General features: G+C 45.5%; 5 protein-coding genes across 7 annotated transcripts in view; all 5 read left to right on the plus strand.

The window, feature by feature from the left end:
- The first annotated feature begins 811 nt into the window (after positions 1-811).
- Positions 812-3886, plus strand: LOC121493507 (granzyme B-like). Its single transcript, XM_041759425.1, has 5 exons — positions 812-1032; positions 1986-2133; positions 2544-2679; positions 2882-3145; positions 3664-3886. Exons 1-5 carry the CDS (start codon positions 972-974, stop codon positions 3832-3834), a joined length of 780 nt encoding a protein of 259 aa, XP_041615359.1. The 5' UTR covers positions 812-971; the 3' UTR covers positions 3835-3886.
- A 14965-nt stretch (positions 3887-18851) lies between these two features.
- Positions 18852-28446, plus strand: LOC121493442 (granzyme H-like). Of its 2 annotated transcripts, none has more exons than XM_041759303.1 (5): positions 18852-19106; positions 20153-20312; positions 20987-21122; positions 21324-21581; positions 28362-28446. In XM_041759303.1, exons 1-5 carry the CDS (start codon positions 19052-19054, stop codon positions 28404-28406), a joined length of 654 nt encoding a protein of 217 aa, XP_041615237.1. In that variant the 5' UTR covers positions 18852-19051; the 3' UTR covers positions 28407-28446. The 2 variants fall into 2 exon arrangements, with proteins under 2 accessions (XP_041615237.1, XP_041615238.1); XM_041759304.1 differs by lacking the exon at positions 28362-28446 and adding an exon at positions 21998-22651 and having other exon boundaries at positions 18955-19106.
- A 68-nt stretch (positions 28447-28514) lies between these two features.
- On the plus strand, positions 28515-31058 carry CTSG (cathepsin G). The gene is made up of 5 exons (XM_041759553.1): positions 28515-28606; positions 29382-29532; positions 29915-30050; positions 30171-30425; positions 30852-31058. Exons 1-5 carry the CDS (start codon positions 28552-28554, stop codon positions 31011-31013), a joined length of 759 nt encoding a protein of 252 aa, XP_041615487.1. The 5' UTR covers positions 28515-28551; the 3' UTR covers positions 31014-31058.
- An 18937-nt stretch (positions 31059-49995) lies between these two features.
- On the plus strand, positions 49996-53021 carry LOC121492583 (mast cell protease 4-like). The gene is given in 7 exon segments (XM_041757819.1): positions 49996-50050; positions 51083-51114; positions 51116-51237; positions 51687-51822; positions 52195-52310; positions 52312-52441; positions 52878-53021. Coding segments are annotated over 7 exon segments (735 nt in total).
- A 14204-nt stretch (positions 53022-67225) lies between these two features.
- Positions 67226-69748, plus strand: part of LOC121493420 (chymase) — a 2959-nt gene continuing 436 nt past the window's right edge. Inside the window, exons 1-4 of one of the 2 annotated variants that reach the window (XM_041759276.1) lie at positions 67226-67322; positions 67985-68135; positions 68836-68971; positions 69205-69459. In XM_041759276.1, coding sequence (XP_041615210.1) covers positions 67265-67322; positions 67985-68135; positions 68836-68971; positions 69205-69459 — 600 coding nt within the window. In that variant the 5' untranslated portion in view covers positions 67226-67264. Of the gene's footprint in view, positions 67323-67962; positions 68136-68835; positions 68972-69204; positions 69460-69748 lie in introns of both variants that reach the window. The other variant, XM_041759275.1, reaches the window with a different exon arrangement.

Consider the following 69748-nt stretch of genomic DNA (forward strand, 5'->3'; position numbering starts at 1 on the left):
TCTCTGGACAGACGACTGACAATACTCAAAGGACAACTCTTGGTTTTGGTTGCCCAGCATACTTTTCCACTTCATGTTATTGGCGATCTAGTCATCTGAACTTCTTTTGGGGAACCAACCTTTCCCCAATCTTAGTTGACTTGTCTTGGGGGGCTTGGCTGTGACTGCCCCCAGTCTTCACAAAGGAAGAATGACGAGGCCTTCAGTCAGTTGATGCAATCTCTAGGGTCATGGTGGTTCACTAACTGAAGCCAATTAGTGTCAAGTACAGGACTTTGGTTAAAAACATTGACAAGAGAAGTGGACTCTATTACTCTGAGTGTTTGTCATTTAAAAACAGTAGATAAAAATCCGTAGGAAAGAAGCCAGGGTGATGAATGGTGGCCATAAGGATTTAGTAGATAAAGGTCATGCTTTTATTTTCTTGGCGCTTACCATGCTGGACCATGGGTGCTACTGTTTCTGACTCCTCCACCAGACAGACAGCTCTCTGAGGGAAGGAAACACATCTCCAGTATGCTGGATCATGCAGACATGGGCCCAAATACACAGCGCTAAGGAAATTATCCTGATGGACCTAGCAGCATGGAAATGAGGCAGTGGTGGTCCTATCACTGGGGACTCAGGTATCAGGGCTCTAGTACCCTTACAGGCTGATACCACATCCTCCAGTCCCCACCTGATATGCTTGCTGTCCTATTCTGAGCTGGAAGAGGTGGTCTGCTCTGAGTCAACTGGTGTGGGTTCTGATGTGGTCACAGCATGATTCTCACAACGACCCAGAGAACGTCATCAGACAGAGGGGCAGGGGGCAGGGAAGCTTTCATAGAAAGCCTTCTAAGGATGAAGCACCATAAAACCAGAGAGGAGTTCAAGGTCAGGGAGCCCATCTGCACCCCCTTCCTCTCCCAGGAGCTATAAGGGAGTGCAGAAGCACCAGCAGCTCCGACCTGAGCAGCCTCCCGGGGAAGATGCAGCCACTCCTGCTCCTGCTTCTGCTGGCCTTTTGTCTGCCTTCTGGGGCCAAGGCAGGTGAGTGTCCACCCCCACCCTAAGAGGCCCGACCCCATCGCACAGTGGCACAACTTTCCTGTCTCTTCTGAACACCCCTATCCCCCTACCACCAGGAACATTCTCAACCCCAGCCTTCATCCTGCCTCCCCCTCTCAAGTGTGATGCTGATAAGCTAGCAGTAGGAACAGCGGGGCAAAAGGCTGTCTCTGGAAGAGCCAGTCACTACTGTCCCTTCCCCAGCCTCTACCTTTGCCATCTGAAATTAGAACTTTCCTGGAATAGCAGAGGGTGAGAAACTGGAAAGAGAACACCATAAATCCCCCTGCAGAGGGCAGAGCAAGGGGCTTCCCTCAGCATCTACTTAGGAGTGAAGCCCGGGGCTCAGCTGACCCAACAGTTGGATGGATCACTGTCCCCAGAAGACTGCTCTTGCCTTGCCTCTGCCTCAAGGCTCCTCATCCCTCTCTCCAACTCTGCTTTTCTTCCCAGGATCTTAGTGGCTCCCCGCTTTCAAGCAGACCTTGGCAGACCTCAATTTCTCTGCTTTCCAGAATCCTACCAGCACGCCGGGGAGCCTTGCCTTCGTGCAGCCAACCAGCACTTACTAGGCACCTATGACCTGTCAGGCCCTTAGGAAATCAGCAATGTCACACAACATCTACTTAACTAAACTTAGATCCCAGCCACTGGAAAAGACTTCACAGGATGACAGGAGCCTTAGAAACTCACTTGAAACAAGGCAAAGTCAGGAGAGGGATTTTTCTGGAGCCTCTAGGACGTTGCTATTCCTAACACAGGTGTGGTCCCCAACGATTATGTGTAGAACACAGATGCACAGCCCGAGACTGCTGCCCTCAAAATTCCCAGGGGAGGAAGTCCAGGCCCTCCACCTTACCTGTTGCCCCAAATCAGGCATGTCTGCCTGGTGGATTCAGTGGGTAGACAAGAGCAGAACAGAATTTTTCCTTCAGGAGAGATCATCGGGGGACATGAGGCCAAGCCCCACTCACGGCCCTATATGGCGTTACTTCAGATTAAAAACCCAAGCGGGCAGATCAAGTGTGGTGGGTTCCTGATACAAGCGATGTTCGTGCTGACAGCCGCTCACTGTTGGGGAAGGTGAGAAGTTCTAAACAGCCTGCACTGCCCTGAAAACCCCTGCAGGGAGCCCTGCCTTCCTACCAGCTCCCACCCCCCACGCTGAGCTCCCCTGGGGCATGCTTTGCCATCATATGCCAACTCATGCAATGTCATGTTTCTGTGGGAAACTGTCCCCTAAGACCCACCGGCACACTCACCATTGGCTCCAGAATCCTACTTCAGCTGCTGAGAAGCAGAAGGCACAGAGAGCTCAATCACAGCCCCTCCTGTTGGCTCAGTTTCCCCTCAGCTTAAGTACTGCCTTGATTTCCCTCTATCACCTTGATTTCCCTCTCAGCTGCCCTGCCCTGGCTACCACCTGCCCTCTCGACTCCCAGGCTGTACCCTGTGACTCCACACCCCCACACCCCACTCTGCTCTCTGTGCAGCTCCATCAAAGTCACCCTGGGCGCCCACAACATCAAGGAACAGGAGAAGACCCAGCAGGTCATCCCTGTGAGAAGAGCCATCCCCCACCCAGACTATAGTCCAAAGAACTACTCCAATGACATCATGTTACTGCTGGTAAGGAAACCTCCCTGCAGCTCTTGCCCTCCTGGGTCCAGACTGTTTCCCTCCCACTGGGACCTGTCCCTGCCATCCTTCCCATGCTGGCCACCTGTCCAGTCCCAGAGGCTCACGGGAGAGAGAAGACACTGCCGCCTCATCGGGGTGTCAGGCCCAGAGGCCACTGGCTGAGCTGGACTCTCTTACCTCTTCCCGTCAGCTGGAGAGGAAGGCCAAGTTGACTGCAGCTGTGAAGACTCTCCCCCTGCCCAGGGGCAAGGCCCGGGTGAGGCCAGGACAGGTGTGCAGCGTGGCCGGCTGGGGGCAGATTGAGGCCAAGATACGCAGGTACCCAGACACTCTGCAGGAGGTGTCACTGGAAGTGCAGAAGGATTCAGAGTGTGAATTCCTCTTACCCAAGTATTATGACAGCACCACTCAGCTGTGCGTGGGGAATCCAAAGGAAACCAAGTCTTCCTTTCAGGTGAGACTTAGTGTCTGCTTAGCATGGCTCTGGGGACAGGGGTGTTTGGGGAGGACCTGGGATCTGGAAATACAACCAGTGATCCTTCTCCTGAGGAGTAGAGGGGGAGCTGCCAGAGATGAAGGCACCTAAGCACCTCTGCAAGCCTGCCAAGGCCTAGGATGAATTCAAACCATGCTCTTCCAGAAGGATGCATTTGCAGCACTCTGCCCCAACCCGGCCACTGATGCTGGGTGTGGCAGTGGTGAAAACCAGGGGGCTCCTCAGAGCTGGCATCCACCTGGGTTACGGGCTCGGCCTGCATGCTGTCAGCCCCTAAAGAGTAGACTGAAGCCAGCAGTCCCTCATCAGAGGATCGGGACCAGGGGAGGAGAGGGAGCTGCCACCTGGGGTGAAGTGCAGCAGTGACAAAGTCCAGGCCGGCCCTGCCCTCTTAGCTCTCGTGGAGGCCACGCAACACAGGCTTCTCAGAGGGGCCTAGGAGGGCAGGCTCACTCCTCCTCTATCTCTGTCCACAGGGAGATTCTGGGGGCCCTCTCGTGTGTAACAATGTGGCTCAAGGCATTGTCTCCTATGGACTAAAAAATGGGACACCTCCCCGGGCCTACACCAAAATCTCAAGTTTCCTGCCCTGGATAAAGAAAACCATGAAGAGGCTCCACCCGCAGGAACCAGACTATCTGCTCTAGAGCTGATCCAGAATCACACTGGGAAGGGTGGAGGGAGGCTGCCAGCAAGCAATTAAAAGTCTCTTAAGTGAGTTTGAAGGACCCGTTTCTTATTTATTCTCTGACCTTCATTCCCTGACATCAACTCTGTGCTTTTGACAAGGCCAGTGACACAATTCTGCTCTTCCGCTTCCTCTTCTTCGTCCTCCTCCCATCTCCCCTCAGCGTCATGCAAAGTTCCTTCCAGCTCCTCCTTACCCACACCCGTCTCTCAGAGCCTGCCCTTGTGCCAGGCCTGAAGCTGAGCACTAGCAGGAGAAAGCATCAACCTCTCTGGTCCTTGGGCTCAGGGTGAACGTTTTACCTCCTCCCCCTGTGTTCTCTGGCAGGGAGCTAGGGGATAGACACCATGGGTCCTGGACCCACGCTGGCACAATCTAGGGTACAGCTCTAGGACCTACCCTGCTGAGAACCGACAGGGGCCTCCTCAAGCAGGACATTTCTCTCCCACAGCCGAGGAAGCTGGCACAGGCTGGGCCGGGGTCTCACGAGGAGCTTTTCATCTCTCCTCCACTGAGTTCCCTCTCTGACCTCTTCTGAGCTCAGGGACCAGCTCGGCCTTGAATCTCCTGGCTGCCCCTTCTTGTCCATCCCTGCTGACCACTGAGAGCATTCTTTGGCCACCAACTCCTGTCCCTTCCAGACAACACTCATCTGAGCTGGCCCCTTCCTCATATCCCTTCTACCTAGAACACCCAAGTTCTAGCACTAACCACTGACGTGCCAGCCCAGCTCCCACCCTGAGACAGAGGAGACTCAGAGATACCAGGTCTGTGAGAGCACAAGGCAGCATCCATGAGGACAGGGCTGGTGGGGCAGTGCTCCAGAACCCTTGGCCCCATCCACCAGCGGGGCAGGGCAGCTCAACCCCTCACATCTAGCCCAGTGTGTCTCCACATGTGCTCCAGGTCCCTTGGCTGCCTGGTCACTCAGTAGGCAGAGTCCCTCTCAACCTGTCCATCTTGGCCCCGCCGACCTTCTAGACTAGACTCCCAGCTGGCCATCTTGGGCTATATCAGCCTTTTGAGTTAGAAAAGGCACCTCTCTGGGCAGCTTGGGTGGCTTAGAGATTTAGCACCGCCTTCAGCCCAGGGCCTGATCCTGGAGACCAGGGATCGAGTCCCATGTCGGGCTCCCTGCATGGAGCCTGCTTCTCCCTCTGCCTGTGTCTCTGCCTCTGTCTCTTATTAATAAATAAATAAAATCTTAAAAAGAAAGAAAGAAAAGAAAAGGCTCCTCTCTACAATAGGACGAGAAAGCGCAATTTTCTGCCCATCACCCAAAAAGCAAATGCTGATTCAGAGCCCACTACTGAGTGCCAGGCATTAACTGGGGATATACAGTAAACAGAATGCAGGCTCCATCACCTGAGCCCAGGTGAACCTGGCACTGTTGAATGTCACCTAAATCATCTAACCCCTCCTCCCTCCTTCACACGAGCCCATGGTGCCTACATCTCTGTGGGAAGTCCACAGGAAGCAAGTATTTCTATTTATTTTTGTGGTGGGTCACAGTCAGTAAGAATAGCATCGCATGGGACTCTAGCACAGCAGTGTATGGGATTTGGAAATGACTTTAGCCATTTAGTTTCTAGAAGTTATCAAACTCTGTTTACTGGAGCATCCTCTTCACCTGGGGTAGAGGGCAGCCTTATTTTCTGTGGCTTCACTAGTGGGAGGTATAGGTGCACTGGGTGACTCAGTCGGTTAACCATTTGCCTTTTGCTCAGGTTATGATCCACGGTCCCTGGATGAGACCCAGTGTCAGGGTCCCTGCTGAGCTTCTCCCTCTCTCTCTGCCGCCCCCAGCCCCCATACACTCTCTCTGTATTTCTCTCCCTCTCTCAAATAAACAAAATATTTTTTAAATTAAAAGAAAAAATAAATTTGAAAACATAGCAGGTATGAATGTCATCGTACAGATCCAAATGGCAGGAAAAACCACATTACATACTTGCCTGAAGGCAATCTACATTGGACTCTAAACACCCATCCAGTCACACAACCCAGAAACATTCTCTGTTATGACCGCAAGGTCCCACCTGTGCAGACTCAAATGAGAACCAGACAGGCTCACATGGTCTGGAAAGATGGAGAATCGCCTCTGCTCTTCAGGCCAGCATGGTCACTCTTGCGTTCACAAAGCCCAACACTGCCTGGACTCTTCAACATTAAGAAGTCCATGGCTTGGAGGAAACACAGAGAGGATGTGATTTTCTGCTAACCAAGGCTCTCCCTGCGTTGGGCTCCCCTCCACAGAAACTCTCAGCAGCCATATGGCTGCTGACACCAGTAGGTGTCAAGGTTCAGACACCAGTACAGGCAGGTGCTGCCTGTAATCTGAGCCTGAGTTCCAGCTCTGGGCTAAGGCCCTCCTGCACCCAGTACACACCACACCACACGCTGTGTGACATAGGGTAAATCATCTGGGGTCGTGTAACCCTCAAAGTCATGCCCCTTCACATCTCATGCCCAAAGCCTGAAGCAACACAATCTCTTAAGGACCTTGGGCACTTGTTCAAGGGAAGAGCAATGAGGTCACACAGCTTCTGCTTTGGAGCTGAAAAAAAAAAGAAAACTCTGTGCATCTAAGGCATACTAAAGCCCTGGTTCCTTGATTGAAAAAAAGACAAAAAGGAAAATGCAGAAAGCAAAATTTAAAATACTGTTTTTTAAAGTTGCCCAGCCACATGCATTTTCAGTTTAGGTGTAACCTTTACTTCTAGGAAATGGTTCTGTGGTTTAAAACAAGTTTGAGAACACTCACTGCAGTCTCTCCTCCTTTGAGAGAGAGATGAGGGGGAGACAAAATCCCAGAAAGGCAGAGTAACTGACTGAAGGTACCAGAGTTAGGACAGAGCCTGGACTGAGCCCCGGCCTCCTGACAGCCAAGCCAGCAAGAAGGCTAACACTTTCCTAATGCCCACTCTGTGGTGAGCTTCTGCTCAGACACCTCCCTGGTGAGAAATCCTCTAGGCTCCTGTGGCAGCCATACTGTGACAAGTATTCAGAAAAACTTCCTTAGCAAGCTGAAGTCAACTTAAACAAGCCAATTCCTTCAAATCTCCTTTGTCTGGGGGGATATCCAGCAACCCCCCACTTTGAGGAAAATTTCTTCTTTTGCTTAAAAATCTGTCGTGAAAACTAAGAAACGAAACAAAATAAAATATCTCTGTCGTGACCTCAAGGAATTGCCTCTCCTCCCTCCAAGATCTGCTTCCTCCCCTACCTGTCCTCTCCTCAGACTCACTGGAAGAGACAGGTCACTCTGTGACTAGAGAGAGAAATGCAAAGCCAGCTCCTGGTGGGGGGTGGGCCCAAAGGAATGCCACATCTCCTAATTTGTCTCAGGACCGTGTATTGGGATGGCTCTGCCTTCCAGTACCACTCTGTGGAGAACTTACAGGCTTATTACCTATCTGTATCCCACATGACACTGCTTTTGACCACGAAAGAACTGCAGTTCTGGGTTCCTTTTTTCATAGGCCTGTTGCTAGATGACATTTCTCATCCACAGAGGCAGGAAGCTCAGTGACCCTCAGGTGGAGCACAGAAAGCCACATCTAAGTACACAATAGTCAAATTGGCATTTGATAAAGAGAAAAAGTTGAAAGTTGAGGGAAAAGACACATTACTTTAAGGAAAACAACAGTAACAATGAAAAAAAGTGTTTTACCATAAAAATTATAATAAGAATACTAATAATAACCAGCTTCTCACCAGAAACAGCAGAGTTTTGAAGACACTTAAATGACATTTTTACTCTTTTCAAAGATTTATTTATTTATTTTAGAGAGACAGAGCATGTAAGCCAGGTACCAGGACGCCTCATTGGCTCAGTGGCTGAGCATCTGCCTTCAGCTTAAGGGCATGGTCCTGGAATCCCAGGATCAAGTCTTACACTGGGGTCCCTGCAGGGAGCCTGCTTCTCCCTCTGCCTATATCTCTGCCTCTCTCTCTCTGTCTCTCATGAATAAATAAATAAAATCTTTTAAAAAATAAAAAAAGAGTTTGGTACCAGCATAAGAGTAGGCATATAGATGAACAGAGAGCCCAGAAATAAACTCAAATATCTATGGCAAATTGATTTTTGCCAAGGGTGCCAAGACCATTTAGTGGAGAAAGAATAATATCTTCAATGAATATAGCTGGGGACAACCAGATATCTATGTGAAAAGACCTGAGCCAAAGGCAGGTGCTTAACCAACTGAGCCACACAGGCACCCCTAAGATGGCTATAATAAAAAATTGAAAAATAACAAGTATTGAGAAGGATGTGCAGAAATAGGGACCCTCGTAAAGAAGCCAGACAAAACAGGTCACATATTGCATGATCATTTGATATGAAATATCCAAAATAAGCAAATCCATGGAGACAGAAGATTAGTTGTTGCCAGTGGACCAGGCAGAGGTGGGGAAGAGAGAATGGAAATTTACTAAGTACCCATTAAGTTGTGGATGGGATGGATGGATATCTTGGAGTGATGAAAAAGTTTTGTAACTAGAAAGAGGTGGTAGTTCCACAACATTTGGAATGTACTAAATGCCACTGAACTGTACAGTTAGTGAATTGTATGTTACATGAATTTCACATTTCACCTCAATGTTTATTTGGATCATAGCCTTACTTTGACCACAATCCTTTTTTTAATTTTAAAAAATGCAGATATGTAAGAGGGAAGAATATGTTAGATCATACTTCGAGACATTAAAGATGATATCAATGAATGATGAGAAATCAGATCATTTTTTTAAGTAGGTTCCACACCCAGTGAGGAACCCAAAATGGGGTTGAACTCTCAACCCTGAGATCAGCACCTGAGTTGAGATCAAGTCAGAGTCAGAAATCAGATAATTTTAGGAGCCCTTGGGTGGTGCCATCAATTAGGCAGGGGATCCTCTGTTTTGTTCAGGTCATGACATGAGGGTTGTGAGGTCAAGTGCCACATCCACTCAGCACAGAGTCTGCTTAAGACTCTCTTTCCCTCTCCCTTTGATCCTCCCCTCTGCTTTCTCTTTCTCTCTAATAAAAATAGAATAAATCTTTAAAAAGTAAGAAATTAAATCATTTTCATTTTCTCTTTGCTTATATTAGTTTTCAAATTTTCCAATAATTGTAGGAAGTAATTGCATGCTAAATTTTTCACTAACTAGGAAGGAGAGACTAGTAGGTTCTTAAGAGCATGAAGAAAATACTTAAGTTATAGGATTAAGGGATTGTAATACTTAGCCGTTCTTTGAACTGAACGGGGCTTGGCTGTTTGGAAACCACGGCCCCTCACATCCAATGGTAGTGAGATCAGCAGCAGAGTTTGCTTAACAAATGTGAGACTAGTATGTGGCAACCCTGCTATCTTAGAAGTGTGGCTCTCTGGACAGACGACTGACAATACTCAAAGGACAACTCTTGGTTTTGGTTGCCCAGCATACTTTTCCACTTCATGTTATTGGCGATCTAGTCATCTGAACTTCTTTTGGGGAACCAACCTTTCCCCAATCTTAGTTGACTTGTCTTGGGGGGCTTGGCTGTGACTGCCCCCAGTCTTCACAAAGGAAGAATGACGAGGCCTTCAGTCAGTTGATGCAATCTCTAGGGTCATGGTGGTTCATTAACTGAAGCCAATTAGTGTCAAGTACAGGACTTTGGTTAAAAACATTGACAAGAGGGATCCCTGGGTGGCGCAGCGGTTTAGCACTTGCCTTTGGCCCAGGGCGTGATCCTGGAGACCCAGGATCGAATCCCACGTCGGGCTCCTGGTGCATGGAGCCTGCTTCTCTCTCTGCCTATGTCTCTGCCCCCCTCTCTCTCTCTCTCTGTGACTATCATAAATAAATAAAAATTTTAAAAAAATTAAAAAAAAAAAAACATTGACAAGAGAGGTGGACTCTATTACTCTGAGTGTTTGTCATTTAAAAACAGTAGATAAAAATCCCTAGAATGGGGTGAGGAGTCCAAGATGGCAGAGGAGTAGGAGACTTTAGTTTTCTCTGATCCCAGGAATCCAGCCAGGTAGCTATGAAAGCATTCTGAACACCTGCAAACTCAACTGGAGATCTAAGAAAAGAATAGCTGCAACTCTACAAAAAGAAAAGTGACAGGGCAGCCAGGGTGGCTCAGCGGTTTAGCACTGCCTTCAGCCCAGGGCCTGATCCTGGAGACCCAGGATTGACCCAGGATCCCTGCATGGAGCCTGCTTCTCCCTCTGCCTGTGTCTCTGCCTCTGTGTGTGTGTGTGTGTGTGTGTGTGTGTGTGTGTGTGTGTCTCATGAATAAATTAATAAAATCTTTAAAAAGGGATCCCTGAGTGGCGCATCGGTTTAGCGCCTACCTTTGGCCCAGGGCACCTAATCTGGAGACCCGGGATCGAATCCCACATTGGGCTTCCAGTGCATGGAGCCTGCTTCTCCCTCTGCCTATGTCTCTGCCTCCCTCTCTCTCTGTGTGTGACTATCATAAATAAATAAAAATTTAAAAACAAAACTTAAAATCTTAAAAAAAAAAAAGAAAGAAAGAAAAATAACTACTTTCTGCAAGGTAGGTGGTACAGAAAAGTGAATCCAAGTGATATATGGGAAGATAAACTGTGAGGGGTGGAGTGGGGGATAGGGAGCTTCTTCAGCCAGCAGGAAAGTGATAGAGCAGTGGATCACAAAATCAGAACTTTAAGAAATCTGCTCTGGAGAGGGACATCCCTGCCTGAAAGGTGCTCAGGCTGCAAAGCAGTGGTGAAATCCTAGGTGGGACAGTGTGGTCCCAGGATCCTCAGGGTCACAGGGAGATGGGAAGTGGGGGAGGCTGAGTGAGGCAGAGTTCCCAGGGATCAAGGCAGGGAAGCCAGCTGTAATCAGCAAGCCCAGGAGTGGGCTCTCAGCTCAGGGTTGCCATAAACACAGTCAGGCAACCACTCTCTGAGCAGGGGTCCAGCAAGCAGCAGAACCACTGAGACCCCCCTTCCTCCAGGAGGGGCTGCATGGGGCATGTCACATAAATCTACAGGGTTCAGGGACTCCAAACAGGGTGTGTGCCTGAGATAGAAATGCTCAGTCACAGGCTGGGTGACCACAGAGTCCAGGGACACACAAGTGATTGACTGCTTTTCCCTCAGGGTGCACTGAGTGGAGGAGCACTGAGCTCTCAGCTCCCAAGCTAGAGATTGGAAGGCGGCCATTTTCACTCCCATCCTCTGAAGATGCGCAGAAAGCCCTCAGGGAACAAAAGCCTCATAGAGAAATCAGGAGCAGATTACTTGACTTGGCCCCCTGACCAGGGTGGTGCAATTCCCCCCGGGGCAAAGACACCTGAGAATCAATACAACAGCCCTCTCCCCCAGAAGGTCAGCAAGAACACCCAGCCAAGACCAACTTTACCGATCACACAGAAATGCAACACTCCAGCACTATAGGGGAATATAAGATATAGAACTCATGGTTTTTTCCCCATGATTCTTTAGTATTTTAATTTTTTCTCTTTCCTTTTTCTTTTCCTTTTTTAAAGATTTTATTTATTTATTCATGAGAGAGAGAGAGAGAGTCAGAGACACACAGACAGAGAGGGACTCAATCCCAGGACCCCAGGATCACAACCTGAGACAAAAGCAGATCCTCAACCACCTGAACCACCCGGGTGCCCCTCTCTTTCCTTTTTCAACCAATTTCTTATTTTATCACCTCCTTTTTAAAGTCTTTTTTTAATTATCATTTTTACAGTAACATTCTCTTCTTTCAACATATCTAAATATATTTTGGTATATATATATATATATATATATATATATATATACACACACACACATATATATATATATATATATAGTTTTCTTTCTTTACAATTTTGGTATGTAGTTTCTTCCCACGAACTGACCAAAATACACACAGGATATAGTGTATTTCTCTGTTCTGTTGACCTGTCTATTTATATTCCTTCTCTTTTGTTTGTTTTTTGTCCTTTAATTTTCATTTTTGAAGTTACATTCTATCCTTTCATTGTATTTAATTTTATTTTTGTTCGTATATAAGGTTTTCTTTCTCTACGTTCTGTGATCTAGTTTTCTAACAAGCAGACCAAAGTAAACACAGAATCCAGTGTATTTTTTTTGTTCTGTTCACGTGTCTAATTATATTCTCTTTTTTCTTTTTCTTCTTTTTTTTTTTTTTCAGTTTCAGGTCTCTTTGGATCTGTTTAGTGTCTATTTCTCAGGGTCTTTGTTGCCCCATTGTAGTATTTTGTTCTCATGTTCACTATTCTTCTCTAGACAGAATGACAGGATGGTAATACCTCAAAAAAGAGAACAAGAGGTAGTACTGACTGCCAGAGACATAATCAGTATGGGCATAAGTAAGATGTCAGAACTAGACTTCAGAATAACAATTATAAAGATCCTAGCTGGGCTTGGGGGAAAAAAGCATAGAAGACACTAGAAAATCCCTTCCTGGAGAAATAAAAGAACTAAAATCTAATCAAGTCAAAATTTTAAAAAGGGGGATCCCTGGGTGGTGCAGCGGTTTGGCGCCTGCCTTTGGCCTAGGGCGTGATCCTGGAGACCTGGGATCGAATCCCACATGGGGCTCCCAGTGCATGGAGCCTGCTTCTCCCTCTGCCTATGTCTCTGCCTCTCTCTCTCTCTCTGTGACTATCATAAATAAATAAATTTTTTTTAAAAAATCAAAAAAAATTTTTTAAAGGCTATTAATGAGATGCAGTAAAAAAAAAAAAAAAAAGACGGATGCTCTAGGGACACCAGGATGGCTCATGGTTGAGTGCCTTCAGCTCAGGGCATGATCCCGGGTCTGGGGATCAAATCCTGCATTGGACTCTTTGCGAGCCCATTTCTCCCTCTGACTATGTCTCTGCTTCTCTCTGTGTGTCTCTCATGATTAAATAAATAAAAATTTTTTTTAAAAAATGGATACTCTAAATTCTAGGATAAATGAGGCCGAAGGGAGAATTAGTGATATGCAAGACAAAATGATGGAGAATAAAGAAGCTAAGAAGAAGACAGAGAAACAACTACTGGATCACAGGGGGAGAATTTAAGAGAGAAATGATACCATAAAGTGAAACAATATTAGAATAAGTGGAATCCAAAGGAGAGGAAAGAAAGTGGGGGGCAGAAGGTATATATTGGAGTAAATTATAGCAGAGAAATTCCCTAATCTGGGGAAGGAGAGAGCCATCCAAGTCCAGAAGGCACAGAGACCCACGCACCCTCACAATCAATAAAAATAGGTCAACACTTTGACATATATAATAGTGAAACTTGTAAATCTCAGAAACAAAGAGAATATCCTGAAAGCAGCCTTATATAAGAAGTCCATAACCTACAAGGGTAGAAATATTAGACTGGCAGCTGACCTATCCACAGAGACCTGGCAGGCCAGAAAGAACTGCATTATATATTCAGGGTGCTAAATGAGAAAAGTATGCTACCAAGAACACTTTATCCAGCATGGCTGTCATTCAAAATAGAAGGAGAGATTAAAAGCTTCCAAGACAAACAGAAACTATAAGAATTTGTGATCAGTAAACCAGCCCTGCAAGAAATATTAAAGGGGATCCTTTATGCAAAGAGAGACACCAAAAGTAACAGACCAGGAAGGAACAAAGACAATATACAGAAACAATGCCTTTACATGCAATACACTCACAATAAATTCATATTTTTCAATAGTTATTCTGAAAGTATTTGGGCTAATGCCAATATAAGACACAGGGTATCAGATTGGATAAAAGAAACAAGACCCATCGACATGCTGTCTGCAAGAGACTCATTTTAGACCCAAAGACACCTCCAGATTTAAAGTGAGGTGGTGGAAAACCATTTAATATACTAATGGACATCAGAAGAAAGCTAGGGTAGCAATCTTTATATCAGGCAAATATATTTTAAAACAAAGACTGAAAAAAAAAAAAAAGACTGTAAGAAGAGATGAGGAAGGAACGATACCACACATAAAGGTTCTATCCAACAAGAAGATCTAACCATTGTAAATATTTATGCACCTAACACAGGAGCAGCCAGTTATATACAATAATTAATAACAAAATTAAGAAACACATCAGTAATAATACAATAATAATAGGAGACTTTAACACTCCACTCACTGCAATGGACAGATAATCGACGCAGATTAGCAAAAATACATGGGCTTTGAATGACACACTGGACCAAATGGACTTCGCAGATCTATTTAGAACTTTCCATCCTAAAACAACAGAATACACATTCTTCTCAAACACACATAGAACATTCTCCAGAATAGATCACATCCTGGGTCACAAACAGGCCCCAACTGGTACCAAAATATTGAGATCATTCCCTGCATATTTTCAGACCACAATGCTTTGAGACTAGAACTCAATCACAAGAGGAGTTTTGGAAAGAGCTCAAATACATGGAGGCTAAACAGCATCCTACTAAAGAATGATTGGGCCAATCAGGAAATTAAAGAAGAACTAAAGAAAATTCATGGAGACAAATGAAAATGAAAGCATGACTGTGCTTTGGGATGCAGCAAAGGCGGTGCTAAGAGGGAAGTATATAGCAATATAAGCCTTTCTCAAGAAGCAAGAAAGGTCTCAATTACACAAGCTAACCTTACACCTGAAGAAGCTGGAGGAAGAACAGCAAAGAAAGCCTAAACCCAGCAGGAGAAGAGAAATAATAAAATTTAGAGCAAAAATCAGTGAAACAGAAACCAAAAGAAGAGAAGAGCAGATCAATGAGACTAAGAGCTGATTCTTTGAAAGAATTAATAAGATAGATAAACCCCTGGCCAGACTCATCAAAAAGAAAAGAGAAAGGACCCAAATAAATAAAATCATGAATGAAAGAGGAGAGATCACAACTAACACTGAAGAAATACACACAATTATAAGAACAACTTATGAGCACCCATATGCCAACAAATTAGGCAATCTGGAAGAAATGGATGTATTCCTAGAGAGACGGATAAACTACCAAAATTGGAACAGGAAGAAATAGAAAATCTGAGCAGACCCATAATCAGCAAGGAGATGGAAGCTCTAATCAAAACCTCCCAACCAACTAGAGTCCTGGGCTGGATGGTTTCCCAGGGGAATCCTACCAAACATTTAAAGAAGAATTAATACCTATTCTTCTGACATTCTTTCAAAAAACAGAAATGGAAGGAAAATTTCCAAACACTTCTATGAGGCAAGCTTTACCTTGATTCCCAAACCAGACAAGACCTCACCAAAGAGAGGAATTGCAGACCAATATCCCTGATGAACATAGGTGCAAAATTTCTCACCAAGATACCAGCCAATAGGATCCAACAGTACATTAAAAGGATTATTCACCCCAGCCAAGTGGGATTTATTCCTGGACTGCCAGGGTGGTTCAACGTCTACAAATCAATGTGACATACTACATTAACGAAGGAAAGGACAAGAACCATATGATCCTCTCAATAGATGCAGAAAAAGCATTTGACAAAGTAAGAGCCTTTCTTCATTAAAACTCTTCAGAGTGTAGTGATAGAGGGAACATACCTCGATATCATAAAAGCTGTATATGAAAGGCCCACGGTGAATATCATTCTCAATGGGGAAAAACTGAGAGCTTTGTCCCTAAGGTCAGCAACAAGGTAAAGATGTCCACTATCGCCATGCTGTTCAACATGGTACTAGATGGAAGTCCTAGCCTCCATTTTGACCTCATGTTCCAAACATTACAAACAAGGAGCAGTTCAGCAATGTCTGGGAAACACAGGGGGAGACAGGACCCACATACTATCAGGGAAAGGATCTTCCAGGATCTATGGGGACTTCACTGCTTATGCCAAATGCAAATTCTGTCTGCCACCATATGGGTCTGCAGCAGGAATTAAGGAACAAGGACTGTTCTTCTCTTTTTTAGAAGGAGAATCTTAGTCTTGTGGGTCTTTTGGCAAAAGAGGAATGCCATCCAAGGAGCCCTTCTTGGTTGCTGCTGACCCCTACAGACCTTGCTCTCAGCCACCCCAACTCCTTCCCACGTGCTCCCATTTATATCTATCTCCCCTTCTCCAGCCTTTGATTCCATGAGCACAGCAGGGAGGGTAATATTTTTCTTTCAGGGAAAATAATCAGGGGCCATGAGGCCAAGCCTCATTCTCATCCCTCATGGCATTTCTCCGGTTCCAGGATTCAAATAAGACCTGTGGGGGTTTCCTTGCATATGAGAAGTTTCTGCTAAAGTAGCTCACTGCCGGGGAAGGTGAGAAGCAGCGCCTGGAAGCCCGCCCTTCTGTTAAACCCTCATGGGAAATCCTCTTCCAAGAACTGCTACCCAGCCTGGGCTGCCAAGAAGCAGAAGGTACACAGATCCTCAGCCCTCGGGCCCTGTGCCCTGTGATTCCTCCCCATTCCAGTCCTGCCCTGCCCTGAGCTGTCCTGTTTCCTCCACGGCTTTTGGGCTGCACCTCCTGTGATCCCACCTCTCACTCTTTCTCTGTGCAGCTCCATCAAAGTCGTCCTGGGCACCCACAACATCAAGAAGCAGGAGAAGGGGATCCCTGGGTGGCGCAGCGGTTTGGTGCCTGCATTTGGCCCAGGGCGCGATCCTGGAGATCCGTGATCGAATCCCACGTCGGGCTCCCGGTGCATGGAGCCTGCTTCTCCTTCTGCCTGTGTCTCTGCCTCTCTCTCTCACTGTGTTCCTATCATAAATAAAAATAAAAAATAAAAAATAAAAATTTAAAAAAAAAAAAGAAGCAGGAGAGGACCCAGCGGGTCATTTCAGTGAAAAAAGCCATCCTCCACCCAGTCTATAATCCTAAATGCATCTTCAATGACATCTGTTACTGCTGGTAGAACCCTCACTCCACTGGTTCTTGCACACTTTATTCCTGGGGGTTCTGCTTCCCCTGTGACCTCATTTCTGTGCCTCCTTCCCTGTATGACATTTTCATTTGTCCTGGGCTGTGAGGAAAGCAACCAAGCAACCTCATGACTGTCCCTGTGAGTCTTTGTGAGCCATCAGTAGATTAAAATTCCTCTCCTCTGCATTCAGCTAAAAAGGAAGGTCCACCTGATTGCCAATGTGAGCCCCCTCCGGCTGCCCAAGATGAGTGCACAGGTGAGGCCAGGGGTGGTATGTCGTGTAACCAGCTGGGGGCTCCTCAGCAGGAACAGCACCTCTGGGGTGAGGAAACTGCAGGAGGTAGAGCTTGAAGTCCAGAGGGACAAGCAGTGCATCTCATGCTGTAAAGACCTCTACAACAGCACCACTCAAACGTGCATGGAGAGCCCAAAAAAGAAGTCTTCTTTTAAGATGAGATTCCCCGGCATAATTTATGCCCAGTCTTGGGACAGCTAAGCTTTGAGGAGAATGGACAGTGAGAACTAGCTGTATCTCTATGTCCTCAGCCTTTCCATCCAATCCAGTCTCTGGTCCTGTCTCCCGGAGGGAGACCACCCTACTCCCATGGTGGCAGGGAGGACAGCAGGCCCAGCTCAGTCCTTCCTCCCTTTGCCCACAGGGAGACTCCAGGGGCCTCCTCGTGTGTAATGACATGGCCCAGGGCATTGTCTCCTTTGGAAAAAATGTTGGGGAACTTCCACGTGTCTCCACCAGGATCTTGAGCTTTTTGCACTAGATAGAAAGAACAATGAGATGCTTCACCCTGCAGGGCCCAGACTGAGACACCCCCAGGATCAGTCTGTCCACCTTCTCTGAGGCAGAGGCCAGAACTGCACTGGGAAAGAGGGTGGAGAGGAGGCTGCCAGGGGCTTAATAAACTTCCTTCTCTGGAGTGGAAATTAGATTCCTCCTTTATTCACCAAAACAACATTCGTTAGTTACCTACTGCGTGTCCCCCAACCATCTGTTCACATAGCCCTAGAATAAAAATCCTGCTGCTCTGATACCCAGCTCCTTCCAAATACATCTCCCAGCGCCCCCTCCCACTGACAGGCTGAATGTAAGCTCCAGAAGGAAAAGGGAGACACTGCCCCAAGAAAAATGACCCTCTTTAGGGGACCCTCTTTTCTCATCTGCATTGCCCTCCTACCTTATCCCACACCTACACCCCCATCTCATCCTACCCCAGTAAGGCAACATAAAGGAATCCACATTTGGAAGGAGGATCACCTAAGAAGCTCTGATATAGGGAGCCACTTCATCCTAATAGAAATGGGCAAGAAGATTCTAGAAAGCTGTAGCTCACCCCATGCAGTATTCCTTCCCCAAATCAGAGTGGCAGCTTGGGGGTCTAGGGGTTACAAGAGGGCCCTTCAGTATCCCCAGGCCTAGCCCAAGTGCCAGTCACAGCTTTGCTGTGGTCCCAAATCCCAGCACAGCCTCTGGTGTCCTGCCACCCATCTTCCAGCAACCCCAAATGACGTTGAGGGTTCTTTTCTATCTTGGTCTGATCCAGCCTCTTCCCACCTCATGCTATTTCTGTGTGTGTGCATGCATGTGTGTGTGTGTGTGTGTGTGTGTGTGTGTGTCTCCAAAGGAAACTCATTACAATAAAAAGTTGTGTTTCAAAGGTATCCTACGGTTTCAAAGATGTCTTATAGCCCATAGTTGAGTAAATTTTTTCTGCCATTTTTCAACAATTTCTAAGCCTCTTATATAAGAATGTATTCATAGAAGTAGTCTCATTTTTAAAACATCCACCTTAGAGAAGGCAGGCTGAAAAGAAAAAGTGGTTTGCTGTCTGCCACTGGTGAGTGTGCTCCAACTATGGGGAAATGTACACTCACCACAGAGTTTTAGTCTGCTCCAGACAACCATCAGCATCTCAAGGGCAAGAGCTATGTCTCTCATAACTCTGGACCTAGACAGCTAAATAAGTATTCACGATTTCCTCAGAATGGAAAAAGAGCCAAGAGCCAAGAAATGGAAACATTCTTGATTCAGTCATTGAGGGGTTCTGAGGTACCAGCCCTCCTGCTGGTTATAGCCACAGCCTTCACTTTCTTGTTCTTTCTTCTTGCTTTCCCCTTATGACTCAGGAGTGGGGGTGCAAGTGTTGCGGCTGCACCATTCTCACCCAACCCAAGCTAGAGAACTTCGACAAACCATCTTAAATGATAACATCCAGCTGTAGAGGAGCACAAGTTGAAGAGGCCTAGAAGATCAGTGAGCCACCCCTCTATTGTTCCCCTCAGGGCTTTGTATCTGGAAGGAAGAAAGACCAGCTTCTCTGACCTGGGCAGGCCTTCAAGGAAGATGCAGCCACTCCTCCTTTTGTTGGCCCTTCTTCTGCCTGTTGGGGCTGAGACAGGTGAGTGACTGTCCCTATTCCAGAGACTTGAGCCCATTCCACAAACCCCCTGTACTCTTCTTGACCTTCAGCCCAGCACAGTCAGGGATTGTCCTCAATTTGAGCCTGGGGACTTTCTGAAGCCCAGCTCTACCCCAAACCCAGACTAACAGGTCTGAGGCTGGACAGATGCTCACCAAAGAAGGCCAGCAGCCAGGGTGCTCACTAAAAGGGTTAATAGGGGTTAGCCTCCCTCTTATCATTTGGAAAGTGAGTTGTTTGGAGAAAGGCATTTGGCAGAAGATATGAAGCTATGAAAGACAGGCAATCAAAAGCCCGCATTCCAACCCAGGAAAGGTAACCTCAGGCAGACCAGTTGCAGTAACGGGATTTGTCACTGAACCCAGCATAAAGAGCCAGTTAAATGTCTCAGTACTTGTTTCTAGCCACTCAGTCCTGCCCGGGAGAGGAGCCCGGGGCGCCATTGACCTCAGCAGCAGTTAGATGACTACACCCAAAGCTCTGCCCGCCCTGTGCAGCCCGTTGTTGGCATCACCTCCCCCTGCCTGCCCTGGCTGGTGGCTGCTCCACTGTCTCCAGCAGTGCTGTCTTCCATTCTTGTGGCATCTAATCCCACCAGCACTGTCTCCACCCAACCTCAGCCAGACGCTCATTGAAGACCATCCCTTTGTGCAACCTAAAAATGTCTACTGGGACCCTCGGATGCTAGGCCCTAGAACATGGGGATATTAGAAAATCCAACTCCATAACTCATAGGAAACTTATTAGAAAATGGCATCTGGGACTCCAAGATCCTCTGGGACTCCATCATCTTAAAGATAGATCTTATCTCCACCACACATGTATCTGAAGTGGGATGTAGAGAACAGGCCCTGCCCCCTTCTCAGTGGGGTTCTGAGGCTTGAGGCTCAAGAAAGGTCATCCTGCTACAAGAACCAGGGATCCACAGGGCACTACAGACCCCACCCTCGATCACTACCTTCCTGAGCCTTCTCTCCTGACCACAGCCACCCCCAGGTACCCCATCTCCCAGTTTTTTCTTTCAGAGAAGATCATCGGGGGCCATGAGGCCAAGCCCCACTCCCGGCCCTACATGGCGTTTGTTCAGTTTCTGGATAAGGACAATAAGAATGACAGTAAGAAGAGGTGTGGTGGTGTCCTCGTGCACAAGGACTTTGTTCTGACGGCTGCTCACTGCTGGGGAAGGTGAGAGGCAGCAGCCAGCCCACACGTCTGAGACACCTACAGGGATCCCTGTCGGATTCCCAAGGGCTACAGCCCAGGGAAGCACCTGGGGCTCCTGGGAACTAGCTGAGAGCATGGCTGGGGCAATGAAAGGCTGAGAGGTAGCTGGTAAGCTTTGGGGTCAGAGGGTCAGATGTGAGAGTAAGCAGCAAGGCTGAGAAGGGAGGGACCATACCAGGCAAATAGAGCAGCAATGGAGGATGCAAGCATGCCTTAGAGCCAAAGTGCAAACTCAGAGTGATTTCATGATATTGCCTGAGGGCAAAGGAAGCTGCCAAAAGCCCTACCTTCAGTGTCATTGAAAAAAAAAGGATCCAGGACCCATCAGCCACCTTTTTTTTTTTTTAAGATTTTATTTATTTATTCCTGAGAGAGAGAGAGAGGGAGGCAGAGACACCGGCAGAGGGAGAAGCAGGCTCCATGCGGGGATCCTAACATGGGACTCGATCCCAGGTCTCCAGGATCAGGCCCTGGGCTGAAGGCAGCGCTAAACTGCTGAGCAACCCGGGCTGCCTCCCATCTATCACCTTGATTGCCCTCTCAGCTGCCCTGCCCTGGCTGCCACCTGCCCTCTCGACTCCCAGGCTGTACCCTGTGACTCCACACCCCCACACCCCACTCTGCTCTCTGTGCAGCTCCATCAAAGTCACCCTGGGCGCCCACAACATCAAGGAACAGGAGAAGACCCAGCAGGTCATCCCTGTGAGAAGAGCCATCCCCCACCCAGACTATAGTCCAAAGAACTACTCCAATGACATCATGTTACTGCTGGTAAGGAAACCTCCCTGCAGCTCTTGCCCTCCTGGGTCCAGACTGTTTCCCTCCCACTGGGACCTGTCCCTACCATCCTTCCCATGCTGGCCACTGTCCAGTCCCTGAGGCTCACGGGAGAGAGAAGACACTGCCGCCTCATCGGGGTGTCAGGCCCAGAGGCCACTGGCTGAGCTGGACTCTCTTACCTCTTCCCGTCAGCTGGAGAGGAAGGCCAAGTTGACTGCAGCTGTGAAGACTCTCCCCCTGCCCAGGGGCAAGGCCCGGGTGAGGCCAGGACAGGTGTGCAGCGTGGCCGGCTGGGGCCGGATCTCAATGGACACCTTAGCAACCACTCTGCAGGAGGTGTCACTGGAAGTGCAGACAGATTGGGAGTGCAGATCCATCTTCCACGACTATTATATGGGAGCCACCCATATTTGTGTAGGAGACCCAAAGAAGATGAAGACCGGCTTCAAGGTCAGGCTTCCAGCATCCGCCTAGACAGGCCCCAGGAGGGAGGAACCTGGAGAGGTCGGGGGTTGAGAGTGGCCATATATTCGTTCCTCAGCCTAGAGCTTAGGCAGCTAGGTCCACAAATCCAGTCTTCAGTTTTTCCCCAAGGGGGTCAGGCCGGGAGTAGGGGGAGGATCAGTCATTTCACAGCAGCATTACCACCTGAGGTTCCCTGGGGATTGGAGAGAGAGGTTTGGCCTGGGTGGCATTGGAAAGAGCAGTCAGTGCCAAGCTAGAGCCCAGGGACTGAGAGAGGGGACAGGGCCTGCCCTGGGCCCAATCACCCATGTAGCCCCCTAACACAGACCACTCATCCCCAGGGTAGTGGGGAGGGCGGGACCACCAGAAGCCAGCTCAGTCCTTCCTCCTTCTGCCCACAGGGGGACTCTGGGGGGCCCCTCGTGTGTAACAACGTGGTCCAGGGGATTTTCTCCTATGGAAAAAATGATGGGACACCTCCAGGGGTCTTCATGAAGGTCTCACACTTCCTGCCCTGGATAAAGAGAACAATAAAGCACCTCTAACAGCAGGCATGAGATTAACCTCCCTCTGTGCTTGGCCATCTTTTCTGGGGCAGAGGCAAAAATCCCTTGGGACTGGGGGGTCAGGGGTAGGGATTGCAGGGCCATAGTAAATGGATCTCTAGAGAGAATATGACTAAGATCTTACTGATTCACTGAACTACCTCGAGTATGCAGCAACATCACTCCAGATAATCTTCTGCTGCCAATTCCAGGCTTTCCTGCCTCCTCCAGCCCTCCGCCCTCCCTAAACCCTATGATGTCCAGTTTCTCATCAGTTTCTCAATAACACCTCTTTGGTGCTTAGCCCTCTACAAAGGTTCAGCCTAAACTCTACTATAGAAGGATGATCCTCTGTCCCCAAAAAGTATCCTCTCTGGGACTTAGAAATTTCTCAACTTCTCTAAGCCAACCACCATCACCAATCCAACAATTTGGTCAGTAACTCCAGGGATCCAGGAGGCCAGAGGGCCATGCCACAGGCACTCGGTGTCCTGTTTCCAGGGGTTCTCTCTCTCTGCAGTGGGGAAGGGGGGTGGGGGCACGCAGGTTTCTCCTACAGGCAAGACTGTGTGCAGGTTAGGAGGCTGAGAAAACAGCCTCACCCTGGTTTCCCTTCCATGCCTTGCCCAGGGGTCAGCACTGAATTTAGTCAAGCTCCTCCCTGGCTGGCCATCCCACAACAGCCTCTATTTTCTATCCTGGCACATCTGAGCTGCCAGCCTGCCAGATGCCTATCAGAGGAGCCAATACCCACCTCCCAAAGGGTAGGACCAGCTGAGCCCCTCAGTCCAAACCAGCATCCCCACCCCCAGGGGCTTATAGTGACCCTGCGATAGCCTGTGGAGTCACTCAATAGCCTCAGCCCCTTTCAGCCTGGCCTTGTCTCAAGACCACAAGTCTCCCTGCTGGCAGCCTGGGTTATGGCAGCTTTGTGAGCTAGAGCCTCCAGGCTCTGGGCCTGTAAAGTACATGCCATCCGTCAGCAGATCAAATGTCAGATCTCTGTTTTTGTGCCAGGCACAAGATGGGCTCTGTCCCTGCCATTGGGAAACTTAGTAAGAAATGTCTCCTAAATTCCCCTGGTTCTTCTCTTTCCACCAAGCAGTTCAGGTTTGGCACAAAGGATCTATATTTAGAATCTGTGAGAAAACTTGTCCTGAAAATAACTAAAATCTCTGAATTTTATCAGTATCACCCACTACAGTTTCACAGGCATGGTTTTGTTTGGTTCCAGAAGGGCAATGAGAAATTGGAAAAAAGTTAGAGACCCACAGGTCCTGAGGTTTCCAATCTATGCATGGTAGAGGCCATGTCCTGAGACGAGGATAGGAGGGAGGAGTAGCAAAAGATGAAAAAGCAGACTTCCCACTGAGCAGGGAGCCCCATGTGGAGCTTGATCCAGGACTCCAGGACCATGACCTGAGCCAAAGACAGACACCACCATCCAGGCGCCCTAATACGAATGAGATTTTAAAACAATATTCATCAACATATATTTAATAAAATGAGGAAGATGTTTATGTTGGATAATTTAAACTATGGGATTCAAAACCAATACATTGGGGATCCCTGGGTGGCTCAGAGGTTTGGTGCCTGCCTTTGGCCCAGGGCGTGATCCTGGGGTCCTAGGATCGAGTCCCACTTCAGGCTCCTTGCATGGAGCCTGCTTCTCCCTCTGCCTGTGTCTCTACCTCTCCCTCTCTCTCTCTCTCTCTCTCTCTCTCTCTGTGTCTCTCATGAATAAATGAATAAAATCTTGAAAAAAAACCCAAATACATTATAATAACACCTATATGAGTATTGAAAAACACCTAGCTGGAAATATATCTATTAATTATATATATTATATAATTATATAATATATATAATTATATATGGAAAATATATATGTATATATTTTTATATATGGGAAATATATATTATATATAGAAAATTTAATATATGTATTATATATGATATAATTCTATATTTTTATATTATATATAATATATTAATTATATATAAATATGTATAATTATAATATATATAAACAAGGTGGGTTGGCTGGTAGGATTAAGGCTGACTTTTTTTCTTCCTCTTTCTTAATGTATTTGATATTTAAATTTTATAATTATTAAACAATTTTATTAAAGAAAATATTCCATGTCAGAAAAAGTAGGCTTAAGTAAGTGGGTACATGTGTTAGTTAAAATAACCCTAACTATTCTACCAAATAGACTTTACCAGTTCAGTGACTAACACAATAGAACCCTATTTCTTGCTCACACATGGTCCAAGATGAATGGTGAGTAGTGCCCCTTTGCACTCTCAAGGGTCCCAGCTGGGACAATAAATTACATGTGTGCCCATGATTAAGGAACCCAGATGCAGGCTTCTAAAGATGGCTCCCAAGTTCCCCGTGTTCATCTGGGGCAAACCCAGGTAGGGGAAGAACCTAGATGGTCAGGCATGGGGGCAGGAGATAGGCCAGCTCTGGAGGGTACCTACACCATTTCCACTCACATCCGGTTTGCTATGCAGTCACACAGTCATACCTAACTTCAAGTGAGGCTGGACAACGAGATGCACCTAGGTCCTCTGGAAAAAGAGGAAGCTGTTTTGCTAAACTGCTAGCTCACCTCTGCCACAATTTATAGCGTTTGTTTGCTGTTTGTAAGGCTCATTGGCCCTAAATTTTGTTCTGCCTATAAACTAACACATACTTAAAAAAATAAATAAATAAATAAAATAAACTAACACATACTTATAGAAAAAAATTGGATAATATAAAAGGGAAAATAAGAGTCATAAAATGATTGTCCTGGCTGTTGATCTTTATTAACAGAATTAGTATTGGGGTGCCTGGGTGGTTCAGTGGCTGAGCATCTGCCTTCGGCTCAGGTTGTGATCCTAGGATCCTGGGATTGAGTCCTGCATCAGACTCCCCGTGGGGTGCCTGCTTCTCTCTCTGCCTCTCTCTCTGTATCTCTCATGAATAAATAAATAAATCTTTAGGAAACAAAATTAGTATCAAATTGTATGCATCCTTCCACATTCTACTTTTTCCACTTAATATCAGATGATGTAAAGTGCTCCATGTCTTTAAAAACATGATGCTGTTTAATGGCTGGATAGCATTTCATCCCATGAATATATCAGAATTAATATTACTGATCTCCTATTGCTGAAGAGTTGGATGGTCTAAGCTTTTGGAGAAGAGAGTCTCAGGAATATGCTCACCTCCACCTCTTATCTTACATTTACCCAGGGCCCCAGGGTCAGCTACTCAGCTCAAAGTAAGCTTTTCTGCCAGGAAATACTGAGGGCCTTGAACCTCTTTTCAAAGTTTTCTCTGCCACATTCAGGGTTTCTGGGTCCCTCTATCCCCTTCACTTACTCTGATGGGGAGATTGTATGCAGATCCCATAGAATTTCCTTTGTCACCTACTCCTTCCTGCTGGAGCACACAGCACAAGCCAGTCCTTGGCAAGAAAGTATCTCACTCACAGCAGACGTGTGTGTGTGTGTGTGTGTGTGTGTGTGTGTGTGTGTGTGTAGACAATAGAGAAGACACGGGCTTCTTTCCACACTGGCACTCCAGAAAAATATCACAAGCTCATCAGTAGACCTCCCAAGGAGCTTCCATCTGTCCTTCTAAATGTGATGTTAAGGCAGCACTGAGAATGTCCGGAATGGCCCAGTAGTACAACGGTCTCCCACAATGCCAAAAGCACCCAGATTGGTTTCTGACCAGAGCAGTATCAAAGGGAAGGAGGGAGGGAAGTGGCCCAGCCTCAGCAGGCAACTAACTGCCTGCCCAGAAGATTTGCATTTTGGCTGTATGCACAAGGGGGCCCCCCCAAGAGGAGGTGGGAAACATCCTACTTTCATGTCCCAACCTCCCAAAGGAGAAAAATATTGTAACTGACGGAAATGTAATAAAACAGTCAAAAGTAAATGTAACCACCTATGAATATTGTGAAATGTATCACAGTTTTACTTGTTCCAATATCACAATTTTATTAAAATAGAAAATAAAAACATTAAAAACATATGTGCCCATATTTATTCTCCCACATTCCATTCTCTGTCCAAATGTTCTCTCTAATCCCCAACCCTGGCAAACAGATTTCTAAAAAAATTTTTATTGCAAAATATACACACATGTAAAGTGAACAAAATTCAAACAATGGCCAAATTTCAGAAACTACCCTCTATGTGTCTCCTCCCAATCAAAATACCCTCTCTGCCCTTCAACCCCAGAATTAACTTACCATTGTGACTTTTTTGTTGTGGTTGTTTTAAGATTATTTATTTATTTCTGAGAGTGTGTGTGTGTGTATTTGTGTACATGGCAGAGGAGGGGTAGACGGAGAGGGAGAGAGAAACTTTAGCAGACTCCCCTCACCCTGCTGAGCCCCTCCCACCCACCTCCTCTCGCGCGTGCGCGCGCTCTCTCTCTCTCTCTCTCTCTCATTCAAATAAATAAATAAAATTTATTCAAATAAATAAATAAAATCTTTTTTAAAAAAAAGTTAGGGATGCCTGGGTGGCTCAGTAGTTGAGCTTCTGCCTTTGGCTCAGGGCTTGATCCCGGGGTCCTGGGATCAAGTCCCACATCGCGCTCCCCACAGGGAGCCTGCTTCTCCCTCTGCCTATGTCTCTGCCTCTCTGTGTGTCTCTCATGAATAAATAAAATTTTTAAAGTTTTTTTTAATTTTTAAAAAGTTAGATTAATTGTTTTAAAACAAAGTGTTGAAAAAGTTAAGTAACAATAATTTAAAATCACCTCTAATGCTAACGCATTAATAAGGCGTTATAATATTTTCTCTTTTTTCAGATGCATAAAGAAATTTCATGAGGTTGCAATCATTAAGCATGCATCAGAAAAGGGATTAAGTTCTTTGTAGCTGTGAAAATCATGTGTATTTATATGTAAGGAGAGGATCCTTAATTTTCATAAGCTTTTCAAGTGGAGCTCTCACATTCCATAAAGGTTTAAGAATTGTATTAAATTTTAATTGAAATTTTTGCAAAAATTATACTGTATTACAATGTTTTTCTGTGCATCCACAGAACCTTCTGAGTATTTTTGAGGGTGTCTGTGTTACTCTGCCATGATCTGCAAACGCCTTCCTCCTGATGTGGAGTGAGGGTTCTCTACATATTACCAACAGCACAGCAGGCATGCATTTCCTTCCCAGAAGCCCCTGGGGCAGAGCATGGGGATTATGTTAATTGGACTTCTAACTCCGATGAAAAGGAGTTTTTCTTTAGTTGTTTTTCTTCCAGCTAGGGTCTGACAGTTCTCAACAAAAGCAAGTCTCTAGGCTTTTTCTGTATGCAAGGTAACTTCTGGCACACAGAGGTCCTCACCTTGAGTAGGAAGCCAGAAAACAGAAATGTGTCTGTTCCACTGTGTCATCATTTTCACTGAGAGTTTGTTGGGGCTCAAGCGTCCTGATAAAGTAATTAGCAGCAGTACAGCCTTGTTCTTCCCTCTTCCTTCCCTGGGAATGCCCTGCGCCCACTCAGGAGAGCTACTCAGTCTTCCTTGACACCTTCCAGAAAGAAGTGGGAGCAGCATGGGACACCTGGGTGGCTCAGTAGTTGAGCTTCTGCCTTCAGCTCAGGGCATGATCCAGGGGTCTTGGGATCAAGTCCCACATCAAGTTCCCTGCAGGGAGCCTGCTTCCCCTTCTGCTTGTCTCTGCCTCTCTCTCTTTGTCTCTCATGAATAAATAAATAAATTCTTAAAAAAAAAAAAAAAGGAAGAAGTGGGAGCAGCAAAGATAGCAGCGGAGTGCGGGGGAGGTGTCCAGGGGCCAAAGGGTAAAGACAGGCAGGCTTCCTCATCCCTCTTTTGCTTCCTCCAACTTACTCCTGGTGCCCTCACTGTATTCCACCACCATCCACACCCATCTGTCATTCACCCATGTCCACACCTTACTAAGGTATAAATTAAATAAGTAATCTAGGAAATGTGCATTTATTAAGAGAAACTCTGAAGTTCCAAAGGACTAAGGCTCTAATCCTAGAGAGTTTGGAAACCGAGGAGATAGGCAGCTACTGGCTTTCATACATTGTTAAGGTATTATTGAATTTGGTGTGTTTAGGGTTCTGGGACACAGCACCCCAAGTCCCCTTCTCTGTCGCCCCAGGTTCCCATTTGTGCTGCCAGCACTGACCTAGCAGCTGTGCAGGAGACTGTGGTGTTGACCTAGACTACACTCTTCCCTAGGTCACTGGCAGTTGGTGGGCCAGCCTCCTGGGCAGCCTTGGATGATGAAACCTATCACACCAGCAGGAGAATGGGACCGTTCTCAGCCCCACCCCCACCCCCACCCCTACTTCCTTCCTCTCTCAGGGGCTACAAGTCTGGCAGGAGAGAGCACCCCACAGCACCTGACTGGGGCAGCCTTCCCAAGAAGATGCCACTGTTCCTGTTCCTGGTGGCCTTTCTTCTACCCCCTGGGGCTGGGGCAGGTGAGTGACCATCCCCAATCTCAGGCCTGACCCTTCTCCGGGACCCTCAAGCCAGACTGCCTAGATAGCTCCTAACTCTGTATCATTGGGCAAGTGGTTTGAATTCACAGCGCCTCGGATTCCTCATTTATAAATTAGAATACCAGTGCATACCTCCTAGAGTTCTATGAGGATTAAGTCAGTGTACATAAAAAAAAAAAAAAAAAAAAAAACTCTTGGAATTGCCCCAGCACATAGCATATATGTAGAAAAATCCATTCTGCAGTCCACCTGTCTGAGCGTAGGCAATAAGAATGCATAATAACTACCACTGGCTCATGTCTAGATTCTGAAAACTCAGACTGGTGCTGGTCATGAGGGGCCCTGAGCAGGTCTCAGAGGGACCCGGGAATCTCCCTGAGGAAGAAAGTACCAAGGAACTTGGGGAGAAGCCTCTCCAAAGGGCTCCTGACTTGCCACCCAGCAGCAGAGCATCTCTCCTCACCATGGGAGCCCAAGGCTGACCCTGCCTGGAGCCGGGGCTGGGCTGCTCTCCTGGGAGCCGGGAGGAAGCCGAATTCCGGGATGGGGAGCCAGCAGTGCTTCCTGCAGAACCCAGGAGCCCTGTCCCCACGTGCGGTGCCCTGCAGACCCAATTCTCACCCCCATTCCTCCTTCCCAGTAGCTGTATCATGTCTCCGGCCTCCCCATCTGCCGGCCTTTCTGGAGCTGCCCTCCTGGTGCCCGCACTGCGGGTTCGGAGAGCACGGAGGTAAGTGCCCACGCTTCCTTCCAGGGGAGATCATCGGAGGCCGAGAGGCCAGGCCTCATTCCCGCCCCTACATGGCGTATCTCCAAATCCGGTCTCCAAACGGCGGCTCCATCGCTTGCGGGGGTTTCCTGGTGAGAGAAGACTTCGTGCTGACCGCAGCTCACTGCTGGGGAAGGTGAGCGGCGCAGGGTTCCCGCTCGGCCACTACCGCTGGCGCTGCAGAGCCCAGCGCGGCTCCCGGGATGCGGGAGACCAGGGGGGCTCTGGAGGCGGCGACGGGGTGAATGAGGGGAAAAGGCGGGCATGATCAAAAGGGGGAGATGCAGACACATGCTGGGGTTCAAAATAGGAATTCAAGCTATTTCTCAGCTTATTCAAGGGGAAGCAAACCCCGGCCCCCACCACCCTCAGCTCAGAGCTGGGCCCCTGGGCCCCTCCTGTCCCCTCAACTGCCTCAGCTGCGGCCTTGCCGCCCTGGGCTGTCCACCTGCCCCGCGGAGCCGGCGGGCGGAGCTCCCGGGGCTCGCACCTACCTCTGGGCCACCTGTCCCCTGCAGCCGCATCACCGTGACCCTGGGAGCCCACGACGTCGGGAGGCGGGAACGAGCCCAGCAGCGCACCACTGCGCGCAGGGCCATCCGACACCCCAGATACAATCCCCAGACCACCGCGAACGACATCATGCTACTGCAGGTACCGCCCCAGCCGGCGGCTCCGGGCGCGGGGGAGGGGGAGGGGGAGGCAGCAGGGCAGCAGGGCGGGGTGCGGGCGCGGGCGCGGGCGCGGCGGGGCTGAGCGCTGCCCCCTCCCCAGCTGGCCAACAGAATGAGGCGCACGCGCCAGGTGAGGCCGGTGCCCCTGCCTCGGGCGCAGGCCCGGCTGAGACCCGGGGCCACGTGCACGGTGGCGGGCTGGGGCCTGTTGGGCCTCAACAGGAGAACGGACAGACTCCATGAGGTGCAGCTGACCGTGCAGAACAATTCGAGGTGCTCCCGTCGCTTCAGTTTCTTCAACGGCCAAACGCAGATTTGTGTGGGAAGCCCAAGGGCCGGGAAGTCCGCCTTCTTGGTAAGGCGGTGGGGGGGGGGGGGCGGCACAGGGCCCCGGGCAGGCTGGGCAGTAGCTACATCCCCAGGCCCCGGTGTGGTGCGGGCAGAGCGGAGTGCGGCGGGGGCTTAGCCATCAATCGGGTCCCTGGGGCGAAGGGAGGAGCACTGGCCGTGCATCCTAAACATGTGCAGGGTTTTCCTGCAGAAGGTGAAGGTACTTTGACTTGGGCTAGAGGCGGTAACTGTAGCCAGGCTTGAAGCCCAGCCATGGAAAGATCCAGAAGGTTGACTTCCATACCTCCAGCGCCCTCCCATTTCAAAACCCACCACCCCCTACCCCGTACCACCACCGCCAGCAGCAGCAGCTTCCTCTGAGAGCCAGGCCTTAGGGCTGCAGGAGTGGGGGTAAGCCTGGCTTAGGGTCTCTTCCTCTCCATGCCCGCAGGGTGACTCCGGAGGCCCCCTGGTGTGTAACGGCGTGGCCCAGGGCATTGTCTCCTATGGAGATAGGAGGGGGACTCCTCCAGCAGTCTTCACCAGGATTTCGGCCTTCATGCCCTGGGTAAGGAGAACAATGAGACGCTTCCAACAGCAGTGCCAGCCCTAGACCCAGCTGTGACTGACTCTGCTCTGTAGCGGCTCCCGGGGCGGGTGCCAGAGCCTTAATAAATGTCCATGTCTAGGATGGAAATAACTGATTTCTCATGTGTTCATTAAACATCGTTCAGTACACAACAAACGCATCCTAGAACAGTCTGAGCTCCTCTAGGAAATGGGGTTCTTGAGCCGCTGGGGTGGCTCAGCGGTTGGAGGTCCGCCTTTGGTTCAGGGCATGATCCTGGAGTCCTGGGATCGAATACCGCATCCGGCTTCCTGCATGGAGCCTGTTTCTCCCTCTGCCTGTGTTCCTGCCTCTCTGTGTGTGTCTCTCATGAATAAATAAATGAAATCTTAAAGAAAAAAAAAAAAAAAACAGAAAATGGAATTCTACCCCAGGACAAATTAACCCCTCACACCATCATGAGGATCAGGATGAGCTTCTTCCCCTGCTCCAAGCCAACCATTCCCCCATTTCTCTTGCCCACCCCCCACCACCATCACCATCACCTTGGAGAAGGCAGAAAGATGCATCTCCCCCCTGGGCAAAGCTCTCTACTCTCTACCCTACCAGAGAGTTCCCTACGAGATATTAAAATAGACTAAAACTGTATGCCAGTGCTATGTGTAGGACAAGCAGACCAAAGGGGCAGAATTGAAATTCCATACAAGACTCAATTTAATATTTGATAAAGGTAGCAAATCGCTAGGAAATGATTTTATGGGGAAAAAAGGTAAAATTGGACCCAATTCCTCCCACTATAAGCCAAAATAAACCTCAAATACCTTATATATCTAGATGCAAAAAAAATTGGGTGCTGGGTGGCTCAGTTGATTAAATGTCTGCCTTCAGCTTGGGTCATGATCTCTGGGTCTCGGGATGGTGCCTGGTGTTGGGCTTCCTGCTCAGTGGAGAATCTGCTTCTTCCTCTCCCTCTGCCCCTCCCTCCCCCTGCTCATGCTCTCTCTCTATCTCAAATAAATAAAATCATAAATAAATAAATAAATAAATAAATAAATAAATGCCAAAAAAAAAGATTAAGCCATACATGTACTGAAGGAAGAAAAAAATAAAGATTTGCTCGCTTAAAATAGCTACCAAACACTCACATTTACAGCATTGCTATTCACAATGGCCAGGAGACGCAAACAACCCAAGTGCCTATGGACAGCCAATGTTCTTCTCTTAAACCCTTAAGCCACATCAACCCCCACTGAATTACAGACCACTGCTATCATTTTCTAATTTTCATATCTAAACTTATACCAAACTCCACACAAAATGTTGACTTGTACCCTAAAAATTAGCACATGACTGTCTATATCTATTATATTCCAATAAAACCTTAGGAGGGCAGCCCCGGTGACGCAGCAGTTTAGCGCCGCCTGCAGCCCGGGGTGTGATCCTGAAGACCCTGGATCGAGTCCCACGTTGGGCTCTCTGCATGGAGCCTGCTTCTCCCTCTGCCTGTGTCTCTGCCTCTCATTCTCTCTGTGTCTCTTTATAAATAAATATTTTTTTAAAAACCTTACGAAAATCACATACTTTAAGCCATACTCTAAACATCTTAAGATAACTGTACAGAATAAGTTGGGAGGGGGGCACCTGGATAGCTCAGTGGTTGAGCATCTGCCTTTGGCTCAGGTTGTGATCCCAGGGTCTTGGGATCAAGTCCCGCAGCAGGCTCTCCTGCTTTTCCCTCTACCTATGTCTCTTCCTCTCTCTGTGTGTCTCTCTTTATTTATTAATAAATAAATAAATTTTTTTAAAAGAATAAGCTGGGATTTTTTTTCACATCCATCAGAATATTATAATTACTCCTTGCAGTGTAACACTTACCATCTGAACTTTTGCAGTTTCCATAATCTTAAATGAAATAATCACTGAACACATATTTCATCAAGTCTAACTGGCTAGCTCCAAAAATACTTTGGTAAATTTAATCATTATTGTATGGCTATTTTTTTATCAGAAAGTCATTTGCCTATAATATTCAGTGTAAGCCATGTATCAACAAAATTTTAATCAACATTGCATCTTTGACAATACTCAGGCACTCTCTATATTTGCTACCATCTACCCACAGGAATCATCTATTATTTGCTTGCTCTGGGGGATAATAGTCTCATTATTAAGCGTTTGCCCTGGCAAATAGAAAGGATATTTGGAGGTGGGGAAGGGGGAGGGGAGAGCGATGCAAAAGTCCATTCAGCTCTCCCTCTCTGTGACATTACTTAGAGCCCCAGAGCCTCACTTGGACTCAGTGCCAAGTAAACACCAGGGCAGACTCATCTCCATTTCTTTCTCTGCCAGTCAGCACTTCCAAGGCAGCTCTCTACCTCCAGCTGCCCTACTGGGAAGGTTTCTACAGACCTCACAATGCTCATCTCAGGAAGACAATTCCCATCATGATCATCCCAGAAGCCAAGTGCATCCCCCACCCCTCCGTAGGTCTGTACTCTTCCCTATTAAGTAAGCCTTAGCAGAGAACTTTAGTAAGAAAGTATTTTGCACACAAAACTAGTACAAGAGGACTCAGTCCACCCCACTTTCTTTCTTCAATGTAGATTCTGTGTTACAGGCCCTCCTGATTTGACTGAAAAGTCATAAAACCATGACAAGCTCACACGCAGAAATGTCACCGGGAACTTCTCTCCCAAACTAATAGCTCAGGCAGACTTGCTGCTTACAGAGAGACCTGTGCCTCTGCCCCAGGAGACAGTCAGGAGAAACTAGACACTGGCAATTCATCATAACTATAGCAGAGTCACAGAGGTGAGGGCTGGTGACCTTGACAATGATGTCCCAGTTCGTTTAGGGGAAAGGAGGGTGCCCCAAGAGCAAGTTGGACAGGTACAGAGTGTTAGAGGATAGGGATATTGAGGGCTGGGGTTCTTTGAGTAGCATGGTCTCTGTCACCTCTGCAGGGGACCACAGGACAGCCCTGACCTTGAGTCAACAGAGATGCTGTAGAAATGGGACCAGAATGCGAAGGACCTGGGACCTCATCCCAGCCTGGACAGAAAGTGCAATTCACCTCCAGACAGCTGCTCCAAAGAGCAGGAGTGCTGAGAGGTAGAAAACACTGAAGATGGGAGCACTAGGGACACCCCATCTCTGCCCATCCAAACCCCACCATTTGCGCTTGCACTTCTGCCCACCCAGGGTGGTGTGTTCTGCATCCCTCCCTGCCAACCCAGTCTTAGGAGAAACATTATGTTGCCCCCTCCAAACAGGTACAGAGGTTAAAATTCACCCTAGTATATTTCTCCCAGGGACACTAGTTTTCAGAATGCTAACTGGGGACTTAGTCAAAATAGACAACGAAAAGCAAAACATAATAATATACGTAATAATTACACATATTTAAGTTACTTCTTTAAGACTGAACATTTACCTAGGTGTTTTTGAAAATTTATTTTATTCTTTATTATATAATTTTCTCTTATCATATGCTATTTTATTATTTCTTTTTTTTTTTAATTTTTATTTATTTATGATAGTCACACAGAGAGAGAGAGAGAGAGGCAGAGACACAGGCAGAGAGAGAAGCAGGCTCCATGCACCGGGAGCCTGACGTGGGATTCAATCCTGGGTCTCCAGGATTGCGCCCTGGGCCAAAGGCAGGCGCCAAACCACTGCGCCACCCAGGGATCCCTCATATGCTATTTTAAAACTAATCCACAATAGGAGTATTTACTGTGGCCACTAGTAACTAATTTTTTTAAGAGATTTTATGTATTTATTCATGAGAGACAGAGAGAGAGAGGCACAGAGACACAGGCAGAGGGAGAAGCAGGCTCTATGCAGGGAGCCCAACATGATCCCAGGTCTCTGGGATCACGCCCTGGGCCAAAGGCATGCTAAACTACTGAGCCACCTGGGCTGCCCACTAGTAACTACTTTTAATATGAATTAAACAATTAACATGTATGATAAAAATATACTATCTTAAACAATTTTTTTCATCTTGTCCTAGAGATTTACATTTTGTTGGATATCTTATTGTGTTGTTTTAATATACAAAAAAATGTATATCATTATGTATATTAATGTTCTAAGGAACATTAAATACATGAAGATTAAGTAGACAGGGCCCACATAGAATTAAAATAGCAATGCTGTGTTATCTCTGTCTTATGATAGAGTAAAATCTTGTCATGTTACTGGTTCCCTTTCACAGTGATACTAAATGATCTGCCTGCCTCTTGAGAACATTCTTCTCTTTTTTGCATAGGAACAGAATGAATTATATTCAAGCATCATATTCATTTTGACTTGCAGCTCTACTCTTACAAGCCCACATTACACTGATTCCTGATTTCATCAAGCTAAACATCCTCTTGACAAACACCTGCATGCCACCAACTACTTTGATAGTGGGGCCTCTTAAACCTTTGAGATGTCAGGAAGTTGAGAACAACATTAGCTTCATCTGGGCAAGCTGGGACCACACCATGAACTCAAGTGTGTTGGTCTGTCAAACCCCTCCTCAAACTTTCCAACTCTGTCATTACCTTATCTTCCCAGAATTCTTGTCAACACTCCATCTCCACTTCATCCTCGTTCTCTGGTCATCAGTCTCAGCACCAACACTTTGAAATTTTGCCTGAAACTACCCAAAAGTTGATGGACGACTAGGCTCCCGACTAGTGTGTTTTAGGAGAGACCGATGCTTGATACTCTTGGTTTATACCAAAAAACAAACAAACAAATGAAAAGCACTCAAACTATCAAAAAATGAAGCTCTACAAAGAGTAGGTTTGGGTAGATGCATGCTCTTTTAGGAAGTGCAACACTTACCTACTCACAAATCCAAGGCCTAAGTGGGTCTTCCTCTTGGAGGATCTGACTTAGGGAAAGAGAATACCATTTCTGGCTAATACCAAAGCTCCTTCCTTCATTCAGAAAGTCTAGGGTTTTCTCCTGTGAATACGGTCTTGCTATCAACAAGAAATGTGGTTCCTGGCACAACTTCACCATAAAGACCTCTCTGTGTGAGGGAAGAGGGATATGGTGGAGGCTCATCTCTTGAGAATCAAAGAACCAGGAGGAAATTGGTGGCCACTGAGCCTACCCCTTTCTACTCCACCTCTAGGATTGAAAAGCCTGGGAAAAGAAAACACACACCACTTCAGACCAAAGTGGTCTGCTTTCGAGAAGATGCTGCTGCTCTTGTTCTTATTGGCAAATCCTGTTCTGGTTACCCTCCAGAAAGTTAAGTGACCACCCTGTCGAAAAGAAAACCATAGGACCAAAATGGCTTCACTTAGATCGAGTCCCTAAATCAGCACTTGATACCTGACCTAGCTGCAGTTTCAACCTCCCCCAGAAATGTAGTCCTAAATAGTCAGGAATTTTTCAATCAGTGCCAATAAATCTGCCTCATGGGCCATCTCCATGGAAGGTCCTTACCCCTAAGGAAGATGAGGTAATCTTTTTTTTTTTTTTTTAATTTTTTATTTATTTATGATAGTCACAGAGAGAGAGAGAGAGAGGCAGAGACACAGGCGGAGGGAGAAGCAGGCTCCATGCACCGGGAGCCTGATGTGGGATTCGATCCCGGTCTCCAGGATCGCGCCCTGGGCCAAAGGCAGGCGCCAAACCGCTGCGCCACCCAGGGATCCCAAGATGAGGTAATCTAAATGATAAGACCCTTTGCTTTTTCCCTAAGGAAAAGCCACCTTGTGGCTTGAAACAGTCCTCTTCTTTTGCTTTCTTGTCCTACCCTCCTTCTAGAAAAACCCTCCATTTTGTGTATCTCCTGAGAGCTGCCTGATTCATGAATCAATTAGTAAAGCCAATTAGATCTTTAAAATTTACTCAGCTGAATGTTATACAACAATCCCTATCCTCAGAGGCCTGGCTTATTCCAGCAGTGACACTTCCAAAGGGTCCCGGTGAGGCTATCTCTATGATCCTTTCTTGCCTCAATCCACCCCCCCCCCCCATAAATTTGCCGAACCCCAGATCTATTGCTGGATATACAGAGTACAGAAATTACAAAGTAGAAAACTGCTCCCAGAGAGACCTGAGGGTCCTCTCCCTTCCATAGGTCATTCCCTGTTACCCAAAAAGTGACTGATTATTAGGATACCACAGGATCCTGGTGGCAGAGGAAAGCTGAAAACGAAGGCTGGAACTTCCCATTCTCCAAAGCTAAAAGCAGTTATCTGTCCCAGGAGCTATTGTCAGAAAGCCCTTGAAGTGAAAACACGTAACCCCAAAACATCATAAAGTCTTAGAAAAGACAAAACTGTTTTTGACAATATGAAAGTTGTCAAATAGGGATCATTCGGTTATGGGGCCACAAAACCCCAGAGTCTAATAGCATTGAACTGGCAGCATCCAACCCAACTTAATACAACTAGCAAGACCCTAAAGTTAAGAGTCACTGAGAAGATCCTGACAGAGTGGTTCTCAGCCCTGGCTACACATCGTTAGCTACCTGAGGAGCTAAAAAACTTCCAGTATTGGGACTTCCAGATGCCAGTTCTGCATGTAGGGAGTTTGGAAGTTGACAAACCATCCAAATGACAACTCAAAAGCTGAAGAGACAAAAAAAAAAAAAAAAAAAATCAACTCTTCTTGAGACCGTAAGAGATAGGAGGGACATGGGACAAATCACTAACCCCAGGACTGGAGAGAGTGACAGGCAAATACAGGGAGTCATGGCTCACTGGAGGGCAGACTCAGGAGCAGAAACCACTGTGGGAACTAGTGCTGGTATAGGTAAACCTGAGCTATCCTTGACAAATTGCTCGAGGCTCAGTATAGTCAGCCTGAGAGTTAAAAACTCCAGGAGGACTAGTCATAGGGGGACCTCACACTTCTGTGAGATTTACCTCCTAGAGCTTAACTAGGTTTTCACAGTAAATACTAGAGAAAAAATCCCCTCATGCTTCTGGCAGAGAGAGGAGGAAAACAAGCCACTCTGAAATAAAACAGAATACTCTGCTCTTCACAACAAGGCCTGCCCTCAGGAGAAACTAATTTCTCCTAAGCCCAACCTACTGGGGTACTATCGGACCTAACTGAACTGGGGAAAAGGAAATATCCAACTCCAGACCTTCTAGCTATCCTGTCCCACCTGAGGGACAACTGAGGAGCACATGTGAAGGTCACAGTCCAGAGGCATTGTCTTATGACAAGATGAAGGTGGAATCATAGGACAGTAGAACACTTCTCCTCCCCCAACACCTCACTGCCACATTATTAAAGGCCTAATTGTAGTTTTTCCCTTAACCCAGTACATCATGTCCAGTTATCAAGAGAAAAATGACAAGGCATACTGAAAGACAAATATTAAATTTTAAGGGATGCCTGGGTGGCTCAGCAGTTAAGCGTCTGCCTTTTGCTCAGGGCGCCATCCTGAAGTCCCAGGATCGAGTCTCACATCGGGCTCCTGCATGGAGCCTGCTTCTCCCTCTGCCTGTGTCTCTACCTCTGTGTGTGTGTGTCTCTCATGAATAAATAAATAAAATCTTTTTAAAAACTTAAATTTTGCGGGATCCCTGGGTGGCGCAGCGGTTTGGCGCCTGCCTTTGGCCCAGGGCGCGATCCTGGAGACCCGGGATCGAATCCCACGTCGGGCTCCCGGTGCATGGAGCCTGCTTCTCCCTCTGCCTGTGTCTCTGCCCCTCTCTCTCTCTCTGTGACTATCATAAATAAATAAAAATTAAAAAAAAAAAAAACTTAAATTTTGGGCAGCCCCGGTGGCGCAGCAGTTTAGCGCCGCCTACAGCCCGGGGTTTGAACCTGGGGACCCTGGATCGAGTCCCACGTCGGGCTCCCTGCATGGAGCCTGCTTCTCCCTCTGCCTGTGCCTCTGCCTCTGTGTGTGTGTGTGTGTGTGTGTGTGTGTATGAATAAATAAAATAAATAAAATCTTTAAAAAAAAACTTAAATTTTAAGAGACAGAGCAAGCATCAAAACTAGATATGGCAAGGATGTTAGAATTATCAGACCAAGAATTTAAAATAACCATGATTTATATGCTAAGGGCTCTTTGGATAAGTAGGCAGGGTGTAAGAACAGATGGGCCATGTAAGCAGAGGTGAAAAAGCCAAGAGAGAACCAAAAAGACAAGCTAAAGATTAAAATACTTCCATAGAAATGAAGAATGCCTTTGATGAGCTTATTTGTAAATTGACACTAGGGAAAGGATCTCAAAAAAAGCCCTTGGGGGGGAAAAAGGGGGGAAAAAAAAGCCCTTGGAAATGGAAAGAGATATAGAGAATCTAAAAAGAATTGACAAAAAAAAAAAACAAACAAAAAAAAAACCCTCAGCTGGAACTAAGAACCTTAAAACAAGGTTGCAGGGTACAAGGTTAGTAAACAAAAATCAGTCGCTTTTCTGTATACCAGCAATAAACAAGTGGAATTTGAAATAAAAAACACAGCATCATTTGTATTAGCACCGAAAAAAATGAAATTCATATTTAATGAAATATGCGTATGATCTGTATAAGGAAAACCACAAAATTCTGATGAGTGGCATCAAAGAAAAACTAAATAAATGAAGAGGTATTCCATGATCATGGATAGAAATACTCAAAACTGTCACAATTTCAGTTCTTTAGCTCATTGGTCCTAGCAATCTGTTCTATTGCACTAGAATGGTAGGTTGTCTGTTTATTTATCATTTTGTTCTACGGCTTTTGAGCTGCTCTGTGAAGCCCTTGGAAATGGAAAGGAAGGTAATGAATGAAATAATCTCAGGTCCCAGTCCCTGACTTCAACCAGAAGAGCATATCTCTAATTCTTCTGGGGACAGACTTAGGTATAAAATTTTCCTTCAAAAAAGAGAATACTGGGCAGCCCGGGTGGCTCAGAGGTTTAGCGCCACCTTCAGCCCAGGGCCTGATCCTGGAGACCTGGGATGGAGTCCCATATTGGGGTCCCTGCATGGAGTCTGCTTCTCCCTCTGCCTGTGTCTCTGCCTCTCTCTGTGTGTCTCTCATGAATAAATAAATAAAATCTTTTTTTAAAAATGCAATAAGATACTGATACACAGTGTTCATGGCAGATCTATTGCCAATAGCTTAAACTCTAGAAATTCCAATATCCAGTAGAATGGATATATAAATTGTAGAATAATCATAATAGAATACAAATCATATAGGAGAACAAAGGAACACCATTCTAAACAATCTATATGGATGAGTCTTTAAAAAATGTAATGTTGAATAAAAGAAGCCACACACAAAAGAATACATACTAATTGATTCTAATTACATAAAGTTTAAAAACAAATAAGCAAAATTAATCTAAGGTGATAAAAGTCAGGATAAAAGTTATATTTAGGAAAAAGATAGCGATTGGGAAGAGCAGAGAGGAGCTTCTGGGCTGCTGACAGTGATCTCTTTTCTGATCTAAGTTGTAGTTTCATGAGTGTGTCACTGTGTGACAGTTTATTGGGAATATACATATTTTTTTAACTAAAATATTTGGGGTATCTGGGTGGCTCAGTTAGTTAAGCATCTGCCTTTGGCTCAGGTCATGATCCCAAGGTCCTGGGATGGAGCCCCACATGGGGGCGGTTTCTGCCCAGTGAGGAGTCTGCTTCTCCCTCTACCCGTCCCTCATCTCATGTTCTCTCTTACACATGTTTTCTCTCTCAAATCAATAAAATCTTCAAAAAAATAGTTGACATCTTCTTCAGAAAATGTATATTCAGTTCCTCCACTCATTTTTAAACCAGATTGTTTTGGTTTTTGCTGTTGAGTGGTATGAGTTCCTTATATATGTTGGGTATTAACCCCTTATCTGATATATGTTTAAATTTATTCCTAAGTTTTTTATTGTTTTTGGTATTATTATAAGTAGGATAGCTTTCCTTATTTCTTTGTCAGGTATTATGTTGTTAGTATATTATCGACAAATAACAATTCTGCTTCTTCCTTTCTAATTTGGATGTCTTTTATGTCTTTGTCTTGCCTAATTACTCTACCTAGGACTTCCAGCCCAAGATTTATATACTTTGATACGTTTGTGTCATTCTCCAATAAAAAATTTACTTTAAGAATATCTGGTGGCACCTGGGTGGCTCAGCAGTTGAGCATCTGCCTTCGGCTCAGGTCATGATCTCAGAGTTCTGAGATCAGATCAAGTCCCACATCGGGCTCCCTGCAGGGAACCTGCTTCTCCTCTGCCCTGTCTCTGTGTGTCTCTCATGAATAAATAAATAAAATCTTTTTTAAAAAATCTAAAAATGCCATATGTTAGTGCAGATATAGAGCAAAGAGAAGTCCTGTAAGCTGCTGGTGAGAGCATAAACTGGTACAATGATTCTGGAAACAGTTTGGCATTTCCTAGTAAAGTTGAAGGTATGCATATGCTTTGACCCAACGATTGCATCCCTAGTTACAGCCATAAAGAAACTCATGTAAATGTGCACTGGGATACATGTCCAAGAATACTTTCACTGGCATTATCTATAATAAGCAAAAATTAGGAAAAAAGTAGTCCATAATCTTGTAAAATGGATATATAACTTGTGATGTATTCATGCAATGGAAACAATGACCCAGAGCTACACACAACAACATGAACAAATCCCACGAACATAATTTTAAATGAAAGAAGCGAGTTACAAAAAAATACACACATGGGGCACCTGGGTGGCTCTGTCGATTAAGCACCCAAATCAATTTCAGCTCAGGTCATGGTCTCACAGTTGTGGGATCAAGCACCGCCATAGGGCTCTGCGCTTGGCATCAAGTCCGCTTGAGGTTCTCCCTCTCCTTCTGCCTCCGCGCCTCTCCACCCCCACTCACACCCTCTGTCAAAATAAATAAAATCCTTTTTAAAAACACATACGTGGGGATCCCTGGGTGGCTCAGCGGTTTGGCGCCTGCCTTTGGCCCCGGGCGGGATCCTGGAGTCCCAGGATCAAGTCCCGCATCGGCTCCCGGCATGGAGCCTGCTTCTCCCTCTGCCTGTGTCTCTGCCTCTCTCTGTGTGTGTGTCTACCATAAATAAATAAATAATAAATAAATCTTTAAAAAAAATAAAAAATAAAAATACATATGTAACATCCCATTTACATAAAGTTCAAAAAAAGTTCAACTAAATTCTATTGTCTAGAGGTACATACATAGGCAGTAAAATATGTTTATTCTTGTCGAAACTTAGGAAACAAGTAGATACAGGGAGGAAAAAAAGAATAATTATCCCAGAAGTCAGGTTAGTGGTTACCTCTAGTGGGACTGGAAGGTTGTATTCAGAAAGCACACAGAGATTTTGGGTGCTGGCTATGTTCTATTTTTTGTTTAAGATTTTTTTATTTATTTATTCATGAGAGACACACAGAGAGGCAGAGACACAGGCAGAGGGAGAAGCAGGCTCCCTGCAGGGAGCCCAAGGTGGGACTTGATCCCGGGACTCCAGGATCACGCCCTGAGCCAAAGGCAGGCGCCAAACCGCTGAGCCACCCAGGCGTCCCTATGTTCTATTTTTTAATCTGGGTAATAGTTACATGAGCATCTGCTCTATAATTATTCACTAAGTCATACATGTAAGTTATAAGCCCTACATGTCTAGGTGATCAATTTCACAGTTAAAAAACAAAGAACAATCCAATAAGTGGAAGCAACCGAATGTCCACTGTAGATGAATAGATAAAGAAAACAGGATAAATACATACAGTGAATATTATTTAGCTCCCAAAAAAGAAGGGAATCCTATTGTATGTTACAACATGGCTGAACCTGAGTGAAATAAGCTGGTCTCCAAAAGACAAATACTTCACTTATATGAAGTATCTAAAGTAGTCAAACTCTTAGAGACAAATAGATTAGTGATAGCCAGAAGCTGTGGGAAGGAGGAGAGGGCAGTTGTTGTTCAATGGGTGTGAAGTTTCTGTTTTGCAAAAGGAGAAATTCCTAGTGAATATTGCACAATAATCTGCATATGATTAACATCACTGCTCTGGGACACCTGGGTAGTTCAGTGGTTGAGCATCTGCCTTCAGCTCAGGTCATGATCCTGGGGTCCTGGGATCAAGTCCTGCATCAGGTTCCCAACAGGGAGCCTGCTTCTCCCTCTGCCTGTGTCTCTCATGAACAAATACACAAAATCTCAAAAAAAAAACAAAAAAACAAAAAAACACCGTTCTCCACACTTAGAAATGGTGTGGAGATGGGTAAGTTTGACATTAATGTGCCTCTGACCACAATATTTTAACTGCTGACCTAGGGACAAACTCCACACTTGTGCAGCAGATGAGTCATTCCTAAACTGGCCCCTATCCAGCCTCCTCTTCCACCATTCCAGCCGTTTTTCCGTTAACCTTATGCTTCAGAAATACTGAGTGACTTGTAGTTCCCCCAGTCATCCAACCTTTTCTCTGGCCCTTTGGACATATTGCTACCTCTGCTCAGAAAGCCCTGCCTCCAGGATGCCTGGGTAGCTCAGAGGTTGAGCATCTGCCTTTGGCTCAGGGCATAATCCTGGGGTCCAGGATCAAGTCCCACATCAGACTCCCTACAGGGAACCTGCTTCTCCCTCTGCCTGTGTCTCTGCCTCTCTCTGTGTGTCTCTCGTGAATAAATAAATAAAATCTTAAATAAATAAATAAATAAAAAGAAAGCCCTGTCTCAATTTGTCCAGTGACAAAATGTAACCTATCCTTGAGTTCTCAGGCGGAATGCAGCTGTCGCTACCTTCCCAGGATAGACTGGAGAGCTTCTCTTCCCATCGCACCACACTCCCTCTCTCCATTGCAGCCAAAGGCAGATGCTTAACCAACTGAGCCACCCAGGTGCCCCCTATCTTCTCCTTATGACAATCCTTTTTGAAGCACTAAAAAATCCGTCCTTCACAGGAGACGTTGATACTTAGGTCCCTCTACCATGGCGGTTTCAATATGCCAGCCAAATGTTCAAAATTATATCGATCATATATGGCACCTAGAGAACAAATGAACTTTGCTATTTGTGCTGTAATTATGAGACTACAAGACTCATCTTGTATCACCAGGGTCTGGCATTTACCAAATGTCCATCAAACCATTTTTTGACTGATAAGTGAGTAAATGGCATTTTATTTAGAAACCCAGAGCCTGAGAGAAATGGAGAATTTTGATATCCAGACAGAAACAAATATCATCACTGAAAGAGCTCACATGTTAGTAAGAGAAAATGAATGAAATTGGGATGAGAAAGATAGTGCCCATCATGTGTCATGTGATTATCAAGGGAGTAAGACTGGATAGAAAAGGCCATGAAATCAGAAAGGAGGGGCAACGGAGTGGCTCATTCGGTTGAGCATCTGCCTTTGGCTCAGGTCATGACCCAAGGGTCTGGGCTTGGAGCCCCGAGTAGGGCTCCCTGCTCAATGGAGTCTGCTTCTCCCTTGCCCTCCGCCTACCTCTCCCCCTGCTTGTTCCCTCCCCCCTTTCTTTCTTTCTTCTTTCTTTCTTTCTTTCTTTCTTTCTTTCTTTTTCTTTCTCTCTCTCTCTTTCTCTCTCTCTCTCTCTGTCAAATAAATAAATAAAATCTTTAAAAAAAAAAGAAATCAGGAAGAAGTTGAGCAACTTGAAGAACGCACAGAAATAATAGCACATGAGTTCCCAGAACATAAAATGAAGATGCAACCAACTGCCCCAGCACTCAGCTCCCACAGCATAGCACAGACAAGAGGATAACATTCTCATGGGGCTGCAATACCCCAGAGCACAGAACCACCAGTCCTCTAAGAACCACCAGTCCTCTAGGCTGGTGGAGACTCTGTGGAGAGTCCCAGAATTGCTCAGATATTATAATAGGATTGGGGCAGGTAGGATACTGCTCCCAAGTGCCCAAAGGTGCTTTTTATATCCATTGGCTTTTTAGAGTCCTGGCACAACTTAAAAGAAGACAATTCTGGTTCACAAAATCTTCGAAGAGGTATGTGATCTTAACCATCCTAATACTATTAATAACTAACTTTGGGTACTTACTGTACCTGATAGTTTACCCAAATAAACTCTCTTATTTCATCCTCACCATTCTTATGCCCATTTACAGATGAATTGTTGGGTGTGAGAGGCTAAGAGAGATGAAAAAACATGTCCAAAATCACAAAACTAGTAAAGGGTACTATGAGGATTCCACACAGTCTCTTTCCAGAACTCTTAACTATGTACCTACTCCACCTAGCTCCCAAATGCATGGTCTGAATAAGGTTTCTATAAGAAAAGGATAACCTGGGGCACCTGGGTGGCTCAGTTGGTTAAGTGTCTGCCTTCAGCTCAGGTCATAATCTTGAAGTCCAGGAATCAAGCCCCATGTCAGGCTCCTTGCTCGAAGGGGATTCTGCTTCTCCCTCTCCCTCTGCTCCTCCTCCTCTCTTGCATGTGCTCTCTCTCTCTGTCTCTCTCAATTAAATAAATAAAATCTTTAAAGAAAAGGATAACTCTTTCCCAGGCCTTCATAGTGAGATCTTTGCATTTAAATGAAAGATGTTTGCCCTAAGAGATGCACTCCTCTCTTCTTATTTTTTTTTTTAAGATTTTATTAATTTATTTGACAGAGAAGGAGGGAGAGAGAGCAAGCACAAGCAGGGAGAGCGGCAGAGGGAGAGGGAGAAGCAGGTTCCCCACTGAGCAGGGAGCTCAATTTAGGGCTCAATCTCAGGACCCTGTGATCATGATCTGAGCCAAAGGCAGATGCTTAACCAACTGAGCCACCCAGGTGCCCCCTATCTTCTCCTTATGACAATCCTTTTTGAAGCACTAAAGAATCCGTCCTTCACAGGAGACGTTGATGCTTAGGTCCCTCCACCATGGCGGTTTCAATATGCCAGCCAAATGTTCAAAATTATATCGATCATATATGGCACCTAGAGAACAAATGAAGTTATACCTGGATGATTCTGTAAAGAGATAAAGAAATGCAAGAAGAAGGAGCAACCAAAAGGAAGAATGAGTACATGGGAAAACATCCTGGAAGGTTAAATGAAGAGCCCTGAGTAGCACCCCTTCATTTAATCAAATCCACAAGTGGGAGAGCATAAAAGATACCTTGAAGCTGTGTTCCTGTCCCTTGATCCTGTGATGGCTCAGAGCAGTTGCCCCACCCCATTCTTGGCAGCAACCACGAATCAAACTTCAAGTAGGCACGTGAAAAGGACAGTTAGTACAAATAGATCTCCAACAGCCATCAGATATGAGAAGACTACCATTGATAGACAGTGCTGATTGCTCATTGACCAGCAGCATTATAAGGTTTATGAAACAAGCATCCCAGATTTAAGGGACTACCCAAGCCCTTGGGAAGGGGATGGCTTGAGGACTGCCTAGCATGACTACCGGATAAATTTAGAGGCTATTGAAAGGAGATGAGGGATGCCTGGGTGGCTCAGCGGTTGAGCGTCTGCCTTTGGCTCAGGGCGTGATCACATAGTCCTGGGATCGAGTCCCACATCGGGCTCCCTGCATGGAACCTGCTTCTCTTCTCTGCCTCTCTCTGTGTCTCTCATGAATAAATAAATAAAATCTTTTTAAAAAGAAGAAAGAAAGGTGATGAGACAGAGCAGAAAACAACACAAAGCCAACGGTTCTCAGGTCTGCAGTGAGCCTACAACAGAGGTGAGAAAGTAAAACAAAAAGCTCTCTTGCCATCTCTTACCCTAGAGGGTAAATTCTCCCCATGAGACATTACAATCCACCTCCCCCTCAACCTTTTACTCCCCTGGCTACTTTGTTCTCTAATACCTTCAAGCACCAGCACAATTTAAAAAACAAAAACGGGAGTTCCTCATACATAAGACAGAGAGCCCAGAAGCCCTTTAACTAAAGACCAAATAGACCAAACAAGTGATCCACATGGAGGTGTGGTAGGAATCATCACTCCTGCATCCTTCTATAATTTGGTGATTGCACTAATCTCTGATGTCTCTAGGAACATAATATTGCTCTTAGTTTGCTATCTTTGTAGCTATCTTTGTAGCAAAATTCTGGTGGCTCCACTAGGTCTTGTCTACCATAACAGCTCTTACTCCGTGAATCAGGCAACCATTTTTCTGCCACTTTTTAATACATCTATTCTACCTCTGCATTCTGGCACTTGGGAATTAGTCAAAGGTTGATTTGGGAACCCATTGGGCCCACTATGAGATGGACACATGCCGCAAAGTTGTTGATCACTCCATAAACCCCTCCTCTGACTGGTGATTCACATGGGCATTTTGGGTCTTTGAGAATTCATATCAGTTCAGAGCCAGGGCCCAGTAACAAAACACCAATAACCAAAGCATGATTAAGACTCAGTTTTGGTTTTTTTTTTCTAATTCAGTCACTGGTGATATATGGAAAGGCTGTGTGTGAGTGAAGTCAAACAGATATGTGTTTGACACCTAGTTCTGATATTTATTGGCTTTGATATCTTGTCAAGTGACTCAAATTCTCCAAGCCTCATTTTCCTCATTCATAAAGTGAAAATAATAATACTTTTCAGGGTTGTTGTGAGAGCGAATGGGACACTTGTAATATATCATATTTCATTGATTCCAAGATGCACAGTATTTTACATTTTAACTTCTTTACAACACAAATGAATCTTGTAACCAATGGCATGTTATTATTTAATTAAGAACAACATTTTCCTTTCTCAAGGCACATAAAAGAACAAGAGCCCAGATTAATATCTCAAATGACAAGGGCAGATAGCATTTGTCATAAGTGTGCCTCTCAATGCCCAAGTGAAAAACCCCAACACTCCCTAGAGAACACAACTATTCTCCTTTATGCATTCTATTCCTTTCTGTAATTATTGGACTAACCCTTCATCCCACATCCCTCGTCACTCAGATTAGTGGAATGGAAAAAGTACAAGTTTCAGAATCTGACACATTAAATTTTGGATCTTGCTGCCTTGTGATATCCTGAGCTTTGGTTGAGTGCCCCATAATTGTGTATAATGATACTTACCCAGAAGGACTATTACAAATAAGATGATGCATGTAAAGTCATATCAGTGCCAAACATATTGTGGGTAATCAGTAAATTCTCCATTTTTTCTTCTTTCTTTCACTGCCACATTCTGTTGTTCTATTGATTATTTAGAATGAAGGAAGGGCTGATCTTCTGTTGGCAAACTATGGCCCTCAAGCCATATCAGCCCACCACCTGTTTTTATAAGTAAAGTTTTGTTGGAACACAGTCATACCTACTTGTTTACATCTATAGCTGTTTTGTACTACAACAGAGTTGAATAGTTTACCACAGAGACAGTATGACTTGCAAAGCTGAAAACACTCACTACGCTGCTATTCACAGAAAAGGTTGGTGATCCCTATTCCAGATTCCTACATCACCTAAACGAACCACTCGTTGGCAAGGGTATGGAGAAAAGGGAACCCTCATGCACTGTTGGTAGGAATGTAAACCACTGTGGGGAAGAGAATGGAGTTTCCTCAGAAAATTAAAAATAGAAATATCATATGATCCAGTAATTCCACCATTGGGTGTTTACCCAAAGAAAATGAAAACACTAATTGAAAAAGATACATGCACCCCTATGTTTATTGCAGCAATATTTACAATAGCCAAGATTTGGAAGCAACTCAAGTGTCCATTGATAGATGAATGGATAAAGAAGCTGCAGTAGACATACACACACACAAGCATGTGCAATGGACTATTACACATCCATTAAAAAAGAATGACATCTTGCCATTTGCAACCACATGGATGAACTTAGAAAGCATTATACTAAGTGAAATAAGTAATACAGATATAGACACCATCTGATTTCACTTATGTGTGAAATCTAAAAAAAAAAAAAAAAAAAGAACAAATAAACAAACAAAAAACAAATTCCTATATACAGAGAACAAACTGGCAGTTGCCAGAAGGAAAATAGGTAGGGGAATGGGCAAAATAGGTGAAGGGAATTAAGAAGTATAAACTTCTTTATTTGGGAATCCTTGTGTGGCTCAGTGATTTAGCGCCTGCCGTCAGCCCAGGGGCATGATCCTGGAGTCCCAGGATCAAGTCCCACATCAGGCTCCTTGCATGGAACCTGCTTCTGCCTCTGCCTGTGTCTCTGCCTCTCTCTCTCCTCTGTATCTTTCATGAATAAATAAAATAAAATCTTTAAAAAATAAATAAATAAAAATAAACTTCCTTATTTATAAAATTTATATTTATATTTTATAGTTATATCTTGTTTATATATCCTTATATTTTATAAATATTTTCTATTTATACATCCCTATATTTCATAAATATATTTTACATATATTTATATATTCTTATTCATATTTTATAAAATAAATAAGTCATGAAATAGAAAGTACAGCATAGGGAAATTAGTCAACATTATAAAAACATTGTATGGTGATGGATGGTGAGTAATCATGGGGAGCACTAAGCAATGTATAGAATTGCTGAATCACTGCATTGTACACCTGAAACTAATGTAAGATGGTATGTAAACTATACTTCAATAATAAAAAATAAAGGGCCACCTGGGTGGCTCAGTTGGTTGAATGTCTGATTCCTGATTTTGGCTCAGGTCATGATCTCAGATTCCTGGGATCAAGTCCCACCTCTGGCTCCACACTCAGTGGCAAGTCTGCTTAAGGATTTTTCTCTCTCCTTCTGCCCTTCCCCTGCTCACTCTCTCTCTCTTACTCCCTCTCTCTCTCTCAAATAATCTTTTAAAAAATCAAAAATTAAATTTAAAAAAATTAAAATATATGCCCCAACTGTGTTACTATTCTGTCTGCCTCAAGAGAGCTACATCAGATGAGAAAGGTGCATGCCTTGTCCTAGTAAACAGGATTCTTGAGATCTAACTACAGCCTCAACATTAGCAGAGAAGACAGGAGGGTTGCGAGAATTTCTGATGAGGAAGATAGCCAGGCCAAAGTGAAAGACAAAGATGTGACTAGGTTGTTTCTGTGGTTCCCAGCCTTCCCTCTCTTCTACTTTTGGAATTATAAAAGCAGGGGCAAGGGAGGGCAGAGACAGAAGAAGTTCACCATGGACACCATCACTGGGAAAATGCAAGCCCTACTTCTTTTATTGGCCTGTCTCTTGCCTCCTGAAGCTGGAGCTGGTGAGTCTAGGGTGTAACTCCCTGTCAAAGAAGACTTCAAGTAAGAGTACAAGATCCCACAGCAAGCATTCTAGGAGGATATTCCTAACTGGAAGAGTCAGACTTTTTCCCTTTAATTGATGATAGTTTTCCTGGGATGAGAAGTCTTGGGTGGAGAAAGAATCAGAAAACTGGCTTTAGAAGCTCCTCCTAACCTGCTTTCTTCAAAATAGCCACCCTCTGGTTCACAGTTCTTGGTGCTTACTCTCAGGCAGAGGAAATCAGGACAGATACATGAAGAAAAGTTTAGGGGTACATGGGTGGCTCAGTCTGTTAAGTGTCTGTCTGCCTTTGGCTCAGGTCATGATCTCAGGATTCTAGGATAAGCCCTGAGTCTGGCTCTGTGCTCAGCAGGGAGTCTGCTTCTCCCTCTCTCTCTGCCCTTCCCCATGCTCAGGCACACTCTCTCTTATTCTCTCTCAAATAAATAAATAAAATCTTTAAGAAAAATAAAGAGAAGGGACACCTGGGTGGCTCAGTGGTTGAGCGTCTGTCTGCCTTTGGCTCAGGGCATGATCCTGGAGTCCCGAGATCGAGTCCCACATCGGGCTCTCCACATAGAGCCTGCTTCTCCCTCTGCCTGTGTCTCTGCCTCTGTGTGTGTGTGTCTTTCATGAATAAATAAATAAAATCTTTAAAACAAAATAAGAAGAAGAAAGAAAGAAGAAAGAAAGAAAGAAAGAAAGAAAGAAAGAAAGAGAAAGAAAGAAAGAAAGAAAGAAAGAAAGAAAGAAAGAAAGAAAGAAAGAAAGAAGAAAGAAAAGACCTAAATGACAGCTCAGAATCAAGACTAACTATTGAGTTCTGAAGGGAGGCTGAGAGTTGGTTAACCAGGTGGATTGGGGTTCTGAAGACTCATGGAGAACTGAGCTCCATTAGAAGTAAGAGAGAAGCTCTGTGGGCCCTCCGCTTCCACCTCCTTTTCCTCATCCAGTACTCTGTCTGAAGGCAAGTGAGCCTGTGTTTAAGGACCTGAGATTCTCTCTATTTCAGTGGAAATTATCAGTGGCATTGAGTCCAAGCCAATGCCACTCCCGCCCCTACATGGTCTATCTGGAAATCATCACTAACGAGGGTTATATTGCCAGCTGTGGCGGGTTTCTCATAAGTCAAGAATTTGTGATGACAGCTGCTCATTGTAAAGGAAGGTAAGAAAACTTTGACTTACTCTCTTTTCATGTGAGGAGCTATAAGAACCAGAGTTGTACACAACTTCAAAGTAGCCTAAAGAGGGATTCTTGTGCCCTACTCATCTCAAGACGGTCAGCAATGTATATTGGAAGGAACCAGTCCATTTTCATTTGCCATCTCCACCTCTAGAGCCCACAACTTTATCCAGGGCAGCCAGGTCACAGCAGGCCAACCCTTCCCCTCTCATCCTGGTGCCAGCTGAGCTCTCTCGGCCCCCTGTAGCTGCCAGGGCCTGACCCTTGCTGAATTGGCTATGATCCCTGGGGAAACTTCTGTCCTGAGTAAGACCTGAGTGCCTCAGGTGGCCCTGCATTGGGGAAGAAGAGAGCTTAGTGTATCCTTGCTCAGAATGGACCCTTTCCAGGAAACTAGCATCCTTTCCTGCTTTTTTCCTCCTTCTCAACAGGAAAATTACTGTCACCCTGGGAGCTCATGACATGAAACAGGAAGAATCCACATGGCAGAAGCTAGAAGTCTCAGAACAAATCATTCACCCAAATTATAACACTTACACCAAACTCAACGACATCATGTTACTGAAGGTGCCATTAACTTCCCAGGACATCTCCATTCCCCCCCCCCTTTTTTTTTAATGCAAAACCAATTTATTTCCATGTACAACAATGAAGATTGGGATACTATTAAAAGTAAAGCAGTCTTCTGTCAAATAGAGATCCAGATTTTTAAGTAGCTGCTTTTGGGAACTACTACGATGGAAGACTTGCTGTGTTGCCTTCAGATGTGCATTTCTCATTCTCTCTCTTCCAAACCATTTTCTTGGGACCCCCCCTCCCACTCTGTGTCATCACCACCCCACTGGGGAGCAACTCTTGGCCCTGCCCAGGGAGCATCTACCACAACACACCCCCACTTTCCCTGGGATGAGAGGTCCATCTACTGTCCCTCCCTCACAGCTACAAACAAAAGCCAAGCTGACCCACACCGTGGGAACAATCCCCCTGCCCACCTGGTCTACCTTTATCCCACCTGGGAGAATCTACAGGGCTGCTGGCTGGGGAAAAACAGGAGCTGGTGTCAGATACGCCGAGGGAGGTCAAGTTGAGACTCATGGACACCGCGGCCTGCAACCACTATTCGTTTTACAACCATAATTTACAAATCTGTGTGGGCAATCCCAGGAAGACAAGATCAGCGTACAAGGTGACTGCACATCTACACTTCCTCCTCACAATTCAGTCCCTGGGAGACAGCTTCCTCCTGGGAGGGGGAGGGGTCAGGAAATCCCTGAGGATAGTGACTGGTGTCTGAGTTTGTGGGTTTCTAGCAACATGGAAACTAAATCCTGCCTCTGGGTTCCATCCTCACATACTCAAGCCCTGCCTCTAACCCTCCCTTCTAGTCAGCTGAACAGGGCTCCAGGAGAGAAAGGAAGAAATGGAAGGGACAAGATCTAGAGTTGTGGTTCTATGCCAGAGAGGAATAAGACAATCTCCTAACTTAGGACCCCATGAGGAGCCAGGGTTCCTGATTTGACTCTGGGGTATCTTAGAGCTGGCTGGGGTGCTGAGAGATAAGGATGAGGCAACAGCTGGGAAAGGACATTCTATGCTCATGATCTGCTTTCTCTAACCCACAGGGGGATTCTGGGGGCCCCCTGTTGTGTGCAGGTGTGGCCCAAGGCATTGTTTCTTATGGACGTGGAGATGCAAAGCCTCTTGCTGTCTTCACTCGAATCTCCCCATATGTGCCCTGGATTAATAAAATCTTAAAGAATATATAGCCACAGAAGGCTGGCCAGCCTGTGTGAGAAGCCCATAGCCAGAGGCCTCCCTGGGCCGGCCCCCGTTCCACAGAGCCTGGCCCCAGCTGGAGCCCCAAGGAGGCTGTCAGAGGCACACAAAACCCCTGTTGACTGTATCCCCAGCAAACTTCAATAAAGATGCTGCCTTCAGCATGTGTGTGTCAGACTCCCTTCTCCCACGGAGCTGGTCTGCTCTAACAGAGGAACTCCCCCATGACTGTTTCTAGAAATGGCCCCAGGCCTGGGCTGTTGTTATCTTGTGTCCTTACACCAACTTCTATCTTATCTTATCATCCCCCTCAATACTGGCTTTGCAGCCAGGGGAGCATGTGCCAAAGGGGAAGGAAGAAACCTTCCCAAGCAGCTCAGGAAGGAGAGAGGAGGGATGCCTCCTCCAAGTCCTCAGGATGAGTCTGTGTGTTGCAGCAGAATCGAGCCACATGTGGGGCAAGGCCATTCTAGCTGAGGGGAGAGCCCCAAGATTATCAGTGTCAGCCTAGCCTGTGAACTACATCAGAGCCATTCAAATTCAACTGTCATTTTCCTCCAGAAATGACACAGCGTCTCAGGCCTTCCAGAAGAAGAATATCTGAGTTAGGCCAAGTTCTCCAAAGTTTCCTTCTCCAAGTTATCTGCAACACTCTGAACCCTATACCTCCCAGCATCTGATCTGGGTGAGCACACCATAACCACACCTGCCTGAACACAGGGAAACAGGGCATGAACTCCACCTAACTCTCAGGAGCCTGCAGTTCAAGGGCTTCCAAACAGGTCCCATCACAGTTCCCTAAATACCTAAGAAGTAGTCCGGGCCCGAGGCAGGGAAGAGCTACCATTGCTGGACACAGGGAACCCAGCACATCCATCTTCCCCACTGCCTGACCCACAAAGCAAGGCTTCCAGCTTTGCCATGATGAGACAGATGTAAAATAAAGCAAACATAACATATAAGACTGATAATAAATTCTATGTGTAAAACAGGCATAAGTGAGTAAATTGATACAGCCACTGCAGAAAAGAGTACAGAGGTTCTTCAGAAAATTAAAAATAGAAATACTGGGGGAATCTCTGGGTGGCTCAGCGGTTTGGCACCTGCCCTCAGCCCAGGGTGTAATCCTGGAGACTCGGGATCATGTCCCATGTCAGGCTTCCCACATGCAGCCTGCTTCTCCCTCTGCCTGTGTCTCTGCCTCTCTCTGTGTGTCTGTCATGAATGAATAAATATAAAATCTTTTTTAAATTAATTAATTAATTAATCAATAAATTTAAAAATAAAAATAGAAATACCATATGATCCAGTAATTCCACCATTGGGTTTTTACCCAAAAAACCAAAAACACTAATTTGAAAAGACACATGCACCCTTATGTTTATTGCAGCATTATTTACAATAGCCAAGATATGGAAACAACCCAAATGTCCATCGATGGATGAATGGATAAAGAAGATATAGTATATATGCACACACACACACACACATACACACACACACACACACACACACACACACACACACACTAGAATATTACTCAGCCATAAAATAGAATGAGATCTTTCCATTTACAGCAACATGGATGGACCTAGAGTATATTATGCTAAGTGTAATAAGTCAGACAAAGACAAATATCATATGATTTCACTTATATGTGGAATCTAAAAAACAATAATAAACAAACAAAAGAAAGCAGAAACAGACTCATAAACACAGAAACCAAACTGACAGTTGCCAAAGGGGAGGCTGGTAGGGGGATGGGTGAAATAGGGGAAAGGCAGTGCAAGACACAGGCTTCCAGTTACAGAATGAATAAGTCATGAGGATGAAAGGCACAACCCAAGGAAGATAGTCAATGGTACTGTAATTGCCTTGCATGGCAACAGATGGCAGCTACACTGTGAGCCTAGCATAATCTATAGACTTGTCAGTTCACTCTATTATCCATCTGAAATGAATGTAGCATTATGTGTTAATTATACTTCAATTTTTTTTAAATCTGTAAATATAAAAAAAAACCTAGATGAAGCTCTTTTTCTTTTTTTTTTAGATGAAGCTCTTGAAGGCTAAAATGAAAAGACAATAGACAGAAACTTGAAGAAATAAAAAGCACTGGTGAAAAGCACTCTAAATACAAAATTTAAAAGCAATAGCAAATATTATAGTTTTTATGATTTTAAAAAATTCATAAAAATAATAATAGATCTATGTTAATGGTCACACAACATATAAAATATAATTGTGATATATATTTGTGGTATGAATAAAACATGATTGTGAAAAAAAATTTAAATACCTCTTAAAAAAGAAAAAAACAGGGGCACCTGGGTAGCTAGGTTGGTTAAGTGGCCTACTCTTGGTTTCAGCTCAGGTCATGATCTCAGGGTCATGAGACCAAGCCCCAAGTCAGGCTCCACATGGAATCTGCTTAAGATTCTCTCTCTCCCTGTCTCTCTGTGCTTCCCCAGGGCACTTGCTCATGCATGTGCTCTCTCTAGATATATAATAAATAAATAAATTTTTTTAAAAAAGAAAATAAAGGGAAAAAACATGTAAATATCTCAAAAATAAAAGAACTTATGCTGAGAATGGTAATTAAAAGATGTGGTTTGGGGGGCACCCAGGGGGCTTAGTCGGTTAAGCACCTGACTCTTGATTTTGGCTCAGGTCATAATCTCAGGATTGGGAGACTGAGTACCTCCACTCCTCCTGTGGGCCCCTGTGGGACTCTGCACTCAGCACAGTCTCCTTGAGATTCGCTCTCTCTCTCTCTGCCCCTCCCCACCACTCGTGTGCTCTCTCTTTCTGCCTCTAAATAAATGAAATCTTTTTGAAAAGATGTGTTTTTTCTTTTAGCCCTAAATCTCCCTTTATATTTGTATAATTAAATAATAGTTTTAAAATATGAAAGATAAGGAACAGGGACGTTATACATAATGTTTTCTTAGGAGACCAGAGCACAAGCTGAATCAGTGCTAAGGCCCCACCCACTCCTGACCCCTTAGGACAGCACGTTTTCAGGGCAGCTTTTCTTCCCGGGAAGCTGGACCAGTGGAGAGGTGGAGAGTGTGGACACTCTATCCTCAGCCTGGCCTCCAAGAAGCCCTGGGGCCTGTGAAGACCACGGGCAGCTGGACTGAGTCTGCAGGCTGAATCGGCCCCCAGGGGTTGCCAGGCACTGACTCTGAGCATGGCCACCACACAGACCAAACAAGCTGCTACCAGAGCGCTTGGTGGCCCAGCCACACCCGGAAGTTAAGCACATGGTCATCCCTGAAGCATCAGTTCCACAGTAGGGACGATAGTGTCCAAGGAAGGAGCCTCCCTGGCTGCCACTGAGAGCCATAAGAGAGTCCCAGCCTCACAGGGTTAACAGGAGAAACCATCCGGATAAAATGGCCTTGCCCAAACTCATGGGAAGAGGGCCTCTGGAGAGCTGAGGATGGTCACAGGGAAGTGCTGAGGAACCAGATCCTCCAGGGCCACAGTTGTTGGGGCCCAGGTCCAAATGACCAGCAGGAAAATATTTGCCCCTCCACCCCCACCCCAGTGTTAGGCCCTCCCCTGAGAACCTGGGAATTGTCTCTCCTACACCCACAGTTCCTCTGGCACCTCTCACCCTCACGCAGTCATGCACAGGGTCATGGGCTGCCATGTGCACACACTGACACAGTTGTTACTGCACACGTAGTTCATGAAGAGGAGGCCATGCAGAACTCAGGTGAGCCCTTCATCCAATATGGCCCAAGTGCTCATGGCAGGAAAGACCCACATACAGGGAGAAGACCATGTGAAAACACAGACTGAACAAGGTATCTGCGGACAAAGCGACGCCAAGGACTGCCAGCTAGGGAGAGGCACAGGGCAGATTGTCCCTCACAGCCCTCGCAAGAACTCCAAACTGCCCACACCTTCGTCTCAGACTTCTAGCCTCCACAACTGAGTGGATACATTTCTATTGTTTTTTTAAGCCACCTAGTTCATGGTACTTTGTTATAGTAACTCTAGAAAATTAATGCAAGAGTTAAGGCAGAGTTTTAGGAATTTGAAATTTTGCCAAAAGATCACCATTTACTTTATTTTTTTTCATGTTTTATCTAAATTCAATTTAATTAATATATACTGTATTCTTAATTTCAGGGGTAGAATTTAATGATTCATCAGTTGCATATAACAGAGTGCTCATGACCTCAAGGGCCCTCCTTAATGCCCATCACCCAGTTACCCACTCCCTACTATTTAATAGACGTCTTATATTAGGAGTGGGCATTAAATTCATAAAAAGCTTTGCCATTCACACATAGCAAGGAAAGACTCTACAGTGAGTGGCATAAAGAGCTTGTTAAAACCAAATTTATAGAGTGTAGCTCCAGCCTGCTTCAGAAAATTCTTTTTTTCAGTTTTGTGTTTGTTGTGGGATTTTTTACAGTAATTAGAATACCAGGCCCAACACTTCACTCCCATCTTGTCCCCACAATCTACTGTTCCCTGCTCCTGAGCCCACCCCATGGGCTGCTCGATCTTTCAGGCCTTTCCCTGCAAGATGCTGCCACCCTGCAGGAAACCTGTCTCAGAGTGAGGCAAGAAAATCACCTGGCTGCGAAGTTTAAGGAGATAGTTGCATAGGAAGGCACTTGCAGGACTCTGAGAGTGAGCATCGCCTCCATAGTGTAACTTATGTGCCTCTCTTGCTGCACCCTAGTCTGAGTCCTGGCCACCACATTTGAAAGTAGTCATGGCTCCTGGTTGGCCTCCTCTTGGCCTCTACATAGTTCAAATGAATTTTGACTCAAGGTCACTGTTATAGGGACATTTCTTTTTTTTTTTTAAGATTTTATTTTATTTGAGAAAGAAAGCTAGTGAGAAAGAGCATGAGTGGGGGGAGGGACAGAAGGAGAAGCAGGCTCCCTGCTGAGTGGGGAGCCGGACACTAGGCTCCATTCCAGAACCCCAAGATCATGACCTGAGCTGAAATCAAATGCTCAACCAACTGAGCCACCCAGGCACCCCAAGGACATTTCTATTCCTCAATACCAAAGTGAGTGAGAGCCACAGTTACAGATGGAGGAAAATCTAGATCCTAAGGAAATACATTTATAAAAAGCTGGCAATGGGTGAAAGCTGATAACCATTCTGTGGACTTGTAATTCACCCAGAAGATCCAATAGAAATGTAAGGTGAGCTGTACCTCTGTCCTTGTAGGTCCACAGTCTCTAGGAGTCAGCACCATATCCATGAAGAGGTCATTTATCCCAAGGCCAAGCAAAATTCAAAGACAAAAACTAACTTCTATTGCTATTGTTTTACCTGCTTTTCTTCATTTAATTCTCATGACGCCATATGCAAAAAGAAAATCACAAACAAAAACCCCACCTCAATCTAAGTATCATACCTTATACAAAAATTAACTCAAAATGGATCATTTTATGATAAATAAATGTAAATATAAATGTACCATAATGGAAACATAAATGTAAAACTATGAAACTGTTAGGAAAAAAATAGAGAATCTTCATGATCTGGAGTTAAGCAAAAAATTCTAAGGCATGACACCAGAAGCACAATCCATAAAAGAAGGTATCGACTTCTTTTGGGCTCATCGATATTTAGAAACTTTTGTACTATGGAAGGTATCTGTTAAGAGAGTGAAACGACAAGCTACAGACTGAAAGAAAATATTTGGTAATCACAAGGCTGACAAATGACTGGTATCCAGAATGTAAAAAGTACTGACAAAACTCACGGAGGAAAACAAAAACCCAGTTAGAATATGGGCAAAAGGCATGAGCACACTTCACCCAAGAGGATTTATGGGTGGCAAATAAACACTTGAAAATGTTCAACTTCATTAGCCATCAGAAAAATGCAAATTAGAAACACAATAACACACTGCTACACACCTATTAGAATGGCTAAAATTAAAAATACTGAGGGTGCGTGGGTGGCTCAGTAGGTTAAGTGTCTGCCTTCAGTTCAGGTCATGATCTCAGGGTCCTGGGATGGAGCCCCACATTGGGCTCCTTGCTCAGCAAGGAGTCTGCTTCTCCCTCTCCCTCTGCCTCTTCCCCCTCCCCCACTCATGTGCATGAGCTCTCTCTCTCTCTAATAAACAGCCTTTTTAAAAATACTGAATACCCAGGGCTTGCACAGATGTGGCCCAACACGAGCTCTCATCCATTGCTGGGGAGTGCAAAATGGTATGGCCACTTTAGAATATAGTTCAGCAGTTTCTTAGAAAATTAAATATACACTTATTATATGATCCAGAATCCTATGCCTGGCTATTTACCTTACAGAAATGAAAAGTTAAGTTCACATAAAAACCTGTCCACAAAAGTTGCTAAAAATAGCAACTCTATTCATAATTACAAAAACCTGGAAACAACCCAAACATCTTTCAGCAGAAACACCAGTGAAAACTCTCGGTGACACCTAGAGGGCTGGTCCTCCCCGGAGCCACCGGGACTGTACACCACCTGTCTTTAGTCTCACATAACTTCCCTTCACGCCTCCCCCAATAGCCTCACCAGAATCTGCCTGTAGCTGGGCAGCATTTGCCACTCAAGGAAAAAAGGAGGGGCACCTGGGTGGCTCAGTCGGTTAAGCATCTGCCTTCGGCTCAAGTCATGATCCCCAGGTCTGGGATGGAGCCTCTCATCCTGCTCCCTGCTCAGTGAGAAGTCTGCTTCTCCCTCTCCCTCTGTCAGCCCCTCCCCCTGCTTCTGTGCACTCTCTCTCTCTCTCTCTCCCCCTGTCAAATAAATAAATAAAATCTTTTCAAAAAATTAAATTAATAAAAGGAACTAAAGGAATCTCCTTGCAACTAAGAACATAGGATGTAGAGAAAAAACAAGACAAATGAGACATCCTCAACATAGAATGGCAATCCCGGTAGAAGGAGGATAGCAGGCCACTCTAGGACTATCAGAAGACAAGTCACTCCGAATCCAGGAATGATACCCCAACAGCATGGCCCACAGGAAGCAGCAGTAGAGACTGTGCAGAGCCTGGCGGAGCGTGGCTGAGCCTCTAGGTGCTGACTCCCCCATCGGCAACAACCACAGAGCAAATGAGCATCGTGTGGACCCCTGGAATGGAAATAACTATTGTTGCCAGTCTCTCCCACAGCTCAACCAGAAAAGGTAAGGCCACCAGAGCCAGTGTTAATTTGGAGATGCAGAAGACGATGGCCTACCTGACCGATGCTGAGAGCGATGGGGGAGTGGTAGCATTACAGGGACCAGGAGAAGCTGGCAGGGAAAGGGGGTTGCCCAAACTCATGAGAAGGGGCACTTCTCAAACCCCAGTCTGTCGCCAAAATGGTAAATGGAAAAGAGGCACAGCAGAAGGAAATCCAGAAAAAAAGCAACCTTGAGTGGGGAGTGGTTCTTGCTGAAGAGCCTGTATGAGGCCATGAGACATATTCTGGCAAATCCAAAACTTAGGGTCACCTCCCAGGACCTTTCCATTCATCATGCTCTGCCCACTAAAAAAGGTCATGATCATTCAAAAAGGAAGTAGCATGTTAGAGGAGTCAAGGTCAAGGTATAGTAGACTAAATCAGCTTATATCCTTGCAAATTACTTTGCAGATATTGAATGTAGGCTAGCAGCAGTTAAATTCAGAAAACCTTGGTTATTTGGAAACATCACCTAGAGAAGGAGGTAGGGCTTATTGCCAGAGCAAGTGCAGTGAGCTCCAGCCTGCTTCAGGAAAATGTGGCCATGCTATAAAGGATATACTACTTTTCCTGTCCCATGGCACTGCTAGTCAGTCGGATGCAAGACAGCACAAGCCCATACAATCAGTTGTCCCTCTCCATAGTATTTCTTATAAGAGGCATCAACAGGTGTGAAAATTTACAGCCATTGTATCCCTTCCTGGCAACTGGAGGGTTAAAACCACTCTTGGTCACATGCTCAATCAAGACAGACACAGCTAACACTCGAAGAACAAGGTTAAGAAACAACCTGGCAGGGATCCCTGGGTGGCCCAGCGGTTTAGCGCCTGCCTTGGGCCTAGGGTGTGATCCTGGGGTCCCGGGATCGAGTCCCACATCGGGCTCCCTGCATGGAGCCTGCTTCTCCCTCTGCCTGTGTCTCTGCCTCTTTCTCTCTGTGTCTCTCATGAATAAATAAATAAGTAAAAACTTAGAAAGAAAGAGAAAGAAAGAAAGAAAGAAAGAAAGAAAGAAAGAAAGAAAGAAAGAAAGAAAAAGAAATAACTTGGCAGGGACACCCGGGTGGCTCAGTGGTTGAGCATTTGCCTTTGGCTAGGTCATGATCCCGAGGTCCTGGGATGGAGTCCAGCATCAGGCTCTCCAGAGGGAGCCTGCTTCTACCCTCAGCCTGTGTCTCTGTCTCTCTGTGTCTCTCGTGAATAAATAAAATCTTAAAAAAAAAAAAAAAGAAAGAAAGAAAGAAAGAACATGGCAGCTGAAAGTTCAAAGAATAAAACAAGACTATACAAAGCAGAATGTGACTGAAGACTGGTAAATCTGATTAACCTGTACTATGTTTAGGGGGATTTAGAGGAAAAGATAAATAACCTCCATGAGGACATTCACACCACCTACCCATCAAATGGCTACACGGCAGCACAAGATAATATAACACAAAGGAACAAAAATCAATGTTTCTTAAGGACCAACCATGTGGCATTTTTCATTTAACACCATATTTAATTCTCCCAAAACCCTGTTTCACATCATCCTTCATATTTTACAGGGGCATTTATTAAGTCTGAGAACTCCAGGAACTTTCCTAAGGTCAGACAGACACTTAAGTGGCAGAAGCTGGATTCAAGCTCTCCCATCGAACTGCAAAGCTGGTTGCATGCCTTGAATGTCAAAATGAATAATGGCACAGGTGATCAATGCTTCAGGAACTCAGAGAAGAGATGATCCCTCGGCCTCATAGTGGCTAAGGAACACTGCCATCATTAAATGCCAGTGCTTTTATATCATCCCCAATGCCTTCCCTCCCACTAACCGTGAATCTTAAGCAAGACTGTCCAACTTCTACTTTGTTATCCTTAGCAATAGGGAAATCACTTAATTCCAGTGCCCACACATTCATGTTATAGCAACAGATTATTAGCAAATTCTTCCTTATACAAAGTCAACATTTTCCTCAGATGCTGTGGAATCAGATATGGAGTCCACATTGCCAGAAACAATGGCAAACCACACCACAGGATTGTTCAAGGGAGGCCTCACAGTCTATTGGCTTGACCCAGACCCTGTAGGCAGCACCAGACACATGAACCATAACTAATTTTTCCCCAAAAACCAAACCCTCGGCCACTCACACTCATTAGAAAAATTAATTCCAATGGTGCCTTCTCCCCCAGTTTACACCTTTATAAATCAAATTGTATACCTACTCATCTGATTGACAGAGTCTCAGTCACAAGATTGGGGCCTACATGCAAGAGAAAGGAAGTTTACGGAATCCACCTTAGTTAGGAAAGCAAGAATCATAGTTGGGAGTTCCCTAACATAAGAAGGATGTTCAAGACACTAAGGATCCACTACATACATGGCAAATGTCTGCTACACTCCATCACTTGGCTGCCCAACATGAATGCACACTCCTTCTCCATACTTCACCTTCCTAAAACAAAAGTGCTCCCATTGAACGTAATCCTATCTCTTGTACAAAGGAAAATGAGGTCAACTTCCTCCAGAACTGAAATAATCCAGTCTCAGCACCTACTGCTTTCAGCTCCAACTATAGGATCTCCAGGTGATACCCATTCCCCCTCTATTTAGTCAGCTCCCCCCACCAAATTGATATTCTATAGACCATGGGCTAACCTGAAGGTTCACCACCAACAGCATACTATATGTAAAATAGGGAGGAAGGTAGAGGAAGGAGAAAAAGGAAATTGGTTCGAATATTCAAATACACACAGGACAGAGCAAGGAAGAAAATATGGACAGAGAGTGGCCTCATTATTTCTGAAATTGGCCCTTGACCGGAGCTATACCTATTCCAGTCTCTTGCCCTCAGCCAATACAGGTGAAAGAGAAGTTGAATGTTAGTGAACCTGAGCCTTGGGAACACCGTGGAACTATCACACTAGCCCTAGACTACCTACTTCTCAAATTCTAACTCCAAGAGTGAAAACTAGAAATGCTTCATTTATTTACTCCTCTGATTTTGGGTGCAACTGATACAGGACTTCTCCAGGTCCAGATTCTCCTCTGTTCTGCTGATGGTAGAATGCCCAGAGTAAGGTTGCCATCTTTAGCAAATAAAAATGCAGGACTCCCAGATAAATCTGAATTTCAGATAAACAATTTATCTTATTTTGTCTCATTTAATATTGAGATATAACTTATACCAAAATAAATGGTTTCTTGTTCATCTGAAATACAAATTTAACTGGGTATTCTGTATTATTTAAAAGATTTTTATTTATTTGTTTGTTTGTTTGTTTGTTTGTTTGTTTGATAGAGACAGAGAACACAAGCAAAAGGAGTGGCAGTCAGGACAGGGAGAAGCAGCTTGATGCACGGGGAACCCAACACAGGGCTGAATCCTGGGATCATGACATGAGCCGAAGGCAGACGCTCAACCACTGAGCCACCAGGTGCCCCTTTGTATTTTTTTTAAAGATTCATTTATTTATTTGAGAGAGAGAGAACGTGAGTGTGATCAGGGGAAGGGGCAGAGGGAGAGAGAGAGAAAGTGAGAGAGAGAGAATCCTCAAGCAGACTTCCTGCTGAGCACAGAGCCTGATGCAGGGCTCTATTTCAGGACCTTTAGATCATGACCCAAGCAGAAACCAAGAATCAGGGATCCCTGGGTGGCTCAATGGTTGAGCATCTGCCTTTGGCTCAGGGTGTGATCCCAGTCCTGGGATCAAGTCCCGCATAGGGCTCCCTGTGAGGAGCCTGCTTCTCCCTATGTCTGTGTCTCTGCCTCTTTCTATCTTTCTGTGTTTCTCATGAATAAATAAAATCTTAAAAGAAAGAAAGAAAGAAAGAAAGAAAGAAAGAAAGAAAGAAAGAAAGAAAGAAAAAGAAAGAAGAAAGAAAGAAAGAAAGAAAGAAAGAAAGAAAGAAAGAAAGAAAGAAAGAAAGAAACCAAGAGTCAGCCCCTCAACCAACTGAGCCACCCAGGCACCCCTGGGCATTCTATATTTTATCTGGCAGATAAAGAGAATGAAAAATTAGTACAGGGATTCATCAGACGTTACAGATAGGTGTAAATATAACTATCCTACAGAGAATCAGAGCTTGGGGCAACTGAGGACCTAACCAATACTTACTAAGGAAGAGATGCCCCCAGTCACAAGCTCAAGCTAAGACCAAGGGCATGGTAGGATGATTTAGGGAAGGTATGTTTTCCCTGTGATTCCTTATCTCTGAATTAAATGGCTTCTGAATCTCCAAAAGAGTGGCGCCTGGGTGGCTCAGTCAGTTAAGCATCTGCCTTTGACTCAAGTCATGATCCTGGGGTCCTGGGAGAAAGCTCCATGTCAGGCTCCCTGCTCAGCATGGAATCTGCTTCTCCCTCTTCCTCTGCAGCTCCTCATGATTGTTTCTCTCCCTCTCTCTCTCTCTCTCTCTCTCTCTCTCTCAAATAAATAAATAAAATATAATAAACCTTCAAGAGAAATGACACTCTGCCTGTTATCCATCTCTTCCCTGGACTCACTACTCCTCCAACCTGGGGAAAACAATAGATATGTACTTGAGACCTAGTTACGACAGTTTTGAGTTATATGATCTTGTTCATGTTAATGTGTCTGAGCCTCAATCCTACATTTGTAAAGTGACAGTAATGGTACTTCTTGGGGGGGGGGGGTCCCTGGGTGGCTCAGCAGTTTAGCCCCTGCCTTTGGCCCAGGGCGTGATCCTGGAGACCCGGGATCGAGTCCCACGTCAGGCTCCCTGCATGGAGCCTGCTTCTTCTTCTGCCTGTGTCTCTGCCTCTTTCTATCTTTCTGTGTCTCTCATGAATAAATAAACAAAATCTTTTTTTAAAAAGTACTTCTTGGGGTTACTGTGGAATAAAAGAGTAAAACCTCAGATACTGACATCTGTATACATTCTATTCCAGAAAAATAAGTTTGAATTATAATATGGGAGTAGAAAAGCCCAGGCTCCCAGAGCAAACCACTCTTCTACATGTACATCCCCACTAGTGGGACTCTGTTTCTCTTTGGCGGTAGAGCAGAGAGGGCTCTGGATTTGGAATCAGGAAAATCTATTTCTGAACATAATACTCAATAGCCAATCCATAAAACTGAGCTAATAATATCCATTTCACAGACACATTATGTAAATATATCTAAGAGTTGGGACAATAAATGATGCATAGGCTCTCAAAAAATGCTAATTCCAAGCCATTTACTCTTGTGATGATGTGTGTAAAGTCCTACCATAGGTTACGTTCCCTTCCTTCATCTACTCTCCAAGGATCTTTCTTATGCCAGTGAACATTGGTTCAGAAGAAGCAAGAGATCCAGATCAATGTTTTTAAAATTGCAGGTAATCATATCAGATAAAGGGCTAGTTTCCAAAATCTATAAAGAACTTATTAAACTCAACACCAAAGAAACAAACAATCCAATCATGAAGTGGGCAAAAGACATGAAGAGAAATATCACAGAGGAAGACATGGACATGGCCAACATACACATGAGAAAATGCTCTGCATCACTTGCCATCAGGGAAATACAAATCAAAACCACAATGAGATACCACCTCACACCAGTGAGAATGGGGAAAATTAACAAGGCAGGAAACCACAAATGTTGGAGAGGATGCGGAGAAAAGGGAACCCTCCTGCACTGTTGGTGGGAATGTGAACTGGTGCAGCCACTCTGGAAAACTGTGTGGAGGTTCCTCAAAGAGTTAAAAATAGACCTGCCCTACGACCCAGCAATTGCACTGCTGGAGATTTACCCCAAAGATACAGATGCAGTGAAACGCCGGGACACCTGCACCCCGATGTTTCTAGCAGCAATGTCCACAATAGTCAAACTGTGGAAGGAGCCTCGGTGTCCATCGAAAGATGAATGGATAAAGAGGATGTGGTTTATGTATACAATGGAATATTCCTCAGCAATTAGAAAGGACAAATACCCACCATTTGCTTCGACGTGGATGGACCTGGAAGGTATTATGCTGAGTGAAATAAGTCAATGAAGAAGGACAAACATTATATGTTCTCATTCATTTGGGGAATATAAATAATAGTGAAAGGGAATATAAGGGAAGGGAGAAGAAATGTGTGGGAAACATCAGAAAGGGAGACAGAGCATAAAGACTCCTAACTCTGGGAAACGAACTAGGGGTGGTGGAAGGGGAGGAGGGCAGGGGGTGGGGGTGAATGGGTGACGGGCACTGAGGGGGACACTTGACGGGATGAGCACTGGGTGTTATTCTGTATGTTGGTAAATTGAACACCAATAAAAAATTAATTTATTAAAAAAAATTGCAGGTAATCATCCTTTAAGTGGGGTGCTGTTCATATTTTAACGTGGAGTGGGATGGAATGAAATAGAAACTGAAAGCACTGCACCTGACAAGGATAAATATTGTTTCCTGAAACTTGATTCATTTGTATGTGTGTACGTTTATGCTCATGTACTCACACAAACATATAAATGGACATTGGGTCCTTCTTCAAAATGCATTTCCTACTCTCGGCCATAAAAGTGCATATGTTTCGGGGCACCTGGGTGGCTCAGTGGTTGAGCATCTGCCTTTGGCTCAGGTCGTGATCCTGGAATCCTGGGATCGAGTCCCACATCTGGCTTCCTCTGAGAAGCCTGCCTTTCCCTCTGTCTATGTCTCTGCCTCTCTCTGTGCGTCTCTCATGAATAAATAAAATCTTTTTTAAAAAGTGCATATATTTCTGGATGCTCCACATAAGGACTCTCCCTACCCATATTTCTGAAGAGTCTTTAACAAACTGCCCTAACTGGGAAAGACATGATCCTTCCACCCACTACGTCCCAGATAAGGCACCATGGTTGAAAGCTCATCCTGGAAGCCAGAACTTCGGGGTCAGGACTCCACTTCACCTCCAGCAAAACAGAGCGTAACTTGGAAGAAACATCTGATCAGAAAGATAGCCTAATATGGGAGAAGAAAAACATGACCATATAGTTCCTGTGGTTACCAGCCCAGCCCTTGGCTCATTGCTGGAGTTATAAAACCCAAGACCAGAAAATAGAAGCAGCATCTGCCCAGGGCAGCCTCACTGAGAAGATGCATGGTCTTCCTCTCACCCTGCTGCTCCTTCTCCTATGTTCCAGAGCGGAAGCTGGTGAGTCTTGGGGTCCTTCCCCCTGGAAACGGCAGGATCAGCACCCCAAAACCAAGTTTAGTCTGAATATAGCTGACTCATAAGCAAGGTGGCAGGATCTCTCTGTAGGAGTCCAGAGTGAAGTTCCAATTGGGATATATCCACCCAATCTCTGTAGCCTGTGGTAGTTCCCAGGGACAAGGAACCCCACTGACTAGGGGAAAGCCCAGAACAGGTGAAAGGAAGAGGGATATCTTCTCACTGTGAGATACTGGGTAGAAGGCCCTAAGTTCTCTTTATCTTCTGAGCTTCAGGGCTACACTTTATCTGTGGCCATTCTGTGACGCTGCTCACACAACCTGTGGAGAAGGTCAAGACAAGAACCTGGGGAGCTTGCGCTACACGGTGACAAAGGAGCATTAAGGCCTGGGCAATTTTGGAGTAGGAGAAATCTGAGGTAGAAAATGCCTGAATGGCAACAGAGGCCAGATTGGCTGTTGTACCCAGAAGAAGGAATGAGAATTTATATGGGAGGTTGTGGGTGGGGAAACCAGATACTAGAGCCTCCTGAGGGGGATGATGGGCCGAGCACAGGGTGAGGATGAGATTCAGAAGAAGCCCTTCCCAACTCCAGCCCAGCCTACGCATTCTCTGTATTCAGGCCCAGGGGCTCTCTGTTCCAGAGGAGATCATCGGGGGCACAGAGTCCAAGCCACACTCCCGCCCTTACATGGCCCACCTGGAAATCCTCACTCTCCGGAATCACCTGGCATCCTGTGGTGGTTTCCTGATAAGGCGGAACTTCGTACTGACGGCTGCTCACTGTGCAGGAAGGTGACACAACAGGGTCCTGTATATCTCCAAAAGGGGGATAGGGTAGCAGGGTAGCAGTGAGGGATGCACACTTAGGCAGCCTGAGGAGGGGCTCCTGGGACCGGGAGAGGCAAGACTTGAATTTAAGGGAATTGGTCCCATAATTGATGGATGCCCTGATCTTCAATCACTGTGAGCTCAGCAACCTTACAAAGGAAAAGGAGCCCCTAACCAAGTGTCCCTCCTCTAAAAGTAACTCCCTTCTCCTCGACCCCAACATATGAGACATATGACTTTCAGGCCACTTCCTCTCTGCCCTTTCCAAGAACGCTGGCCTTTAGTTCTCAGGGACTTGACCCATCCTTTCCATGGGAGGCAGAGAACAGGGTCTACCAGGGAAACCCCACCACTTCCCCCTTTCCTCTGATATCTCTCAGAGGGCTGGCCCTCACATAAGGCCCCCTGAATTAGGAAGCACTAACCCTGCCCCTGGATCCCCCATGGCCGACTCGGTTCCCAGCAATTCCTGAGGGTCCTGGATATTGTCTCCATTTCCCTAGTGAAACCTAAAACCCCAAAAGCCACATGTGGCCCAGGGAAAGGAGGGGTGGGTAGAGTCCAGTAACCCCTGTGATAGACTCCAGTCCTCAGTGGGCAGATCCCAAGGAGGAACCCTAGACCATCACTGTTTCTCCTTGTCCTTCCTTCTCTCTCTCAACAGGTTCATAATGGTCACCCTCGGAGCCCATAACATACAAAAGAAAGAAGACACGTGGCAGAAGCTTGAGGTCATAAAACAATTCCCTCACCCAAAATATGATGACCTTACTATTCGCCATGACATCATGCTACTGAAGGTGATGACTTCTTTCTCCCCCTCCTCCACTTCCCATTCTCTTAGTTTTCTCTTTCAGGTCCCCAGTGCCCTGAAGTTTCCTCAACCTGCCTATGGACTCCAACCCCACCAAGTCCCACCCCACCCCCGAGGGGCTAGTTTTAATGTGAAACAGTTTGCCCTGTCCTCCCCCGATTTCCTCCACCTACCCCATCAGCCCTTTCTGGCACTGACAGCCCCTCCTGCCCTTCACAGTTGAAGGAGAAGGCCAACCTGACCCTGGCCGTGGGGACCCTCCCCCTCTCACCCCAATTCAACTTCGTCCCACCTGGGAGAATGTGCCGGGTGGCTGGCTGGGGAAAAAGACAAGTGAATGGATCAGGCTCTGACACTCTGCAAGAGGTGAAGCTGAGGCTCATGGACCCCCAGGCCTGTAGACACTACATGGCTTTTGACCACAACCTCCAACTGTGTGTTGGCAATCCCAGGAAGACAAAATCTGCATTTAAGGTAATCCTCCAACAATGGTTCTTTTCCATAAATCACTGTTTGTTTGGGGTCCAGAATGTCTCCTGGAAGAAGAGGGGGTGGGCAGACTGTCAGGTGGCCACAGGGTTTCAGATCATAGGCCTAAGGAACTGGAATCACCCCTCTCCAGATCTATCCCCCCACCCATGCAGTCTCTAACCATCCCTCCAGGCTGCGGCACTGGGCACACAGGGTGGCAAGAAGGAAAGGGAGAAGGGGCATCACACTGAGACATATAACCCCATGAGGAGCCAGGGCTGCTGGGTCTGAC

Source organism: Vulpes lagopus, chromosome 6 (assembly GCF_018345385.1).
Source record: "Vulpes lagopus strain Blue_001 chromosome 6, ASM1834538v1, whole genome shotgun sequence".
Taxonomy (NCBI): domain Eukaryota; kingdom Metazoa; phylum Chordata; class Mammalia; order Carnivora; family Canidae; genus Vulpes; species Vulpes lagopus.

What these genes read in the sequence shown, in the direction of transcription:
- CTSG (XM_041759553.1), top strand. Translation starts at nt 28,552, where the DNA reads ATGCCACTGTTCCTGTTCCTGGTGGCCTTTCTTCTACCCCCTGGGGCT. An exon ending in ACCCCCTGGGGCTGGGGCAG is followed by an intron (nt 28,607 to 29,381) that starts GTGAGTGACCAT and finishes GCTTCCTTCCAG; the next exon opens with GGGAGATCATCGGAGGCCGA. An exon ending in CCGGGAAGTCCGCCTTCTTG is followed by an intron (nt 30,426 to 30,851) that starts GTAAGGCGGTGG and finishes CCATGCCCGCAG; the next exon opens with GGTGACTCCGGAGGCCCCCT.
- LOC121493507 (XM_041759425.1), top strand. Translation starts at nt 972, where the DNA reads ATGCAGCCACTCCTGCTCCTGCTTCTGCTGGCCTTTTGTCTGCCTTCT. An exon ending in GCCGCTCACTGTTGGGGAAG is followed by an intron (nt 2,134 to 2,543) that starts GTGAGAAGTTCT and finishes CTCTCTGTGCAG; the next exon opens with CTCCATCAAAGTCACCCTGG. An exon ending in AAACCAAGTCTTCCTTTCAG is followed by an intron (nt 3,146 to 3,663) that starts GTGAGACTTAGT and finishes CTCTGTCCACAG; the next exon opens with GGAGATTCTGGGGGCCCTCT.
- LOC121493442 (XM_041759304.1), top strand. Translation starts at nt 19,052, where the DNA reads ATGCAGCCACTCCTCCTTTTGTTGGCCCTTCTTCTGCCTGTTGGGGCT. An exon ending in GCCTGTTGGGGCTGAGACAG is followed by an intron (nt 19,107 to 20,152) that starts GTGAGTGACTGT and finishes TTTTTCTTTCAG; the next exon opens with AGAAGATCATCGGGGGCCAT. An exon ending in ATGACATCATGTTACTGCTG is followed by an intron (nt 21,123 to 21,323) that starts GTAAGGAAACCT and finishes TCTTCCCGTCAG; the next exon opens with CTGGAGAGGAAGGCCAAGTT.